This window comes from Glycine max, chromosome 6 (genome assembly GCF_000004515.6).
Source record: "Glycine max cultivar Williams 82 chromosome 6, Glycine_max_v4.0, whole genome shotgun sequence".
Taxonomy (NCBI): Eukaryota; Viridiplantae; Streptophyta; class Magnoliopsida; order Fabales; family Fabaceae; genus Glycine; species Glycine max.
In genome coordinates this window covers 17,266,442-17,338,530 of record NC_038242.2, presented here as the reverse complement: position 1 = coordinate 17,338,530, position 72,089 = coordinate 17,266,442, and the positions used below count along the sequence as shown (strand labels likewise).

Below are 72,089 nucleotides of genomic sequence, written 5' to 3'. Positions count from 1 at the left end.
CTTTTATTTTTCTGCTACTATATGTTGATGATATGTTGATTGCTAGTAACCATTTGCGTGATGTGAATGAGTTGAAATCACTGTTAAGCAAGGAGTTTGAAATGAAGGACTTGGGTCCTGCCAAGAAGATTCTTAGGATGGAGATTCACAAGGATAGGAAATCCAGACGATTGTGGCTTTCATAACAGTGTTATGTTGAGAAGGTGCTAAACAAGTTCAACATGAGCAATGTGAAACCTATGTGTACTTCATTGGCAAAACACTTTAAGCTTTCTGTAGATCAATGTCTGAAGGCATATGCTGAGGTGGAGTAAATGTCAAAGGTTCCCTATGCCAATGCGGTTGGTTATTTGATGTATGCTATAGTCTGCACTAGACTATATTTGGCACATGTTGTAAGCCAAGTCTACAATTTTATGTCTAACCCAGGAAAGTGACATTGGGAAGTAGTGAAGTGGATCTTGAGGTACCGAAATGGTACAACAAGTCATGGTATTATGTTTGGTAGTTAGCAAGGTGATCCTTTAGTTGCGAGATATGTGGATTTTGACTATGTTGGTGATCTGGATGACAGGAGGTCTACAACAGAGCATGTCTTTACTCTCGAAGGTGGGATTGTTTGATGGAAGTCCATTATTCAATCTCTTGTGCCAATGTCAACAACTGAAGCGAAGTATATGACAACAACAAAGGCTAGCAAGGAAGTTGTGTGGTTAGTAGGGCTAGTGAAGAAGCTGAGCATTGAGCAAGGTGGAGTTCAATTGCATTGTGATAGTCAAAGTGCTATTGATTTGGTAAAGAATCAGATGTATCATGCTAAAACCAAACATATTGATGTGAGGTTCCATAAAACCAAGGAACTGATGACATCGGATTAGATTTTGCTCAGAAAGGTTCATACTTCAGATAATGCCGCTAATATGATAACCATGGCGGTCACAACTGACAAGTTCAAGCATTGCTTGGACTTGTTGAATGTTGGTCAGTGCTAGATGTGACAGGACCCCTAATCTAGGAGACCAAGGTGGATTTGTTATTTATCATCGACGAGGTTGAATATTCGCCAAGGTGAAAATTATTGTGCATAACTCATATTTTATGGGTCGAAAAAAATGTTGTAGTAGAGTGTAAAAGCCATATGTTGTTGGGTTACGAAATGAGTTGATGGTGTGGGCAAAGCCTGCGGTACGTATAAATTATATATTGTGATGTAACCATGGTTATCAAACTCTCGAGTTAATTCACTAACTCTTACGAGTTTACGAGTGCACTTGTACTCTGCGAGTTGACTCTTGAGTAAACTCTTTTTTTTAGTGGACTCTAAGTAAACTCTATAAACTCTAAGTAAACTCGATAGACTCTCGAGTTTACCACCGAGTCAACGAGTTAGCAAGTTAAAAAGATTAAATCAAAATGTAAGTTATTTTTTATTGTTTTCTGTCTGTTTAGCATTCAACATACCTTCATTTAACGTGTTATTCTCAAATACAAAATTCTCACCTTTAATAATATCAAACTCTTGTTCTCTAATAATATCAAATCCTCAATGAAAATCATCTACTACTACTATAACCTCTACAAGTTATTGTCTAGTAGTGATGTATTATTACTAGACTTGATTATTTAAATATTCTGAATTTTATGATTTACTATTTTGCTTTATTATATTGTTGAAATGTTTAATTAGTATGTTATTTATAGATATTTTGTTATTATTTTTATATGAAGTAGACTCTTACGAGTCTACGAGTTGAGTCTACGAGTCGAGTCTATGAAACTCTCACAAGTCTGCGTAAATTCTCGAGTTTGATAACCTTGGATGTAACCCTATCATTTATAAAATAAAAAATAAAAACAGTTGTTCTGCTCTTGCTAATATAGACATACTTGTCGAATTTCATTAAATTCCTTGTATTTGCTTATGTGCATGTGATTTCTCCTATTCTCTTTAAAATTTTGATTGTTATTGCTAACACTAACAAAACTAACAAATTAATATATTTGTCGATAAAAAAATAATAAAAATTTGGAAGTGTCACCAACCTCTTTTATTGGTTACTAGTTTGAACATGACTCCTAGGGTGATATGAGTAATGGATATGTGGCTATTGACTGCCAAAATGTTAGGCAATAAAAAGGAAAATCAGGAAAATAAAAATGTCCTTTTCATTTCACGGTCTCACGAAAATTGGAAATGAAAAATTCCGAATATCCTAAAATTGTGAGTGTAGTAATGTGCAACGGAGGAAAAGGGGCATAGATATATGAAATTTATAGCAAACTTTTTTTTTTATTTTTATAATTGGTGGTGATGGCTAGAAATTAATTATGATTCTTACTTCCAACGAACTGGCTGCATAGTTTTTGTCCTAATGATTGAAATTTGGGCATAGATATATGGAGGAAAAGAAATTAACAATTGCTTTCTTTCGGAAAAGGGAAAGGAAAGGGCAAAAAGGAAAAGAGAGGAAAAGCCAAAAGTAACAAAGAGTGCAATGCCAAGAGGAAGAGGATATCACCAATGTGTGATTTTTTCGCATTTAAGGGCCCATCACAACTCATCTTATTCAGAAAGTGTGGCTTGTATTAGATTGAAGCTCAGAAAATATCTAGGTGTTTTCATGTGCGTGAGTGTGATTGATCAAGTGCACACAAGTTGGGCTAGTTTTGATGTATCCACCGCAAAGTACCGTACAAGGAAAACTCAATGAATAATCCAACATATTTTAACACAATTTCAACTGAGTATATATTTCAAGAAAAATGTTTGATAATTATTTTAAACACAAAAGTTATATTTAAATATTTAATGAAAATTTATCCAATACGTTAAAGAAAACTTATTATAATTTTTTCGTTAAAAAGTGGTGTAAAAAGTAATATCAAAATATATAGAAGAACTTCCGAATTTCTGAAGAGAGATCATTGAGAGAATGAAGAATGTTCTAGGTTGTTGTCATTATTCATCTTTAAAATTTCTATCAACTTAGGTTTTGTCAACAATTCTTAAATCTTGTCAACCACTGAGTTAAAAAAAAATCCGTTCAACTACTTGTTCATTCTATGAAAATTTTATGACCTTCTAACGTTATCAATTTGTGTTGTGATTCGTTTAGGTAAGAAATTAAATTTTTCTTTTTGTCAATTTTAATAAAATTAAAACACAATTAGTGTTTAAAATATAATTCTATGTTTTAACTTCTAACCAAACATGTACAATGTTAATACAAAGTTACAGCCAGCAAACAGCTTTATCTAAAGGAATATAACACTTAATCATTTATGCAACTGAAATATTTAATCCCATTAATTCTATTTTTTTTTCTCTATTCCTTTTTCTCAAATCAAATAATGACTCCCGCTTACTTTTATGGCAAAAATGTGACTTTTTTTGTCATTTTAGTCATAACAAAATTATATATATCATGTTATATCATGTTACAACTTCTTCCATCTTCAATTCAAAGCACAGTGAGTTTGAAATCACAACATTTCATTAAGAGTGTGTTTAGACGAAAAAATTTAAAATTCTGAAAAATTTTAAATTCTAAGAATTTCAAATACTTTAATTGAAATTATTTTATTTTCAAAATTTTATATTTAGATAAAAAAAATTAAAATTATGAAGATGAAAAAAATAAATGAAAAAAAAGAGAAAATAAGGTTAGTGTGCTAGTTATACGTGTTTTTTTATGTTCACACCCGATATTAATATGTTAGGAGTTTAGACGGTGTTTTTTGAAGAAGACGGTAGAAAAAGAATTTCAATTTCTCATCTTTTAGAAGGAAATTGAAATTCCAGATTTTTAATTATTTAAAATTTTGTTTTAAAATTCCAAAATTTTAAATTTCATAAAAAAACATTCAAACAATGAATTCTAAATTACAGACATTCGAATTCTCTGATAAATTACCTTTTTCAATTAAAATTCTCTATCCAAATGCACTCTAAATTAAAACTCAAATTTATGTGCATATGGTCTTGATCGATCACATCAGTATGCAATCCAATGATTATAAAAACTGAAATTAACAATAACATTTATAAAGAATGGCCAAACGGAAATTGAACTTTGAGGGCAAATGCAAAAAAGAGATTGACTGAAAAATCAACTCGTCGAGCAAAGACGAAAATTGGCCTCGTTGATCTGATGGTGTCAAATGAAAGGGTCTTCACTCAACAAATGAAAGTCATTCTAAGATAATCTGTTGATCTTTCCCAAGAGTTAAATCGATGGGAAGGTTTGGACTTTGGCACTTTAATGTCAGCTCTTCACCGTTTAGGATTGTAGTATGTTAGAGAGGTTGGGTTGTTCGCTCATTAAAATGGTATGTAAACTAAGTTCAAAATGTTAACTTTGAGGTAGCTCAGTCCATAAAGAAAAAAAGTTTAAATGTATTTTTGACATCGCAAAATTGTTTCACTTTTGGTTTAGTCCTTTAAATTTAAATTTGTTTTTTTAGTTCTCAATTAAAAAAAAAATACTTTTTTTAGTCCTCCTTATTATTTTGGCAGTTTGAATGTATCATTTTGTGGTGATTTTTTTTTTACCACATGAGAGACTTTTTAAAATTGAAGAACTAAAAAAAAACTAAATTTGGGGAGAACAAAAATTAATATAGGTAACCTAAATTTGAGGGATTAAACATATTTAAGCAAAAAATAATAATTTTACTACCCTCTCTATTCTAATGTATATGACGTTGTAGAAAAAAATAATTATTTTAAATTAATTGTCATTTTACAAAATCAAATAAAATATTATTTTTTATAGATCACCTTTAATGAGAATAGTTGTTACTGTATAATAAATGAAAAAATTAACTAATTAGAGAGATAAAAGAATGTATTAACTCCTTGTACATATAATTAGATGGAGAAACCAATTTTAAATAACAACAATATAATACATTAATATAAAAGGAATAATACAAATTAAACAAAAGTATAAAAAGTAGAAAAAATATTAGTCGTCAACTTGCATATATGGATAATTATTACGATTATGTCTTTCAGTTCTACATAATGAATATTTTTAAATCTATTTGAAATTATCTATTTGAAATTAGTTCGTTCATCTCATTATGTATACGATGATTGAATTTCTCGATCTGTTTCATCATTTCTTATAAGTTAATATTACTAATAAAACATTTTAATATTTTTGTTAAACGAACATGTAGTACATTTTAATATTTTTATTTAGATTTAAGTCTTTTGTATTATTTTTTTAAATTTAAAAAACAAATAATAATCCTTAAAATTAGTAAAAAAAATATAAAAAAATATTAAATAAAACTAAAAATATATTTATTTATTGAATAATTAAATTAAAAAATTATTTACAATTTTTTTAATAAAAATTGAAGTTGTAAATTCAATTATGATTTTAATAAAAAAATTTAAAATGTTTTTTACTACTACAACTTTAAAATCATATTTAAAAAAAATTAAAATTATAAAATATTTTACGATTTCAATAATAAAAATAAAAATTATAATAGATATTATGACTTTTAATTCAAAAGTTTTAACATTCCTTAAGACTTTTGTGTTCCTAGGTATTAATTTAAAATTTATTCGTAAATAGTACATTAAAAAAATTACACCATTATCATACTTTGGCCTCTTCTTCCGTCTTTGTTATATAGTTGACGTTAACAACCAACAAGGTATATTATCTGAACATATTTAAATAAATAAAACATTAAGAAAAATTATTGTAGCGGTCCAGCTTTTTATGCTAGTTGTTAAGATCCTTGGGAGCAGATAAGTACAGCTAGCTGGCATATTTTAGATGCAAGTTTATCCTCACCAGTCACAAAGGAAGGTCTAAGTGAAAAGATCTTCAATTCTTATTCCACTGTACTCCTACAATTGTACCCTTCTTTCACTGTGGGAATAACTTATCAGGACAAAACAAGCAATAGAAAAAGTGTAATGCTTTGTCCTGTTGTTATAAATTCTCAAGTTTAATGATTTTTTTTTTTAAATTTTAGCATTGTAACAAGACACATGCGATGTGACTCTGACAACAGTATCCACAACTTTCGCCTAGTAGTCTATGTGCTATTAATTTACTTTAATTTAACATAATTGATAGATGATTTATCTTTTAAATATATTATTAAAGATTTTAATTTTTATTAGTGGGTATGAAAAAATATTTATAAAAAAAATTAATTCTTAATATATATATATATATATATATATATATATATATATATATATATATGCACGCGTGCTTATATTCTGGTTCCTTTTGATTTACTTTTCCCTCATCTTTCAAAAAAAAAAGAACAGATACCTTTACTGACATTCAGATTCAGAGAGATGGGGAACTATCCACAAAATACACTGAATTTTCCACAAAACAAAGGAAGTCTCAATATTTTACATTTGCATAAGAAAATACAGTACCTCTGAATTTTTATACATGGTAAAGACCTTTTTTTTTTCTCATCAGTATTTTCACATATATTTATATATATACACCAACTCAAAACTCACCAAACTAAGCACATAAAAAGCAAAAGCAAAAACAAAAAATATAGTGTGACATAAAAAAAGAAAGACAAAAATTAGTTACCACTTCCCACCACCAACGTCTAAACAAAACCTCCTAGTAGATTAGTTCATTTCACTTCCGAGACTACCAACCTTCACTTCATTCCAAACTCAATGAGGCTAATTCCAAAACACCCATTGCTGAAAGATGGTCACCGTCTCTTACAAAGAGTTGTTGTTGTTGTTGCTGCTATTGCTGAATTCAAGAGTTCTCATGAAAGTTAAGGGATCTAGACAAAGCCGCAGGGTTAGCTCTCAACACAGGAGAGGCTTCAACAACATGGTCTTTCTCTTCTTTCTTTGATTGGAATCCCTTGAACATGCCTCCACCAGTGACACACTCATTCTTGATGCCCAAAGTTGCCCATATAGAACTCTTTGCAGCCTCACTTGGGTCATCAATTCTCAGTGTTTTGGGGACCAAAACAGAACCGTTTCTCTGCCTTGAGGGTGGTTGTTCTTCTTGCAAATGGTATTGTTTTGTCGCGTCGTCATCGCGGGAGTGTTTTCCTAGTGTCGGAGAATTCGGAGACCTAGGAGTTGGAGCAGAAGAATGGTGTGAGTGTTGTGAGGGAAACCATGGAATGTTCCAAAATGCTGCAGGGTAGAATGACATTGGAAACCCTGGAGGGCACATAGCAGGTGCTCCTGAGGGAAAAGGATAAGGCCAAGGAAGAGTTGAAATGCATGGAACATGGTGGATGAAACCGTTGCTGTTAGGCACCACAATTGATTCTTGAGACGTGCTTTTCCCGTTTTCTTCATTGGAAACAGTAATTGAAGATGCACTTGAGCAATCATCACCGTTGTTGTTGTTGTTGTTGTTGTTGTTTCTTGAATTGTTGTTAAGAGTACCCTTTTTCTCTGCAGTGAGGTTAAGGACTGAGGCCATGGAATCACAAATTGGAGGGTCTAATTCTAATCCGAAGCTGAGGACTCTCCCATTTGGTTTCAAAAGATGATGAGTCCCGTTGGGGGCAGCATCAATTCTTGCTGCTTGAAGTGCTTCAGAGATTGTGATGTGGCGGTAGTGCGAAGCCGAGTTCTTGTTCTTTCTTCTCCCCGCTCCCACCGGCACGTTTCGCATGGTTCCTCCCGCAGTCCAGTACCTTTGGCACGCCTTGCAGAAATAGCGTGGTTGGTTGACGTTGTAGTTGTTGTAGTAGCAGAACTTTGTGTCCATGCTGTTGCAGCGCGGACATGGCAAAATTTTGTCCGGCTTCTTCAGTGTTTTGTTGTTGTTGTTGTTCTCTGACTTGTTGGTTTTTGACTTTGCAGATTCTTCGTCTATGGAAGGTGTGTTTGGGTTCTGAATACCCTCTGGGGTCTTCTTTGAGTCTGCAGCATTTGGAGGAGGATCAGCTTCTTTCGTTTTCTCACTAACTTTTTCAGCTCGGGGATCCTAATAATTTGACACAATGTTTTTCTTAATTAATTAAATGCAAACTTAGGAATAAGAAATTTGTAAGCCCAAATGGAATTATAACTCGAACCACAAGATCATGAAGAAGGTTGGAGAAAATTAAACATGCTCAGCTCCATTTTTTGAATTGAAAATTGTGTTGAGTGTATATGTTTCAATTGGGATGGTGAAAAGTATGTAACTTGAGCAAGTTCAATGAAATCGCAAACTAAAAGTAGTTTGACCCAGTTTCACGATATAAGCATTTATATTCTAGAACACAATATACCCAGAAGATGAAAAGGAACAATCCAAAGGGTTAAGAAAAGTCTAGATTCAGGATCTGAAGAAGCTAACTTGATAGATTATAAGTGAAAAACGTATTTTTTTTCAGCCTTAATAAAAGTCTAAAAAAGGAAATTGGAGCTTTGAACTCAGGTGGTAGAATACAAGCAGAAACATTTGACCTGAAGAATCAGTGTGTGACTGGCAGTGTTCACATAAATACAGTTCTTTAAGAAGGTTTATTCAACAATAAAAATTATTTGATGTAAAAATAAATACCCAGGTTCCTCAGGCGTATTGGAGTGAAATTCTTCAGTATATGGTTTAATCAATACTAAAGTGAAAAAAAAATCAACTGAAACTTAAAAATAGAAAATTGCAAGTAAAAACACTTCACTTCCCCTCCTAAACAAGGGAAGGAGGAACAAAACCTGAAATTTTGCAACTAAATACATAAATTATATTTATTTTTTAATCGACTCTGCTTCGAATACTCACTCTGTTTCTTGAGTGCCAGATCCCAGACACAAACCGAAAATTAAGCAACGCCCGACAAAATATTATAATCCTAAATTTCATAATCGGAAAAGATAGGAATTAGAAAGTACTAATTTTCAAAAAAATGGAAGAATAAAAAAAGTACACACACAGCCGTTTCACATTAGAAAACCAACCCGAATAAGAAAAAAAAAATTGACGCAAAAAAGAAATACATGAAAAAAATTTCAAAAGCAGGGAAATTTTGGCTCAACGAGGGAAACATAGAAGTTCAATAAAATGATAAAAAAAAAGAAGGTAAAACTATGTCTCCTTTAATCAAATTACCTTGTCTTTCTCATCTTCAGTCTCTGAGTCACCAAAGTCGTCTTCTTCGTCCTTGTCGACATCCATCGCCGGCGGCGAGTCAATTTCGCCGGCGGAAATGGCCGGAGGGTCGACTTCTCCGGCGAAGGCAATCTTCTGGCCGAAGAGCTTAATTGCTGGATCCTTATTCTCCTGCATTTTCTGGAGATCCAAAAGGGACACGACACAACAACAAAAAAGAACGCGCGAGATTAACGGTTTTTTGTTTATGCTAATGTTTATGGTTGTGGCGGCTGTGTCAGGTTGGTTGGTTCGTTACTTCCTCTGTTTAAGTGTTTGTGAGTTTCGGTTTTATTGAGGTTTGGGTTTTGATCTAAGTTGGCAATGGGAAGCACGACGACTTGGATTTTGATCCGTTTAAACCAGAGCAGGGTGCCACGTCACCAGGGGTTTCGATTCTTGGCCACAAGTTTTTGTGGCTTGCAATAGATTTTCTTTTAAAAGTGTTTGATTCTCTCTTCTCTGCGTTGTTGCACGCTCTTTCTGTGCACTCGACTCGCCGCCACGTCGGCGTGCTCGCAAGGGTACCACAATTTTGGCCTCCCTGGAGAGACGTTATTGGTTAGCTGTTGATAATATTGTCCAACCATATTACGCTACATGGACTTTCTTCCCTTAACAAATCAGGAAATTAATTAATAAATGAAAAATACTACTACTCTAATGGCAACATTTAAACATGAGTATTTTTAATTGAGGAATTTGACACTCTATATTCACAATCTATTTTTAAAGTTCTGTTTATCATGGACTGAAATTTATAAAAAGTGGTGGATTTTTACTTCTAAGTCAAGAGAGAGTTATTAAATAAAAAGTATGATTTATTAAAATAAGTGATTTTGAATTGACTTTATAGAGAAAATATTAAAAAAAATGTGTTGTTAAACCGTCAAACTTATGATTAACTGAAATTAATTGTTTCAACTTAACTAAAGTTTTTAAATTTGAGTACATAAGATATGTAATTGCATTAAATATTTTAAAAAAATTATAATCAATAATAATTCTAACCAATTCTAATGAAAGATGCCTATGATCTAGAGAAAAAAAAATGTTCATTCCTCTTTTTAGTTTTAATCAAATTGAGTCTTATTCTAAAATTTGGTAAAAAAAAATAATTAATGGTAATACTGAAGTTAAAACATGATGCCTCATGCAAACTAGCGAAATATCTCATTACTAGGTTGGTACTAGTAATTTAGAATTTGGTATGAATAGATTTATCATATAAAGGGTTTCTTTTTCATATTATTAACTCATCATAGATTGTCTTATAAGAATGTTAACTTTTTTAATAATAATAAAATTTTAGATGATTTTTTTATTGAAAATGTAAAAAAATTACACTAAGAATGTATAAACGTTACATTTTTATTTTAGTAATGTGTGTTATCCTTTAATATTAATTTTTAAAATTAATTATTGAGAAAAAATTGTTTTAATTAAAAAGTGATGGTAAGAAAGTGATGATATTGCACTTAAACTTTATTCTTATAAATACAAACAGAAAAAAATTAACAAAGCAAAAAAGAAAATAGAAAAGGAAAAAAAAGTGATTGCGTGCTATTTCTTTTTCATTCCCGTTATTCTCTTTTGAGACTTTTTAGTTTCTCAGATAATATTTAAACCCAACAGAAGAAGAAAATAGTAGCATATTATGGTATTATGTATGCTGATTCAATCCAAACGATTAAATTAATAGGGTTGGCAGTTTGGAGGAAATCCAAATAACCAAAAAAGTGTTTAACACCCAATAAAAAAAAATTAAGAATTAAAGTAATAGGGTTGGCTATTTGTTGTTGTAAAGCCAATAAGCTGTCACTCTGTTAAGAAGGAATAATAATATTCTCTTATATTGGAAGAAGCGTAATCATATTTTGTGTCGTTCATTATTTTGCATGAAAATAAAATGTATTCTTGTAATAATTCACTTGGAAAAGAATATGTAGTTATGTATACAGAAAGTGCCAAATAAAAGAGTCTCAGCCTATGTCTCTTTGTCTAACTCCAACCTTTATTTGCCCATACCTAAATCCCTTTACTTTATTAACATAAGTAGGATATACCATCACTAGCTTACTTATCACTTTTTAATCTAATTTTTATGCAACGAAAAAGATAATAGCACCAACACAGAATAATTAGTATCCAAGCCTTCCTTTAATTTAAAATTTAAGAGTTGATGTCTAAAAGAACATAGTAACTATTTTATATATACCTGGTAACTAGTTGTAATTGTACATGAAAGTATTAGATCAATCCTAACTTTCTCGGTCGTGGCTCCCAACAAAATATGGCAATGATTCAATGCTCGCTAGAGGGTCACTTTTCAAATTTAGGGTCATTCTTAGAGTATGTTTACTGAAAAAAAAAACTATTTTGGATTTTTTTTTCATTTTTTTATTTCATGATATCACATAAGATATAAGAATTTTTTTCAATTTTACTTTATTAGTGAAATCCAATTTGAATTTTTTTTCAATTTTACTTTATTAGTGAAATCCAATTTAAATTCTTAGATTTTACCAGAAAAAAAAACCTCTTTTTTATTTCAAATGACATAAAAAAATAATATTTTTTGAATTTTTTTTTTTTAGAATTCTTTTCCTAGAATCCTACCTCCAACATAAAGATTTCTTGAGCAAAAATAATGATAGATCGGATGAACATGGGTTCTTGAGCTCAAGAACTGAACTCAATAATCTTATTAAAGATGCTTCTACGTTTTATATAAAAATTTGGTATTTTTTTATAATTTTTTTTAATATTTTGTAAAATAAAGTTACTTTGTATTTGATTATTATAAGTTGTTTAAATGTATCAATATAAAAGGACTTTTATCTTAAAAATTATAATAAAAGACATTGAGAAGAGAAATACTATTTATACAATAATCCATACAACATTTCACACAATAATATTTTTTTGTGTATATTTCTCTCATGTATGCACATTATTTATTGCGTGTCATAATAAGAAAAAAAATACACAAAATGATGTATAAATATTTTGGTCATGAGTCAGAACCTAATCTCAATAATATCTTGTGACTACGGTTGATCCAAGAGAATTTTGTATACGGTGAAAATTGAATATAAATTTTTTTATTAAATAAATTATTCTCAGGTGTGAACTCAACGAGGATTTACACCGCTTTGCCAACCATTTGGATTCAAAATGTAAAAATTACCGTATGTGTAACACATCTCCATCAATAATTCATACAACATTTCATACAACAATATTTTTTTTGTGTGTATTCCTCTCCGGAACATCATTTGTTACATGTACGATACTTACAAATTTCAAATTTTAATAAAGCTATTTTTGTTTAAAAAATTACTTTGTGTCCTGTATATTATTTCCTTTCTCATTTATCAAAATAGATTATTCAAAAAAGCTATTCATATTGTATAACAAAAATCTTAACTTATCTCAAAATTGATTTTATTCACTGAAGAATTGATTTTGAAAAAGAAATGAAGAGACTAAACACAATAAATTACTACCAACAAATCATCGGTCTAACTATAATCATACTCGGTCTAAGAGAAAAAAATATGGTTAAGAGAAAAAAATATGGTTAAGAGAAAAGATTAAATTATATTATTATCATTTTAGGAACCCAATTTATATTTGCATTCAGATGTAGAAGGAATTTTTAACTTCAAGATGTATATTTTAATCAAGTGGAGATTTTAAACTTTCCACCTATCTTAAAAATAAAACTTTTTCTATAAAATATAAAGTTAGTGAGATTTATAAAATTTGAATCGATGTCAAGAAAAGTAACTCTACAAAAAATTGTCACTTATTGACTAAAAATTTTGGTCTTAAGAAGAAGAACTTTGATCACAAAACATGCTAGCAACTGACATAGAGATGGAAACGTTGTCGCAATGTGCTTAAACAATAAGCAATTTAGTAACTAAATTACATGTTTGTTGCCATTTGCAACAGATGTACTCAATCAATAATTTTTAATGTATTTATCATTAATAAGGTGATTACCTCCAATAATGAGACCAAAATCACAATCAATTGTGATATATGACTATCTAAGAAGGAAGAGTTTGACTTTGGTGGATTCAATATAGATGAACCAATCACTTGAGTAAAAAGTAAGAGATCTGGAAAAAAAATTTGGAGAGAGACTAAATTCTCTCATGGAGGAAAGAGAAGAAGAAGCGAAACTCATAAATTTTAGTCAACTTTTAGAATAGGATTTATTTTCATTTTTAATTGTATGTTGGACATATTTTTGGACTTATAATGGGTTGCGACCTTTTATGGTTATTTTTAAGTATTTTAATTATTAAGTTAGTTATTGGGCCTTGGGCCTAACATAGGGTTATTAGTAGGATTTATAAATAGACTCCTTGCATACTTTGTTAAGAGTTGTTGATGAAATTTCAAATTTGACACAGTTAAAAGAATGTCTCTCTTGGTTCTTGTGTGAAATCTTAGGTTCTTATTAAAGATTTTATTCTTTGTGGCGAATCATCCTCAACTCATCAATCTTCCAAGATTGTGGCGTTTTTCTTTCCATCTCCCTTTCTAATTCTGCTTTTTCCTTTTTATTTTCCCCAATTTCAAAGAGTCCCAAACAGGTTCCTCAGTTTGCTAAGGCTAAAAATTGGATCCACAAATTTGGAGCCAAATTTAGATAATTGAAGTTATCAGGATTTGAATTTGATTTTCAAATTTAGAATCAAAATTCTGTTAGAGTCTAGATTTGGTTTCAAATTTGAATTTTGTGAAAAAAAAATGCAGAGAAAAAACATAAAAAAAAAGCAAAAAAATGTTAAAAAAAAAAAGTTTTGCATTTAGAGTTGTTTCCCTTGTAGTTTTCACCTACCTATATTTCAAAAAAAAAATTGTCTTGTTGGTTATTTACATCTAGTATAGTTCAATTCTAAGACAATTCTTTTTCTTGATTCTGGAGTCTTCTAGTTTGTTGTCTTCCTTGGCATTCCTTTTGTTTTTTTTTTTTTTGCTTGTCTTTAAATTCTTTAGTTTTGTCTTAGAGTATTTCTATTCTTGGCTTCTCGAGTTGAGTTTTGATTTGTGACATATTTCACATTGAATACTTCTTGATTTTGAACTTGAAGGTTCTGCTTAAGAATTGAAACGGAGCAAGAGTGGTAAAAGGCAAGAGTGCATATTATAAAAAATGTTTAATTGCAAAAATAGTTCCCTTGTTTATCCCAACTCATTAAATCGGTCCCCTATATTTTAATTCACTATGAGAGTCCCCCCCCCCCCCCCTTTTCCCAAATTTTCTATTTGAGTCCTCATGGCTAAAATTGGACGTTGACTATTAATAAAAAACGTTGATTGTCATGTGTCTGCCACGTGTCATTGTCTTATTGGTCGTTAATTTCTATTCACCATTTTACCGACCAATAAGATAATGACATGTGGTAGTCAACATTTCCCCTTAACCGTTAATGTCCAATCTTAGCCATGGAGACTCAAATAGTAAATTTGGAGAAAAAACAGGGGACTCTAATAGTGAATTAAAATATAGGGGGATCGATTTAGCGAGTTGGGATAAATAGGGGGACTATTTTTGTAATTAAACCTATAAAAAAAGCCCTTGAAAGAGTGATACACTAGTTAACTTGAGTGAAACACTAAGTTGAATGGTGATGTCCTATTCTGTTTATTACTTGTGCACTAACTTTACTTGTAGGTATAGCTTCTACAAGTGGAGATGCTACTCCAACATCTCCAAAAACAGCAAGGCTCATGACGGAGATGATTAAACTTGATGATCAAATGAGTAGAATGAGTTATGAAAACGAAGAAAAGATGGAGAGAATGAGAAAGGAGAATGATGAGAGTTTGGGAAAAATACACAGGAGTAGAGAAGCTTTAAGTGTGAGGATTGAAAATATAAAACGAAGAAGAAAGGACATATAATCTAATTCTTCTTATGGAGAAGATGAGGGAGGAAGTAGGAATGAAAGGTATATGGAGAAAAGAAATCATAGAAGATATGGAGGTAGACAAAGAGAGGAAGGGATTGAGGGAGTGAAGGTGAAGATCCCTACTTTTAAAGGGACTTGTGATCTATAAGTGTATCTTAAGTGGGAGATGAAGGTTGAACAAGTTTTTGCTTGGTACAACTACAATGAAGAAAAAAAAAATATCAAATTGGCATCCTTGGAGTTTGAGAGGTATGCCTTAGTGTGGTGGAATCAAGTGAGGAGTGATGTTGAGAGGATGAGAAGACCTTTGATTAATACTTGGCAAGACATGAATAGAGTTTTCAGAGAGAGATTGGTGTTGTCCTATTATGGGAGAGACCTTCACAGCAAGCTCCAAAGACTAATTCAATGAAATAAGAGTGTGGATGAGTATTACGAAGAGATGGAGACTTCCTTGATTAAGGCTCAAATTGAGGAGTCTCAAGAGGCCATCATGACAAGGTTTTTGCATGGTCTCAATAGGGAGATCCAAGACATTGTAGAGTTACACCATTATGTGTCTTTGGAGGATCTCATTCATCAAGCTATCAAGGTGGAGCGACAATTAAAGAAGAAGCAAATATACAAGAACTCCCCTTATGGTCTTCAACTTGGAAGGATAGGGAGACATTCAAGAAGAAAATAGGATCTTAATTCAAATCTCATGAAAAATGTGCCGCCCTTGGTAAAAATATGTCAAACCCTACTCTCACTTCTTCAAAAATAAGTTATATTCTATTAAATGTTTTAATTGTTTGGGAAATGGTCATATTGTCTCCCAATGTCCTAACAAAAGGACTATGATTGTGTTGGATAATGAGGATATCACTAATGCATCTTCTTCTAGCTCTTCTAGTGAAAGTGGAAGTGAATGTGATGTACAATCCCTGGAAGGTGATCTTTTGATGGTTAGGAGGTTAATGAGGAGAGTGTGTAAGGATAGAGATGAAACTCAAAGGGAGAACATTTTTCATACTAGGTGCATGATCATGGGAAAAATATGCTCTTTGATTATTGATGGGGGTAGTTGCACTAATGTAGCTAGCCAAAGGTTGATTGAAAAGTTTGCTTTGAAATTTTCCTCTCACCTTAGGCCTTACAAACTGAAATAGTTGAGTGAGAATGGGGAGCTAGTTGTAGATAGACAAGTTTTGATATGCTTCTTCATTGGAAAATATGTTGATAAGATACTGTTTAATGTAGTTCCTATGGAGGTTGATCATCTCTTACTTGGAAGCCCTTGGCAGTATGATTGAGATGTTGTCCATAATGGTGTCACAAACAAATTTTCATTTGTACAAAAAGGGAAAAAGGTTACCCTCACACCTTTGTCTCCTAGTGAGGTTTATTAGGATCAAATGAAAATGAGAGTGAAAAGAGAACAAGCGAGAAAAGAAGAGAAAAAAAAATTGATGAAAAGAGAGAGCATGAAATGAGAGAAAAGAAAGAAAAGAGCGGAGATAAAAAAAGGAGTGAAACTATAAAAAAAGATAAAAATCATGAAGAGAGAAAAATAAAGAGCTTGTTCATGAGAGAAAAAGAGGTGAAGAGAGTGATACTACCTATGTATTTACTAATGCTTCATGATTATTGTTTGTCTTCTATTTCTAGTTCTTTTCCTCTTGGTGTGGAAGAATTATTGAAGAAGTTTGGGGATGTCTTCCTCAAAGACCCCCCCCCCCCTCATGGGTTGGCTCCTTTGAAAGGGATAAAGCACTAAATTGATCTTATGTTGGGAATTTTCATACCAAGTAGGCCAACATATAGAAGTAATCCAGAAGAGACAAAAGAGAGCCACAAACAAGTGGAGAACTTGATGGAAAAAGGATGGGTGAGAGAAAGTTTGAGCCCATATGCTATGCCCATCATCCTGGTAAATCGAACTCTATCTCAACTTCTAAGGTGCTTGGTAGGTAAAGAATTTGAAAAGTTGGGAGAAATGCCTACCCCATGTTGAATTTGCTTATAATAGGGTAGCAAACTCTACTACTTCTTATTCTCCTTTAGAAGTGGTTTACGATTTTGATTCATTGTCCCCTCTTAATTTGTTACTTTTGCCTAACACTTATGCTATGATGAATAAGGATGGGCTTTCTAAAGCCAATCTTTATAAGAGTTTGCATGAGAAGGTGAAAGCACAAATTGAGAAAAAGGTTGAAAAATATGCTAGATATTCTAATAAGGGGAGAAAAAAATGGTTTTCAAATCGGGTGATTGGGTTTGGATTCACTTGAGGAAGAATGGGTTTACTTCCAAAAGGAAATCTAAACTTCAAGAAAAGGAAGATGTTCCTTTTCAAGTTTTAGAACGCATAAACTATATTGCATATAAAATTGATTTACCACTAGACTATTGTATTTTCGGCTTATTTTTGAACTTGTAATGGGCTGCGACCTTTTGTTGTTATTTTAAAGTATTTTAATTATTAGATTAGTTATTGGGCCTTGGGCCTAATTTAGGGTTATTAGTAGGAGTTATAAATAGACTCCTTAAACACTTTGTTGAAACCTTAGGTTCTTATCAAAGAATTCTATTCTTTGTGGCGAATCATTCTTAACTCATCAATATTCCAAGATTGTGACTTGTTCTTTCCATCTCCTTTTCTAATTCTGCTTTTTCCTTTTTATTTTCCCCAATTTCAGAGAGTCCCAAATAGGTTCCCCAGTTTTCTGATGCTAAAAAATGGATCCTCAAATTAGGGTTCCATCAAATTGTATGGTACGAAACTTGAGTCCCAGGAATGATTCTAATGTGGTATTTAAAAGGCCAGGTGGTGAGCTTGACACTCCAATGTTTGCAACTAGTCAAAATGGCTAGTTCATAGTGACATAAAAATTATTTCATACCGTTAGCTTGCTTTCTCTTAGACTTGGCTCCCTCGTATTTATGAACCCCCTAAAAAGACAAAACAAAATGGATTGTGGAACAAGCCACCAAGAATCTATAGGGACATAAACTACAATAGACTCAAGGCAACCAAAAGCTAAGTTATTACCTCTTGATTTTTGCTTGTTCTCTAGCCAAACTTTAAGCTTTCCACAATCAGTTTACTTATAACTATTTTACTTATACCAAAATCACCAAATATTTTTCTAACTGGTTGGACTCACCTACATTATGGTGCACACTGTCAACTAGTTTCCTTGAAGCTTGATATCTTTGAGAAGCACTAGATGCATTCTTTGTATTTTTCCAATTTTCCTTGCTAGAAGTGGGTTTGCTATAGACGTATAGAAGGACTATGTCACTCTTTTATTTTTCTTTTCAGATTCTCTTGTCTAGCGAAAAAATTGGGAGTAAGATCATTCACATTCTATTTCTCAACAATGACATTATATAAAATTTTATTTATGTCAAATTAGAAAGTAGGTCATTCAAGGCATGATCGACAATGAATTTTTCATAAAGGTTGATTGGTGAGATTTTAGCTTGGTTTGGATGTGAACCTTCTTCATAGTGAACTCTCTCACATCCCCATTGTTGTCATATCTCATATTTGTAATTGTTTCATAAGACATCTAGACTTAGTGTTGTTAGATACTCGATACCTCTCTCATAATGCAATGCAAAACACTTTTTAGTTGTCCTATCTTTGTTAGACCACTTTTAAGATGTTTATAGATGATTCTCTTGACAATAATCAAACTCAACCTATTAAATCTCTTTCAGCTAGCCATAGGTTCCTTATCTTTAGGTGTGATCTCCACATTAATCATAGGCTTATCCTTTTGTAAAGTTAAATCAATATCAACAATTCTTAAAGAGAATTCAAGATATTCTTTCCATTTGCCATAGTTCGAGCTAGTCAAGATCTCAATAGAAACAAAAAAAATTATTCACAAAAAAATTCACAATTAAGACAAAAAAAGGATACATTAGAACACATTAAAAGACAAGATATAGCTTGAAACAAAAAAAGTTATCATAGTGAGGTATAGCAACACCTTTGGGCAAAATGTACAAACCAAGGTCACAACCTAGATCAAAACCTCATATGGGTTAATCCATGATAAGTTTAGAAAATTGTATTTGTATCCTTTGGGTGGACAAATCCCTTAACCCATTGCATCCCTTGTAACTCCATCTATTCTTAACTCTTTTGGTAACACCATGAAAATAGCTAGTGTTTCAATCTCCTTGAGCAAACCATTGGACTCTAGACTTCACTTTCCAAAATTGTTCATGGAGCCTAAGATTGAAGATCTACTTGAGCTAAGTTTTCCTCCTCACATAAGGAGGAGTCAATGCTAGACAAATGCAAATCAATTTAAATCCTATTCAGGTTAACCAATCATCATTCACCCTGATATTAATGACCCAAAGACATCTTTGTTCCAAAATTTGAGAACTAATTCTAACCTTCTTAATAGTGTTGTTCCCAAAACCTGTTTTAGTAATTACACACTCAAAATATTTTTTGATTCAAAGTATTCAAACAACATTTTCATAAAGAATCACATTTCTAATATTTCTTATCAAAACAAAAATTATGTTAGTTTAAAATTAATTTAACCAATTAATTCTATAAAATTACGTTGATCTAAAGTTAATTTTATTTATGCATATCCAAATGCACATTCAATAACTTTGACATGTACTTCTCTTTAAAAGAAACTAATACAATAATAATTTTCACTATATATATATCATGATTTTTTCTCTAAATGACAACACTATTAGGGTGTGATATGATAAGAATTTATTAATCAACTGATACTAATATTGTATAGTAAAATTATATTAAAATATTTTTAAAAACAAAAAAAAAATTAATTTTAATATATTATTAATGTAAAATTTTTTACATGTTCAATTAATTAAAAATTATTAGACAATAGACAATAGCAACTTATGTACTGTTTTGGCTTTTGTTGTCCACACTTTTTGGTCCAGCCAATGCCTTCTATTTTTCTAATAAAATTCGTTTTGGCTCTTCAAAAAAATAATTAAAATTTTCCTTATATATAACTTTTAAAGAATTATTCTAAAAGTTAATAATTTTATCTTTTTAATACCTGTATATTTGAATTAACTTCAGTATAATATATGAAATAATACATGAATAATTAACACATACACGCTTCCTCTTATTTAGCTTGTACAACTAGCAAACCATGTACATGGTCTACAAAGACCAGTTTGTTCAGCTTTTTGTTTAAAAAAATTTGTGTCTCCTTTCACCGAAACTTGTTTGTTATCAAAGTGCTGACTCTCATTAACTCATAGACATGTTGTGTTTTGCAAAGCAAAATGATTTTTCTCGGTAGGAAAAGAAAAAGAGGAAAAAGAAAGTTAGATAAAATACACGTAAGAAGATTAATGAAAAGCAAGCAAATAGGACCAAATAAGATTGACGTGACTATAAAAAAGGGACTAGATTAAACTAATGCTAATCTAAATCTAAAGGAGCAAAAAGGAAAAAGACTGATGTGCCTTTCTCTTCTTGCCAAATCAGCTCCATGATTTTTCAACTCATCCTTTTTTTTTTCTTTCTTAAATTTAATCACCTTATGAAAGCTCAACTGGGTTCGTGCCACGTGTCTATGATCATGACACATGGTGGCCATCCATGCATCTCTTGCTAACCGTGGGGTCGCTTTAACAAACCACATTCCATAAACGGACACGTGTCCCTCTTAGTGGAAAATTATAATATGAAGAAGAAAAAAAGTAATGGTACACGTAAGGAGAAGAAAAGGTGCTGGTAGTAGTTTTTAATTTATGCTAAGGTGAGAGAGAATTAAATTTAATTAAACTAAGGTTAACACTAAAACGTCTAATTCAACAGTAACTTTGTGCGATTAAAGTTGCTTTTGATAATGCTTGGGGCGGCTGTGTGGACGGTTGAGCCTCACTTAACACCATATTTAATATTATGAATCTGCCAAAACTTTGACGTGGATGGTCACATACAACTTTTAATATTAGTATATGTCATAAATTTAGTTAATTATAGATAATAATAATAAAAATACTAAAACACAACGTTCAAACTGTGCAACTTCATATGTGAGAATCCAATTCAATGCCTAGTATGATTCTGATTGTAAAGTTGGCTCATTCTTCCCTTTTTCGTTTTTTCTCATGCAGGAAAACCCCAAAAAGATATAGTTTAATATTACTACATATACACCTTGGAGGTGTAAATTTACCAATAAAAAGCAAATTACATATATACCTTCACCTTTATAGATTCAAAAGAAATGTATAAAAACAAATTCCAAAAGAAAAGGCAGAAAAAGTGTCACAGAGGGGAGTTTGACCATTACCTATTTATCTAGTAAATGTCGAATCCAATTCACTTTTGTCTAACGTCGTTAGAAATCATGCTAGTCGAATTAGCACCCCAATTTCTTGCCATTAATATTAAATTCCCCCCTTAGTTTAAGTGACCTAATAAAAAGAGTAAATCTTCTTTCTAAAATATATGATTGCAAGTGTTGGTACGCACATTAGTTCTTAACTTTACAAAATTCTTATTGTAGTTTTATAGGAAAAACATGATTTATATTAGTTAGTAGTATTTTTATAACTTCAGGTTTGACTTGTTATACACTAAAAGAAGATTAAAATGGTTAAGAGTTAATATTTATAATTTTATGGCTAAAATGAAGTTTACTCCTAATAAATAGGACATGTTTTGTTAGTTACCCTTTCTTAATACAGGAGAGTCCTTTGGGAGTATCCAAGCTGTTTTATTTAACATATTTTGAAATATTTTTACAGTGCAACGAAACAAATGATATTTGATGGAAATGACTGAACATTGCTTAGTGAACATGCATAATTATAGGGCCCTTGATACTCAAAGCTTACCATTTTTGGCCCATAAGGAGCAGGACCCTAAGGGTGCCATCTATTGAGCCCGCCTTCATTACTCATTGTAGGGTGTTGCTAGGTGCACCCTATGCCATTACTTGTGCACCCTGTAATTTAAGTGAAGTGGCAAAAATATCCTTCATTTAAATTTTAAAAACCAGCCTCCCTCGTGGTGCCCATACAATGCCGCAAACCAAGCTTCCTCCTCCTCCACCTCTCTATGTTCTCTGCCGCACCGCCACCGTCCTCAACTTCCATTGCTACCATTTAGGCCGTCTCCACCATCATTGTTCCGTTTCCACAGCCGTCAAGGTAAGTGTTTGACGTTTTATTTGGTTGGTTGTGTTGCATTTCGAATTCGTATAACGCATACGGATTTGATAATCTATATGAGTTATACGAATTAATTAATTCATATAATGCATACTGATTGACTAATTCGTATGAGTTATACGGATTGATTAATCTGTATAACTCATACGGATAATAATTAAGAAAAATAAAACATACGGATTAGGTAATTCATATGAGTTACATAGATTGATTAATATGTATAACTAATACAGATTACTCATACCGTATGAGTTATATGGATTAACCAATCAATATAACTCATAGGGATTACCTAATCCGTATATTTTATTTATTTTTTAATTTAATATATTACTTTAATTTTTTTAAATAGTTAATGTTTTTTATTTATAAATATATTATTTTGATTTTTTGAAATATTTATTTTTATTAATAATAAATATATTATTTTAAATTTTGTTTTTAAATAATTATTGTTTACTTTTTAATTACAAATAGATTAATTTGAAGTATGTTTTTAAATAGCTATTGTTTTTTTAATTATAAATATATTATTATGATTCTTTTTTTTGAAATAGCTGTTGTTTATTAATTATAAATATATTATTTAGAATTTTTTTATAAATAGTTAATATATTCTAATAAAAAATAGATTATTTTCATTTTTGTTTTTAAATAGTTATTTTTTTAATTTTAAATATATTTATAATTATTGTATATTGGTTTTTTTTTGTAAAAAAATAGGCAAGGAGACATATTTTTTGTTATTTTATTTAATTAATTAATTATAGTGTTTTTTAAAGTTGGCTTTTAATAAAGAAGTTATTTTGATTACATAAAATTAATTAAAAATAGATTTTGAAAATATATATAAAAAATTATTTATGAATTATTAAATAATAATTGATTGAAGTATTATTTGAATTTTGACATAAATTTTTTTCTATGTTCAAATTTGCAGATTATGGTTAGAACTATAGATTTGGGTTTTGCTTCAGACAGAGTTATAGGAAGAGCCCTGGGTAGAGAAGATAATCGTGATTCAGGTGAAGCTCTCCAGCGACGAAGACCCACAACATTTGCACATAGGCAAAAGGAAGCTGTTGCGGAGGATGTTCATCACGTAGATGACACACAGCTGAGGAGGTCTTCCAATAGCCTCAAGAAGCAGTTGTTGATGCCCAAGGTTTTCCAGGCGGGCCTCATGACACATTAGTTCTCACTGGCTATGTTGATCATGTTGCAGTCATTGTTTGGAATAGAGAGGTATTTATATTTTTCAATAAATTATATTTCAATAAGTATTTGTTATTATTGTTAAAATGATTTATTTTTTTAGGAATGTCTTGAATTGAAGCTATCCTCTCATGGAAGGAAGGCTCAGAAATTCGACAAGCCTGCTGCAGAGATTTAAGGCTTAGTTGCTATCACAGGATTAAGTCCTCTGATCGCATGTTCCTTGGACACTGACGATCAGGGACTTATATTTGCTTTTACAGAGAGGTGGCACAAGGTTCCCATTGAAAGGATGTTATTTTGACGCACCAACCACATTGTAATAAACATAAAAAGAATTCATTAGTGTATCTTTTAGCACAAAACATATAACATATATAAATAATTACACTAAATTAGGGATTGTAGTAACCAACCTGGTTTTTCTTCCAAATAACATGCGTTGTCAACAATGTAGCCAAAATCCGGATAACAATGAGCTGCAACATGCATAGTGTGCCACGACAAAACACACTTATATCCTATTGATGCAATTACACATTGCAACAACAAAGCACTGTGCAACAACTTCGGTTCAGAAAAATATTGATAAACAAATATATATTACTGCTGAATTAAATGTCAATTGACCATAATTGTTTATACATTTAATCAATAAAAATGTCTAAGAGGGAAACAATATCATCCCATGTCATCTAAATTTGTCTAAATTCCATATTTTTAACTTGTACAAAATATGCTGCCCATTTCTTGTGAATTGTTGTCATGGTCTCACTGTCTAACACTGTTCCATCAGAAAACCACTACAAAATTTTATAAATATCAAATTAGTCACCTACATCAAACATTGAATTACAAATGATACCAAACTAACAATTAAAAGTTGTTATCATAAACATATCCCATTCCATTCATTCTTCAAACCGCAATATCAAATATATTTACCATGTTGTACTTTGAAAGTTACACATGACACTAATTGGAAATACCTATTCATGAACTAATCACATACCTTTGGTTCAATCCACTAAGGTACAGGTTGATCAGCCTTACCTTCCAAAGTAATGGTTAATGTCTTCATTGCACTAGTTACGAAAATAACGCTATCGTATATAAGATAAAAATTATTTTGTAGTTAGGCTACAATTGGTATATGGTAGTTGAGTTATAATTTGAAAAATAACCTGTTAATTGCAACCTTGATGCTTAAATCAAACTTCTTTCACAAAGAACAAAACCAAACAACAATATTATGTGCCCTGAAGTAAAAAAACTATAATTAGGTACTTATAATGCAAATTTATTTTCACTGTGCATCATGAATTTCACTTACTGATTCAAGTAAGCTCCTAAGTACACTTGTCAATGTGATTCCGTGACGCAAGCTTTTACTCCATTCATCCACAAACCTATTTTCATCATTTGAAATTAATATTGTTAACCATAAAACATAATGAATATTAATTATGAGTTAATAAAATAAGACACGTTGTAATTCAATTTACTTACATCATCCACAACTATAGTATAAATATGTTCAAATATTTGTCACATAATATTATTTTAGTTACATCTACATGTGTGATGAAAAAGCCATCTTTTGCATTAGGTATCCCAAATTTTGTCCCATCCCATGATAACTCAATTGGCTTTTGGTAAACATCATACAAGTTCTTAACCAATTCTCCCAATGGATCAACTCCATCCACTGCATTGCCCATTTCAACAGGTCCAACCAGTTTCAGCACACGCTTCTGTGAATCCTACATGGTTAATGAAAACAACAGTTAATGACCCAATTTTATAACGTAACTTTTAACAATGTGAGTGAAATTAATACATTCAGAGGGCAAAGATACAACCTGATCAAATACAGGTTTTACAAGATGTGACGGCCATCCCACGAATGTGCCAAGGGCCTGCCTCACAAACTGAATCTCTGACGTTGGAAAAGGGACTTGAGCGTCACCGTCGTAAACTATGAGAACACTCACCCTAACCACATCATCTGCATAAGGGACATTGTGTATGGTGGATGCACTATCATACACTTTTCCTAAGGCCACTAGCCGTGTAAATTGGTCACCAACTACGTACAACCCCATAGTTGCCACATGAACATTTGAAGGCTCTTTACCTAATGGGTTTGTATCAGCTTCAGCACAGCTCCCTTTGGTGCTTACACATGCAACTAATACTTGTATATTTGACGCCTCAAGGGGGGGTGAGTGCTGTGATACAATTTGGGTTAACTCTATTTTTATTGCTTCTTTCAACTCTTGTTTAATTATCTTCAAACTTTGTTTGTTTTCCTCTTCTACTTTCCTCCTCCACGCTTCCTAAGGGTTCTTGTTTTCCTCTTCTACTTCTTTCCTTTACTGTTCCTTGAGGTTATCGATGATGTCAGCCGATTTTTGTTGAGTGATTAATGCACACAAAGTGGTGCCATCCCGTGAGGCCTGTCCAAAGTACTAGCTGATTGTGACACCAGTCCTTGCGACACGTACTCCTAAAGAGCCCTGTGAGCAACACAACATGGATTTACATTTGAACATATGTTGTTAAAATATAATAAAATAAGGCTTCATGTTTATGAAGGCACATGAACTCACAATTTTGTCTGATATTACTTGTGCCGCTGTAGAGGTCATCTGGCCATATCACTTTGTGCAAGCCATCTTTCACTTGACATGTCTTGCAACAGGGGATGGAGGGTCCATGGTCGTTGATGAATTTTTAGTAAACTCAGGTTTCTGTTCTCTGTCTTCCTTTTCTCGTCTATCAATTTATTTTCAAGAAGATCATAACCCCCATGAGACAGTAAGTGGGGGCAGTCATTGTATTTTTGAACTTCCTGTGCCTTTTTTCGTATTCCCTATGAAAATTATTAACAATTAACACAAATTAGGTAATTAAAAAATCATACTTGAATCAAACCTGCCAATTAGGGGTTTGTCGGCTTTTTGCAAATTCGACCCTAGTAGCTGAATCAATACCATACTTAATAGAAGGATCATCTTTTTGTTGACCCTCATTGCAAGCATAAACATATTTTGTTGTGAGGGAAGACTTAAATTGCCTCCATCTAGTCGCGACCGTTGACATGACCTTCTTTTTGACATTGTTACCTTCAGGAATGTCAAACTTTCCCTCCAAATCGAAATTGTTATTTAACAGTTAGTGAATGATGATATTTTTAGGTTAATTAAAGAAAATCAAATACAAATGTGTACTTAAATGCACTTACCAAAATGTCATCCCATATTAGGTTCTTTAGAGATTCTGGGACAACATTCCAATTGGAGTGGATAATAGGAATTTTTTCTTACGCTACAACCCCCAAATAACTATGAAACTTTTCTTTAATGGGGGCTTGATGCTCTCCCAATGGTAGGATTGACGTTAACCGTTGGTTGTGGCTAATCTAAGCTTCTAGACGTAGCCTCCTGAGGAATATCTAAATGTGGAGGCGACCTTGGGGGTGTTGCCATGACTCTATGCGAATAAAATAATTTCAGTTAGGACAAAGTTATATAAATTGAATATAAGTATCAAATTGTAAATATCTAAATAAAAAAATGTATTACAATTATTTAAATGTTATTTACATTACTTTGGTATAACATATTTACATAGAAATATTTTCCCATAAACCTTCATCATGATTGTTACGATTAGCATGTACATCATCCTCCTCATCTTCAGCATTTATGAAAGGCATTTGTTGGGAGAAAGCCAACATCTCACTGACATCAAGTGTTGAAGCATCAATATGGTGACCAATACAAGTTGTTCTCCCTTATAGAACCACTGACCATCTTGAGTCTCATGGATCTTTGACATAAAACACCTATTTGGCTTGTGCTACCATGATGAATGGGTCATCCTTGTAACCAACCTTTTGAAGGTCTACTAAAATAAATCCCATTTTGTCTTGACGCACTCCGATATTTCCATTGAACCACTGACACTTGAACACAAGCACTCTAAATTCACCATAATCAAGCTTCCAAATATCTTTAATTACTCCAAAGTAAGGCATGGACACTTGAATTGGGTTGTTATCCCATGCACTAGAAAAGGGATCCGAATGACCATGAACACTGACCCCATTATTTTGCACGCTACTTTTATCATCATGTGACTTTGTGTAGAAGGAATAGTTATTGATATCATATTCCTTCCAAGTTGGAACATTGAGATTTGGACCAACAACTAACAATCTTAATGTCTTCGAAGTACTGTCATCTGTGAAGATTGTTTTTGTAAACCAATTGAAGAAAGTTCTATTGTGCTCTTGCAACAACCTCATCATGCTCATTTTTGGGTGAGTATCTATCACATGCTGTTTGTGAGCATCTATGTACAGAATCACCTCTGATGTGTTGTTTAATACGTATAAATGAGCTTGTGACAGCTGTTGGCGATCCATGGTTACAACATTGAATCCTCGCATACCCTTACCTTCCCTTGTGCAGTCATGACGACTTTGAGGAACCCCAACTGGTGTAGTGGTTTGTATATAGCCGGAACAAAACTCAATAGCTTCTTTAACAACGTATCTTTCAACAATGCTTGTCGCTGGTCGATATTGATTCTTTGTATATCCTTTCAACACCTTCATGTAGCGCTCAATAGGATACATCCAATGTAAAAAAACGGGCCCACACAAACGAATCTCCCGTACAAGATGAACAATTAAGTGAATCATGATGTCAAAAAAATGATGGAGTTGTTGTATTAACACATGACAATCATGAGATTTCAAGCCAACCAATTTCAAATCATTAACTAACACAAGGCTCTTGATATTTGAAGAGTATCCTTGTGGGACTTTTAGATTTTTGAGAGAATGACAAAAAAAAAAAATTCTCTTTTGTTGACATTGTGTGACATGCTGGGGACAAATATGTTTGGCGACCTTGTGATTGCGAATGCAACTGCTCTCGTATACCCACGTCAACCAAATCTTGGCAATATTTCAAACCATCATTTGTCTTGCCTTTAATGTTAAGAAGAGTGCCAATTAAACTATCACACACATTTTTCTCGACATGCATAACATCCATACAATGTCGTACATCTAGATCACACCAGTAAGGAAGATTAGAGAATATTGACATTTTCTTCCAAATGTTCTTCTTATATGCATCCTTCTTTTGTTTCTTACGAAAGATAGTTACGATGTCTTTCACCCAATAATAAACTTCGTGTCCAACTAAGGGTTTTGGTGCACTTTCTATCTCATGGGTTCCAGTAAATGCTTTCTTCAATTGCCGATACAAGTGATAAGGTTTCTGAAATCTTCTGTGCCTTGTATAAATTGTCTTCTTTCCATGTTCATTTGGATGTAAAATGTATGTTTCTCACATATAGGACATGCATGGTGTCCTTTCACACTATATCCATTCAAATTCCCATAAGCTGGAAAGTCATTAATGGTGCAAAATATCATTGCACGTAACCTGAAGGTTTGTTGAAGATTCCCATCATACACATCAACCCCGTCTACCCATAATTTTCTCAAGTCTTCAATTAAGGGAGTAACATAGACATCAATATAATTTCCTGGCTGTCTTGGACCCGCTATCATCATACACAACATAATGTATTTTCACTTCATGCACAACCAAGGAGGAAGGTTGTAAGTCATTAGCAAAATAGACCATGAACTGTGGCTGGTGCTCAAGTTACCAAAAGGATTCATTCAATCTGAAGAAAGACCAAGCCTTAGGTTTCTTGGATCCTCTCCAAATTCCGGATACAAGTGTTCAATTGTCTTCCATTGTGGAGAATTTGTGAGATGTCGGAGCAACCCATCAATTTTTCTGTCATCTGCATGCTATGTAAGGTTTTTTGTATCGTCTGCAATAGCAAACAATGTCTTAAACCTTGGTATTATTGGAAGATACCAACACACCATTGCTGGGCGACTGTTGTTTGTGCCTGCATCATCACTGCATTTGTCAATGTTCATTTTGTAGTGTGGTACCCCACATGTTGGGCACTTACGCAATTTTCAAATTGATTTCTATACAGAATACAATCATTAGGGCACGCATGAATTTTTGTGTACTCCATACCCACAGGACATAATATCTTATTTGCCTTGTAGTGACTATTCGATAACATGTTATCATTACGAAGCATATTTTTCATTAGCTCAAGCAACTCAGTGAAGCTTTTGTCACTCCACCCAAATCTAGCCTTTGAGTTTACCAAAGCTAGCACTTCCGATAACCGAGTGAAGGTTATGCATCCGAAATACAATGGCTTCTTAGAATCAGTTTATAATTTTTCATAATAAGGTGCATGAGCTTGCCGAAAATCCTTTTGTCCAAGATTAGATATCATGTCTTCTATACGATCTGTAGTTTGTACATCAACCACCTCAGTGCGAGCGGTTGTTGACATGTGTGGCAATTCACCATGCCATATCCAAGTTGTATAAGTCGGACTGATCCTGTCACATATAAGATGTGATTTAATGTCATTCAATGATTGACGTCTTCCATTGACACATTTAACACATGGATATAAATATTTTACAGCTAATGATAGCGCATTTAGTTACACAAATTGCAAGAAGTCTTCAACCCCCTTCTGATAGTCGTCACTTATGTGTGGTGCTTTAATCCAACTTCAATTCATGTTTTGTGTTCTGTGATACTGGCTACGTTATCCCGTATGCATGAAAATCTCACTTTTGCCATAAAAAGGTGTGGTCCTATCACATTCAGGAACTCCCTTTTTTACTTAATTCAAAAGTAAAGGTTAAGTACGTTATGTTTAATTTGATGAAATTTCTACAGCATTTTGCAATGGTCTCCAAGTACACGAAATGAAAGCAGTGACATGAATTCACCACGATCAAGTATGCACCCGGAGAACAAAGCAATATGCCCTCAACCAAAATTTCATCTAATATAGCACAACATACTTAACCTATAACTATGAATTTATTAAAAAAATGAGAGTTCCCAAACTGTCTGAATGGATAATACAACGATTAATCCAAACTATCCGTATTAATCAGTGTATTGAATCTCAAAAGGAAAACTAAGGTTCACTCAGAATGCAGATAATTTTAATATTAAACAATATTCATATGTTCACAAAAATGTAATATCAACATAAGTCTCAGGATGAGATACATACCTCGAAAGATGCTTGTAACAATAAATATAAGTGCGGTGATTGCAGCAAAAATTGTATGACTTTAAATTCCTATGCCAATTAAATAGTAGTACCTACAACCAATAACAGACGATATGGTTAGGTTAGAAAGTAAATCAGTCATTTATAATCTGTTGATGTTTTCAACCAAAAAATGAATATAGACAAAAGGATCGTCAATTATTTGTTGAATTGGAAAACAACATGAAGGTCTTATGTAATGTTGTAAGATTGTGAATTTTTTGCTAATGGAATTTGTCGTAATGGTACATATTGTATGTTTTGTCATGACAACCAAGCACGTAGAAGCCCTGATAGAAGATTAAGAGATGATAGGTGGGCAAGCTTTCTTGCAGAAGATTATCATTTGCTGGATAGACTGAAATTGAGTGATTTAGTTAGTCCTAATAGAAGGCAAAGGGAAGATAGGTCGGGTTCTGATGGTAACAAGGCTGATGAAGATAAAGTTTGGGACAATCTAAAGCGGAATCACAAAATGGTTGTCTCTGATACAACAAAGCTGGTTGAGGACAAAAGTTAAAATGTAGTTGCTGCAGAGCAAGGATTCACTCCTTTGGGTAAAAGAACATTGCATGGTGAACGACCATTTTCAAGTGATAAGAACGAAACTGACAGTTGGATAGCAAGAAATAATGCTGCCAACATGCACGGTTCACAATCAGTAGGTACAAACATTTGGTTGGGTGTTGATGTAAAAATGTCTCTTGACTAGGATTTTAGGGTCACATATTCCAGTTGTATTCAAATTGTATGACATTATTTCATTGACAAGGAATATCTAAATATGACAAGCAAATGTACGGATTCATGCATAGACCTGAACTTTTCTACTATTGATGTTTGTTCTTGGACAACATTTTAATCATAATGCAGAGAGTTTTAATCCTTTGCATTCTTGAAGCTACCTAGTAGTAACAGAAACTCAAGTATCAATTCCCATTCTACCTACAAAGGATGGAATTGTTGCTGGTTGCCAAAACAGAAAGTATCTACTGAGAAAAATACACTACTGAACCAAATATCATGGATGCTGGCTTATCACAACTTAGTTCAAGATTGGTACGGAGAATACTTTTGTTAGGAGTAGTACTAATTTTGGTGGTCTGTATGTCTGAAAAAGAATTAGGCTTCATTTAAATTTTAGTTTGTAAACAAAAGTTTGGATGAAATTAATTTTGCAAAGTGAATTTGTAAAAAAAAAAAAAAAAAAACTCTTCTTTTACTTTCATTTCAACTAAGTTTCAAGTCGTAACAAAACTCAGTTTAAAATCAGACTCACCTCAAAACCAAACTAGATGTCTTTTCAAGTTTACTTCTTCAACATACTTTTTAGACTTAAAAATGACAATTAAACATGCACTCAATCTTCAACTTATAGTTGGGAGATATCCTAATGCAAGCAAAAGAAAATTATTAGTACAATTCTATATGTATTTCTTAATTGCACCAATCGTTTATATTTTTACTAGGGATAAGTTAGACAACACCTTCTATGTGCCTTACAAGTTTCTCTTCCTATCTTTCAAAGAAAAGTTAAAAGCATGACTTTTGAAAAGTCAGAAGAAAATTACTTCTAGAGGCATTAGATATTTAACTATGGAAGAAGATTATAAAGTTCCATTGGTATCACAATCATACCATAGTCTAAATAAAAAATCATGAGACAAGGAAAAAAACATGCATGTCTTGAATCTTTAAAAGAATTTGAGTTATAAAAAATAGTTTTGATAAATTATAGAAGTTACAGATTGCTTAATATTGTAAACTAGGTATGGTTATTGGATAATTATTAACTAATTTTAGAATTATGGAAAAAAATTTCTTAATAACAAGAAAAATATAAAGCATCCATATTTACCTTGGATCTGTATAATTAAGATCATTTTCGCAAAACTATTGCAATCTAAAAAATAAACATGATCGTATATATAGTTGAAAGTACGTAACTATAGCAAAAGAAGTCACATATTGCAACTAGATAGGAATGGGACATGGATTTGTAATTTGTATAAACAAAATTCTAGCAAGGTGAGAAACTTGGATTGTTGATGAATTAGGTGGAGGCCTAACTATTTGTTTAAGAAACTGTGATTATATGTTGTAAGTTGGATACTAGCTTGATGGTAATAAATTAAATTACCAATTACATGACTAACGAGGAGAAGATTTTTAGATATTTAAGGTCACCTAACATTATCAAATTCAGAAATAGTTAACAATGAATTTGTTAATGTAGGTCAGTTGAAAGAAAAATATTAAAATTTCTTTCAGAAATTGACATAAGCCTGAAGGACCACTGAAACCCACAACATGTAGTGACTCACAACCCTCATTAAACGTGGGAAGTAGATTGCAAACTTGGGACAAAAATGTTGTTCTCATGCAATTCCAGAATTCATATTCACCCTTATCCTAAGACTAACACACGTATATATGCATGGTCCGCAACCTTCACACTTAACTAGTAACCTTTCCAATGAAGAGATTTAAGTTCCTAGCAAAATTTATTGTATGGTCAGATCACATACATCAATTAATCTCCATCAGTATTCACGTACATGACATGTTGCTTAATATTTTAATTTACCCAATTACATAAAATTTGATCAAAATGTTAGACACGAATTTAAATTCACATAAGTTACTTAGAAGCTCTTCCAATGGAACATAAGTGTTGTTCAAGCGAGAGAAGACCTTTAGAGAACAATTTGAAAATCGTTTATACATGTCCACTCAAGTTGTGTTATGTTTGTTTCTCTGGTGTGTACGTAAAAGATCAATACTCGCTCGCTGTAGGAGATGGTTTTCTCCATCATATGGATGACTCCAAATCAATTTCACTAGACAGGCAAATCAGACAGTAGGTTGGCCCAATAATTTAAACACCAAGTTCAAACCCAATGGCTCTTCATCTTAATGTCCCCACGTGGCTAAAACTTGTGAATTTAGGGGTAACAATCCTCCAGCAACAGAGGATCTATATTTTGTAGCTACAAGAAGCTCTTTTATATGAACCTTATAGATGCTTGTAGGGGAGAATTTCTTGCTACATGTTTAACATCAAATACTAGTTCTCCTAGTTTTATCCAGTTGTTTCTGGACCAAAAAACAAATCCAATTGTTTGGAAGTATGATCTTAACAACTACTAACAAATAACTATTGACTTCAGATTGCAGTCGTTATCTTTGATAGTTACTACTCATGCTATTATGCTTTAGGATATTGTAACAAAGAGAAAAACTAATTTGTCCCAAGTCTATGACAATTTATTTTATTTCTTAAGCATACGTCTCTGTTTAACAGCTATAGATGCTCCAACGACAAAATATTTCAATCATCAACTTTCCTTTTCTTGTTTTTTTGCAAATGAGTTAATTATATTTTCTTAAAATATTGTTTGAATTCAAATATAAAAAAAATTCCCCGCAGATAATATAGATAATGAGAATTTTATTCACCTGGACTTTCAATTTATAAATTTTATTTTAAACTACTGAGTCTACTCTAGATATTCAACAACTACGTACAATTAATATTTGAATAAGAATTTGAAAGATGAAACGAAGGGATAGAATAAGAGTTGGAGATAACTATGACGAACTGAAAATCATCTCATTGTGATGTGCCCCTACAACACATAGTTTCACCTCTCTCTCTCTTTCTCTTCTTTGTTTGCTTATATTTGACAACCTAAGAAGGTCCTGAAGGTATCTATAGCAAAATGGGTTCTCCAAAAATGGATGAGAGTGAGACACGTAAGTTAGAGATGGAAAGAAAAGAGAGAGCTTCCATAGAAACTATTTTGAGATATGCTGATTGGATTGATGTTGTGCTCGTGTTAATGGGTGCTGTGGGAGCAATAGGAGATGGCATGTCCACAAATGTTTTGTTGCTGTTTGCCAGCCGTATCATGAACAGCTAAGGTTACAATAATAACCTACAAAACTTACAAGGCTGAGGTTGAAAAGGTAAGTTAACGTTGAATCATTAAATTCTTAATTGTTCCACTTTTTAGGTTCTAATAACATCTCCAATGATTTTTATATAAACAATTCATCTCATGTTACTCCAATTTTAAGTAATTAATTCAAATTTTTTATGAGTAATTCTTTCTATTTTTAAATAACTCAAAATTATATGTGACATATTAAAATATTTTTTTTATAAGTAACCTATTAACCAATTCTCATGGTAGATGTATGCTGTAACAAACTACTACTAATAATATATTCATCTCATTTTTCATTTTATTTATTATTTACAGTGCAACTTATATTTTGTCTACTTGGGATTAGCAACAATGGTGGTGGCCTTCAAGGGTAATCCAAATTCAAACCCTCTTTTGCTTTACTTTTTTAGGACAAAGGTGTGAAACGTTTTAATAACAAACAAACCAACATTTAGCTATGGCATCTATCTAACTGTAGTAGGCATTACTCAGCAGTGCACCTAGCTAGGTTAGAGGCGCTCTCAATTTTTACATGTTTATAAATTTGGTAGACATGTGTTGGTCATTATTGTATTATGAATGAAACCCTAAAAAGTAGAGTATCATACAGAGAAATTTTGAATTACATTAACCCACAAAATATATTAATCATCTACATCATATCAATCAAATAACTTGTCAGTTTTGGCTTAGAATTTTGTCAAAGATTTGATCCTGAAAAAGAAGCCAAACCTATATAGATAAATAGGAACTTCTAAAAAATCAACACGTACTTCGGATACTAGCTAGCTTATTGATCAATAATTGATGCTTAATTGCAGAAGGGTATTGCTGGAGCAAGACAAGTGAAAGGCAGGCGCTAAGAATTCGTTACAAGTACTTAGAAGCTGTCCTAAGGCAAGAAGTAGGGTTTTTCGATTCACAAGAAGCAATTAAAGAAACAAAAATGAGTAAATGCAGGAGATCTACATGATGATCAAGTTGAAAGTGGGCCTAAGAAGACTACAATGGTTCGCTTTCATGTTGGGCTGGAGGAGTCCCCATTTGGAAAGAGAAGGAAATACATACTAATTAGGGCGCTTCTCTTGTTGATGCATATAATTTCCCGGAAGAGGTTGGTTTGTAAGCCTCATTACTACAACAAATCTCTTAAATAATGGAGGTTATTTTTTCATTTAATGGAAGTTTTTACCCTCTGCAAAATAAATTACGGAGGTTTTAAAAAACCTCCGCAGTTATATTCGTCACAAGCAATTAGCGGCGGTTTTTGAAAATCTCTGGTATCGAGAATATTTTGCAGAGATTTTTTTGTAGAGATTTTAAACCTATGTTTACGGTGGAGGTTTTTTAAAGGAGCTGGTTTTAAACCTACGCTAACTGTGGAGGTTTATTGGAAGAGGTTTTTATACCTACACTAAATATGAAGGTTTTTGTAGGAGGTTTCAAACCTATGCTAAATGTGGAGGTTTATTAAAAGAGGTTTTAAAACTATACTATGGAGGGGTTTTTCTTTTTTTAAATCATGCTAGCAATAGATGTTTTACAATTGATTTTCTAATTCTCCTTATTTTCTTGTATATAATGATTTTGTATACTCATTTTAGTTTCATAATCTACATGTATTACAATTTTTCATTTTCTTATGATATCGATAAAAAAAATGTAATAAAAAAACTCATAATGAGGACGTAGAAATTATATTTCAATAACCAAAGTAATAGCATATAGTTCAAAGATTTATAATTCAAATTTCTATTGTAAATCAAAGTATGACATAAAATCCATAACAAAGTAATATTAGTCTTGTACTAAACTTTAAATCCAAAATACATTATAAGCAAACTAAGGGTTGCTAGCACCAGAAGATCCTCTTGCATCCAAAGGTGTATTAGGAACACTTGAAGCATCATTTGGCTGAAATAAGAAAAGGAAAAACACTTAGTCACATATACTATATACAAGGGTGTATCACACATACTAAATCATAATGACCATCAATAAAAATAATCAATTCTAAACAATTGTTTTAATATTCTAAACTTATGCATGGTTATTACCTTGGTCATGTATGTTTACTTAAAGACCTAACTTGAGATAAAGAGTATTAAGAGCTAGCCAAAATGAATAAAATTCTACCTTAATATTGTTGATTAACTATAAAATCTACCTACAAAACTGTAAATTAATTAGCTTAATAAACACACGTACCAATTACAAAATATATTTCCTTACTAATATGCGTGAATAAATTAATAAACTATAGACATATGTAAAACAATTTTAAGAGTACATTGTGTATTATACTAACAAGTTTTAGGATACCTCACATATACATAATGATGTATGCATATTAATTACTTACATGTGTTTGATCAGGAGTGAAATAACTAGCCAATTCTTCAGGGATCTTTCCTTCCTTCATTATCATGTAGGCCTTAAAAGCTGATTCTAAATTGTTGTATTCTTCTTGCCATTGGTTTGAAGATGGAAAGACAACACCAGATGAAGAAGAGCTCAGACTAGAAGCTCGAAGTCTTGTGTTCCTGAATGTACTAGAAGGAACAACTCCTAATCTCATGCATCGCACTCTCCCAGAGTGCTCTAACCCTAACACTCTACCAACAACATCAAGAGGAGAAACTTCAGATTCATCAACTATGCTTTGAGTCAATCCTACTTCAATTTGTTCCTGCAAACATGTAATAAAATGAAATATAAAAGTTTTAAGATTAAGCACAATCCTTGAAAACAATGTTACTAAAGAAAAACATACCGCTATAGTCTTTGCTGCTTCATTTACAAATGATCCATCTTTCCTTTTATGAGTTTCAATATATAATTGTCCGCGACTTGGTAGCTTTCCAGTTTCTAACAACTAAGATAAATAAAGAATAAGTAAACATTGAACTTCTTTAATTAGTAAAAGTTAACATTTAGTGTCATTACCAACTCATTTCTTCTTCTAGGATTAGCTTTGGATCCACCAGTGTGTGGAATAACTTGCTTGCTTCAAATTTCTTTATTTCTCCTACAAAGTTCTTATATGCAAAGCAATTTCAAGTTTACAACTTGTAATAGTAATCATATAATTAGCTATAAAAACAATTCAATAATTAAAACAATCTAATTGTACCAATGTTGATGGTTTATGACGATAATGAACAAAACGAGCCCATTGATCTTTATCTATGTCTATCGGCACATTTTTTATGATTTCATCTCTTGTTTTGGTTGGATCGTTGAATTCATTCCATAAGTTTTGCCTATTTGCAGCCTATTTTCTTGTCACATCAAGTGTCAAACACACACACTTATTCACAATCAAATATCATGCCCACAATTTAACATCAATTTCACGACAATTTCTCATTGAGACATTAACTGATTCATCAAACATATATAATTCACTGTAATAATTATAAGGATAAAATGAAAATTGCGAAAACACCCCAAAACCCATTCCAATTGATATCTCTAAGGATCCCTACACATGCTCTTACTAATCCCCAATTGTGAATAACTCATCCCTTACCTCTAAGCGAACTCACGTGTCTTCCGACAGCGATAGCGGCATCTCTAGTGATTCCCTAAGATTCCTTCTGTTTTTTCCTCCGACTGCTCCGATAGAGTTCCCAAACGTCAGAGAAACGGAGTAGGGATCAAAGCCTCCATTTGGACTATCTTCCTGCGATTCCTTTTTATCCCTCCACGAACTTTATCTCGTAAATACCAACGGTCAAAGTGTGCGAAATTGAATTTCTAACAACATATCCAAATTTCACGATAATCCAACGGTTAACGAAACCGGGATCATAATTTTACCAAGACAGCTTTGGGTTTCTATGGGAAAGAAAAAGGTTACAATGCAAAGGATACTTCTTCTTGCAAACATGGTGTTTAAATTTCACGACTATCCAACGGTGAATGAGTCCGAGATGGTCATTTTTCTGAGACAAGTTTGGTGGCTTGCGGGAAAAAGAGAAAGTTTTGGAAGTAGAAGAGAGAAAAAACGAAATTGGTAGGCAGAGGAGGCTGAGAAGTTAGTCTGAAAACTGACCTAGCATGTTGCTATTTATAATTAGGGGTATTGACGATCTATTATTTACTTTATTTATTTATTTTTATTATTTTGTAAAAAAAAGAAACTCTATTTTATTCTCCATCAAATGAATAATAAAATACTCTTTTTATTTTCTCTCAAATCATTATTTTATTATAACTATTTTTCTTTATTTATTTAATTATAAAACATCATTATTCTCTAAAATTTTATTTACGAAAAAAAATGGAATGTTACATTACCTATTGAGAGTAGCAGGGAAGCACGTAGAGTGAAGAAAAACCATGAGTTTCTTGACTTTTTTAGGAAAAGAAGCCGTAGTTGGAGAGGGAAGCCGTGAGTTTTTTCCTGTTTTTAGGAGGGAAAGTCATAGTTGGAGAGTCTGTGGGGGGTTTGGAGAGGGAAGTCGTAGAGTTGGAGAGGAAAATTGAGATTTTGTGATTTTTTTGAGAGAGAATTTTTTTTTTGCCGGGAAAAAACATGATTTATTTTATTTTAAAGAGAAAAGAGTGGAAAAATAATATTTAATTAGCAGAGGTTATAAACCTCCACAAATTAAGCACAAAAAATTGTAGTTTTTAATAAATTAAGGAGGTTTCTAAAACCTCTGCAAAATAACCTCCATTATTTAACATTTTTTTTTGTAGATTCTAAGTAAAAGATCAATGGTTATGCCTTTTTCCTTAAGCCATACTTTGAGCATGACATTAGAATATTTAGGCCTTATTTGACAAAAAAAACTAACCATTTTTATCATACAAAGTTGGTCATGAAATTGATCTAAATTCAAGAGATCGAGCATTCAGTGCTTCGAACCTCAAATGAGACTAGAGCTCTCTTATGAACTGAAATGCTAGATATGATCCTTCATTACATACTTTTGTGACTAGACTACATACTTTTGATGGTCGTACACAACGTCGGCGTACCACGAAGACCACATGCGATGTTGGCGCACCACAGACACTTTCATAAATTGAACTTACCTGACTGAGGATGGTCAAACATGACACCAGGGCAACACACAAGAGACAATTGTTCGACGATCGATGAGTGGATGAACGAAGCAACCAGCAGAAGTGAGCACACAAACGGGACGACAAAGTGGGGGATGAGGTGAACACAAGGTGTTTGAGTGAGAAACGCCCTAATAATTAGGGGAAACAAAAATGACATTTATGTAATTTGGGGGAACCAAAAAGACGACAGTTATTTAACCAAAACTGTCGCCATTTAAGTTTCCCATAATTACAAATGCCACCGTCATACATTCAAAGACGATTATGTAAAACCGTCTTAGGATGTACGTGTGAAAACAAAATTCATTCTCCCTTATTACAAAAAGGCCACCGTGTCACATTCTAAGGTGATTCCGCATAACCGTCTTTACAATTTACGTCGTAAAAAGATAATTTTTTAGTAGTGATCCTTACACATAATCAATAAAAAAATTACAACTAATAAATAAAATAAAATCAATCCAACCAGTAAAATAAAAAATTAAGATTTAAAATAAATACTCAAGTACCATGATTTTCTCTCTTATATTTTTCATTAACCCTATCTCTTTCCTTTTATTTCTCTATATATCAAAACCTCTATCATGTGTTTCTTTATTTTTAAATATTAGCACCATAATACTTTGCCTTCAAAGGAGACTATTTTTTTTTCTCTTTTACTTTTTGGTACAATACACACATATAAAATATATAAAAAAATCACATTAATATTATAATAAAAATAAAACCAATACATATGATTATTATACCTTATAAGATCTATAAATATATTTTAGTCAAAATAAAAAATCTATAGATATATGCAAATTCTTCTATTTAGTATTTATTCATAATTTCGTAAACTAAATAATTTTTTTCATATTAAGATAATAATTTTTTTTTTGACAAAATAACTCTGTAATTAACGTATGGAATAAAATAGCTTATAGCATAGACATTTCATTCCCCATCATAACTCATAAGGTGATTTTAAAAAGATGGTTAACATTTTTAACATGACAAAGTCACGTAAATCTTAAATATCACATTTTGTTTATTTATTTGTTTTAAATGTCAAATTTTATCAGACAAATTTCAAATTTATTACGTGATACAAATTTTGATATGGAAAGAAAAGGAAGGATAGTGAAGAGAAAATCGTGAATTTTAAAATGCTAGTTTCTTTATTTTATAGGTTGATTTTTATTTATTTAAAAGCTATAAATGTTTGATTGGTTGTATATAAGATTGACGTGTTGAGTTTGTGTGTCCACTCAAAAATTTCTCTTTACTTAATATTAGATTGTTTCAACCTTCAACTTAATTAACTTTTATGGTCTATAGGTCTCACTCGATTTCAACAAATTTATCTTTTGTAGAAAACAATACTTTGGTGTCTAAAAACATTGAAAATATTTTGTTTTAAAAAATTGTTTAGAATTTGACCAATCTTAATTTAAAGTTATATCATTTAAAAAAATGTTAAGATTGCAATAATTATTTTAGGATTAGTTAAGATTATAAGAATATTAAGATTTAATTTAACAAAAAAGATATCTGCAAATTATACAATGTATCAACTTAAATTTGTAAACAAAATCAAAAATAGATTTTAATAGTGATAAAAATCTTTTATTTTAAATTTTTTATCTCTTAAACATTATCTTATTTATATATTTATATTCTTGTTTGCTAACAGGTAGAATCGTTTATTGTTCACCCTTACTCGTTAAGCAAGGAAGATGGAAAGGAATGTCATTTTCCCTTGTTCTCCAACCCTCCCTCGTGAGTTGGTGGAAAAATTATTAAAATTTCCGGTAATTATTAAAATTATTAAGATGTGGGGAACCCTTAAGTATGACGAACACTACTACAAAAAGCATATTCGACACAGTTCTTGAGATATTCCTTCACCGAGGTTAATTAATTTTCCGTGTGCACCATTGGGGCGTACATATAGACATGGGTGATGGGTCATTCTTAAATGGAGCACTTCATTGGTTAGTTTTCACCCATGATAATGATGATCCCAGAATTATTGCATTTAATGTGATGGAAAGGAATATATCAGAGATTTCACAGCCACCGCGTGAATTGAAATATCCACCACATTTGTGTCATTTTTCTAAGGGTAATGGGAGAATGTTTATGTCTCTGAAAGAATACAAAGTGCAATCATCTTGGACCAAATTATTATTATTTTTATACTAATATTGATCCATTCCATCACTTTATCCCAATATGCTTCACAGAAAAATGGTGAAATCTTGGGACATGTACAGACCTAGCGAGAATCAATGACAAAGGCGAGTTGCTTGAGCATCAAGAACTTGGGCTGCTCAGACGCAGTTATGGATTACTATGCTCTCTAGTTTGTATAGAGAGAGTTTGCTATCACTCCCCGTCGACTAAGTGAAGATTAACAATGGTAGTAGCTGAAAGAATTAATCATTTATGTAATGTTCTTTAATCCCTTAATTTCACCATTTTATATACTACTATTCAACATGCATGTACAATGAATGAATAAAATTTAATTGCAGCAGAACATACTAATATTTCTATTCTTGTTTTTTCTTTCTCTGACCAGATTTTATCTATGTGCATAACCTATGACTGAGACAAGAAAGTTTCTTAGTTAGAGACATTGATCTTCATATGGACTGCCTGAGATATGAAAATTATGAATACTCAATTATGGTCTTTCAGGAACTCGGGTTGTTGCATTTTATTCCTACTCTGCACTTACAACAGGGTTTTATGGTGGTGGATGGACAAAATTCTTGTATATAGTAATGAATAGAAAATCCAGACAAGAATCTTTTATATTATAGAACCAATTTCACTGGCAGGTCCAATTTCTTGTTTGTCATTGATTTGGCTGGCCTTGATGGAGTAGATGCATGTTTAATTTCTATTAAAAGTTCAAAATGTTCCTCATTTAGATGCTTCTTTCCTTCTCCAGAAGTTCACAAAAAGGCATTGCAAAAGCAAAAGATATATAGATATATAAAATAAATATATGATTAGATATCTAGATTTGATTTACAAAACACACCTCAATATTCATTGAGAAATATGAACATGCAGTCATAGAGATGGGGCAGAAACACTTCTTTTAAATAAGAAAGAAAGAAGAGGAATGACAGGTTGACCTCTTTCATTAATACTTAGCACGTAAACTTCAGATAAGCTAAAAGTCTACCGGAGTCTTTGTTGGTCAAACTTTTAGGTAAGTATTTTGTTGTTGTACTTTAGTTACTGTTTTTTTAGTTTATTTCCTATTGGGTTTTTTTCCTCCCGTATTTTGTTTTCAGTCTACTGTGTTAGTCTTTGTTGGTAAGTTTATTGACCACGAGTATCTCGTTATTTGGTGCAAATAACTGCACACACAAATCATCCAATGTCTACTTTGCCATGTCACGTAAATAAGTTTTTACTTTTTTATGAAGCAGAATGGGTATGCCTTCTCTTATCTTCAATAATGTCACTACTGGTAATGGTGATGACTGATGAAGTAGAATGGATATGCTTCTATTATCTTCAACCTTAAGTCCTTAACTATATTAAAGTAAACAGCAATACTTTTATTATATTGGCAAAAGTTAATCGTAAAACACGCCAGAAGACATGTCTTAAAACATGGGTAATAGCTTGTTCTTTTTAAGAGGAAAATCTGTAACATAAAATATTTACCCAAGGATGCACTTCGAGCCAGAATAAATCTGGCAAGAAATATAAGCACACAACCACGATGGAAGGCAAGAATTTTATGCAATCATATTCCAACAAACTTAGTAAGAAAGCAGTCCAAAAATTAAATATGCAAATTTGGGTGAACACCAACAAACCTCCTGAAACAGTTATTACACTAAATTAATTGCATTTCAACATACAACTTGTGAATTTGAGGAAAAGAGGGAATGATAGGAGGAGTTACTGAGATTTTTAGTGAGGACATAACAAAGAAACTGGTCAGGAAAGAGAAGTAGATATATAGCATGACAGTAATGCTCCACATGGCTGAATGACTATAGTGTATGCTTTAAGTGACATTGCTATTTGCTGTCATAATTATTTCCTTCCCCCCACCCCCTCTGCCTACTTAACAGAGCAAGTTACTTACTTTGCTAAAGTTGAATTGCTACGGCAAAGGATGGAGATGAAAGATGATTCATTTTTCCTCCTGTTTCTTAGTTTGAGTGTTCTTGTTTCATTTTTGTGCTTTCTCTTTCAGTATGATTGAGTTCTTTATTTAGTTTTTGGGATATTGAGCATTGCCCTTGATACACTAGTGATTTCAAATTGATTTTTTTTCCCTTTTGTTAGTGTCTGAATTCATTTTGATTTGATTCTGATTGAGTTTATTCGTGTGAATTTACTAATCACTTGTTTGCACTTCTAAGATAACTAGGGAAGAACTGATAGGTAAACCTAGTTACTAAAACTATAGGAATCTAAACTTAAAATTTAAATCACGAAACTAATTTTAGATTTTATAGGAAAGACATATGAATTATTATGAAGCTTAATGGGCTTAATTGAACATAGCTACACTAAGTTTGGGACAATTCAATTAGGCACAATCTTTGGATCTTGAAAGGAAACCTAAACTAGATCAGAATAATTCACCCTAAAAAAAATTAATCTTAATAATTTGGATAATTAACTTAAATTCATTGGTTATCATTGTGGTAATCTGAATCTCAGAAACCGTTCTTGATAGTTGATATCTCCCGATCTTTATTCTTGCAAATCTTAATTTGTAACCTTTAGTTTACTGAGAGCAAAAGCAAAGAAACATAAACTTTTGATTGATTTGCATTAGGTTATGAGAGGAGGAAAATCGAAAAAACAAAAGTAATTTTTGATACTTTTTAATCATCATAAACTTTTTAATTTATGTTAAACATTTTACCAAAATTTCTTGGTGGTTCAACAACGATAGAAAATAAACTGTCAAAAAATAAATTAAAATAATAATAAAATTAATTTCACGTCATTTGATGGCAAACATTAGCGGCAATATTAACTATAAGTATTAATAGAAAATTAAGAAATCTTAATCCGTTAAACTTTTGTTTGAAGACTAAAAATAGAATCATAAAAAATTTAGAAACTAAAAACATTATTTATCCTTATTGTTATTAGAACAAAAATAAAAAAATAAAAATAATGAACTTTATATTACAAAGACTAAATTTTTTTTTTAATATTTTTATCATGAACATATCATGACTTCTTTTACTTTTTTTAACTTTTTATTTCCTTATGTCCTTGCTTAGAGATTAAGAGGAGATATTCAATTAGGATTTTGAAAAATTTTAAAAGATTTTTTTTATCAAAAAAAATCTTGTGATATTTAATCATGATTTGTAAGCGAGATAAAAAAAATCTTATAATATTTAATTAAAACTTTTAAGATTATTTTTTATAACAACAAATTCTGATAATATTTAATTGAGTTTTTTTAAAAAAAAATCTTCTGATATTCAAAATCATAAAAATTTCAGATTTTTTCAACTTCATTTCTATTAGTTGTCATACTTTTCTTTTTCTCTTACATCACATTTTTTTTATGAACTCTCTCCTCACATATAATTCATTATGGTTTTGTTTTTTTGTAGCATAGTAATCATAGTAATCATGATGACAGGAATACATCAAGTTTGCTTGTCTGTAAGAGGAATACACATCATCTTGTATAAGTTCTCGATGTTAAGTCAGGCGAAAATGAATGAAAGAAGCTATAGGCTGCTTCTATGGCTTGGGCGTGACAGAGGAATTAATTGTTTATTAAAGATGGATGGAATTCTTTTAATTCTGAAATCTTTTTAAACCTTATTATATAAATTTATTAAAATTTGAATAAAAAATTAATCATAAAAATTTTCTAAAAATAACATGATAAGTCATAATATTTTTATAAAATCTTTTTAAATCAACAAAATATACGTTATACTAACATAATTTTTAAAATCACAATTAAATATAATATTAAAATCTTGATCCAGTAGTCGGGATAGAAGAGAAGTTTGGCCGATAAACAAATGTTTTATTTTTAAATCTTTCATCCATCAAAGATTATCCTTATTTATTCTATAAAAGATCAAATCTTGATTAAAATTTTCTATCAAATCTTAATTAAAATTTTCTTTTTTTTTTCATATGAGTAGATGGAAAGAAATGTATTTTTTTTCTCTTTATTGGGTGTTTGTAAGTCTTGGGTTTTCTCTAGTCTTCTATCCCCAATCACACATTCTGAGATAGACCCGCATCCACCACCCACCAACTTCTCTTAAATTTCTCTAATGATTCTGTTTCCAAAGTTTATTCCATAAACATAGATGCACCACTTGGCGACGATTCCGGGTAGAACCAATTGTACCTCCATGAACATATAACAATTGTGGGTGGCCTGGCATTAGATATGACCCATGCTGCATGGTAGTGGGTTCAACGGTTGGAAGAAGTGTACCCTTAAAGTGTGATGGAGATCCATTGTTTCTCTACACTCGACAGAGTGGACTGGATGGTTTGTGTGCACAGGGTCATCCTACCGCACATGGTTCACTGTTGAATGAGGATCTTCATTGGTTGATTTTCTCATGCGATACGATGGAGAATGACTATTTGTATGTTGGGATGACTATTTGTGTGTTGGGGTCTATGCTGAAATTTTGGGACCCTCATGATTGTAAGCATTAGTGAGACTTAACGATAAATGGGAGATGGTTGAGTATTAAAGGAACACTTGTTTAATGATAGATACGAAATATTACATTCTACATGCAAAAGTAGACAAGATTTTTATTTCACCATTTTCTATACTACTATTCAACATGCAAAATCAAGTTGAGTTAGTTTGCATGAGTAGTATTTGTGAAAACCTTCTAACCCACACACGCATGTATATAATTGAATTGAAATTACGATTCTATCAAATCTTTTTATTTACTTTCTTTTTTATTTTTTAAGAAAAAAGAAAATTTTAATTATTAATAAATTATATATATATATATTCTATATCTTTTATCTTAATTAATATTTGACTACTCCTTATAATATGTTATAGTTTTCTTTATTTTTAGAAACTTATCCATTCCTTTTTTAATGTGTCCGACAATCCGAAAGAATTCTGGGGGAGGGGTCATTTCGTTTTTGATCTAGAATAAATAGAGCTTCAAGAAATGAGAGAATTAAGAATACCCACGAGAAACACTAATCCAATCCATAATGATGTACTGGAAAATACAACATTTACTACTAATAAAAGGAATAAGAAATCAGAATTAATTAAAGTTTTTAAAACACATTTAAATAAAAACATTTTAAAATGGTAAAAGGCTCACATTCACTTCACTATTATCAAATAAAACTTGTCAGAAACATTTTTGGCTCAAAACATCATGTAATTAAACAAAACTCATGCCCCCAATGTCACATCCTATAAGAGCATTGTGTCTCGATGTCCTTCAACACAAGGTTTCTTAAAGCAATTCATCTAGTCATCTGTTTCCACGAACACAAAGTTCGAGATCATCACACGATCCAAACACAAACAACACACAAGGAATGAGTTATCACATTCTTAACTAATAGAGAGAAACAAGACAACATGTAAATATACATATCATATAAACGAAATACAACTTACTTAAATATAGTTCACGTCATTCCATCACTTTGTCGCGTAACATCACATCACAACACAACATGTCTCATTCATTTTCGCATCATTGACGTACTTAAGGATCAAAACATAATATCACTTAATCAATCAATATCGATCAATACACAATCCTATATGCAATGTGGTACCATGTCAGTGAAAAATCTCGTTGGGCGCCTAGGAGTAGATGACAAGACAAACCACACACTAGTAAGTCAAGTCATTCTCACTAGGTAAAATCATAGAGAGACCAATTAGGGTAATGTTGTTTTGTTAGAATGCTCCAATCATGTGGGATTGACACAAGCTTAAAGGAGCACTCAAACCAAGTGTATTTACCCCCAAGACCTAGACTCCGAAGTGTACGTCAGGGTCTCTCCCTCCTAATTCAAGTCCAACCCAGAAAACATTTTAGCACACAAACTCTATCTAGACAAAACATATGACTCCACAATTATTCTCAAAATAATTTTATCTCGTTGCGCTTGTGATTAAACTCGTCGGGTCCCCATAATGGACTCCATAATTATTCTCAAAATAATTTTATTTCGTCGCGCTTGTGGTTAAACTCGTCGAGTCTCCACAGTAGTTCCCATCACAATATTCATTACGCATTAACTCGTCGTCCTTAAAGGGTCTTATAATCATATAATTATATGATTCATAGCTCATAACTCAGTGCACACAACATCTTAATGCACATATATATTACAAGGATCAAAGTGGTGATAACACTTGGAGGTTCATAGACTCAATGAAAATCGCAATGAAAAATATGAGAAAAAAGTCTCACACCCAAAGTCCTTAAAAAGACTCCTTTTTATAGCCTCGCAATGAAAAATATGAGAAAAAAGTGTCACACCCAAAGTCCTTAAAAAAAACTCTTCGCATCATCTGGGTTTACTAAAGAACAAATAGTCAATTATATTCCCTTATAGTCAACTGTTTGTGAAAGCGAAAAACTTTTTCAAACCTAGATAGTCGATTAATATGTATTTAAGATAACTGATTATTTGCGAGTTATTCTCAATTCTACGAAAACAGAGGCTCGATCTAGTATACTATAGCAATCTTGATGTAGAATTGAAGTTTAGTGATTTTAAAAGCTAAGCTATGAAGGTTTCAAATTTCTTAAGGCTAATTATCATGGATCAATGCAATACTAATCATTTTGAGCATGTTGATCTACATATCCTAGTCTAGGATACATGTATACATGATTTCACATACACAATCAAGCATTTTAGGCAATAACAAACATCCTAATCAAGACTTGTGTTTTATAATACAAGTCATCATCAATAATAAAAAAAAAAACTAGAAGTTACAAGTCTTCATAACTCTTCATGTTTACAATTTTCACTCTTTTCCTCTCACACCAAACAACATATTGATTTGATCTTCTCTACCCCTTCTATTTATATCTTTAATATTAAATAAGGATTAAATTTTTTTAGATCATTATGATATTGATGTGTAATATCCATCAATTTTATTAATAATTAATCTGGTGCTAGAGAATTAAGCTGTCCACTTTTAATGGAGCCTTCTTTTCAGTGACATTTTTTTCATCTAAAAACTTAAATATGAAACTTTCATTAAGAAAATTGAACTTAATATCATTCTCAAACCAACAACTTATTAATATAAGAGTTGAGTTCTATGAACATAAAATAAGAAAAATTAAAATAAAATAAACAATCAACACCACGGAATTAAGTTTAACACGCAAGTAAATAAGCATGACTGCATATGACTTTGATGTGTTTCTATCGTGACTTTATTTTATTTCATCTATTTTATGAAAAAAAAATTAGTAAATGATCAATTTCCACTTGACCTTCTTCTCAGTTCACTAAGAATTTCCCCGAAGTTGACTATTATCCTGCTTTCCAAAAGTAGGCAGACAAAAAGCCTTGAATTTAGTTTTGTACCTTGGCTTTGATGCTGTTTTTCTCTTTCCAAAAGCAAGTGTGAATTTGGGCAAAATCCACTTATTCTCGATTAATTACTATCTGCCAAGAGACCCATGAATTTCCCCGAAGTTGACTATGTTTACTTCCAAAGGGTATCGGTTTCTTGCATCTGCTATTAACTTTCTTTTAGCCAATAGAGACCATTTGAGTATTTGTCAAACGACAACTAGTTAAATCTCAATCCACAATGACAATGTTTATATTAGTATTATTTTTATATCCGTGGTATTAGGGTTGTAGCTTTTCTGCAATGACTTTGTAGAACATGTATCCTTTTAATGTCTGTTAAATTAAAAACAATTATTCACCATCCTAATCTATTTTATTGATATGAAAGACCCACCATTCGGTGGAACTATGCAGATAAAAAAAAGTCGGTGGAACTATAGTGAATAAAGTCAAACACGTCAACTTTCTACGTACGTCTTTTTTCAGGACAGCCCAAAGACAAGCACTTGGAATATCGGAAATTAATCAAATTATGTTATGCTAAGAGTCACCTGGAAACTTGGTTGAAACTTATGATATCTTTTGAGAAAATATTTTTTATTTCATTATTCAGTCTTATTAAGAATGATAAAAAATGCCATCATTTTATTAATATTTTTACTTTATTTCGTATTCTTAAAAATTGTATAAACTTAATAAAAATTAAAATCAGATGATTTTTTATATTTATTTAGTAATAACAAATCATATAACCATGCATAAAACATTTACATAAACCAAACAAGCTGCATGAAAGGTTTTAATATGAAAACGATTACTTAAAAACATGTGTTTTTAACTTGTTTTAGTAACTGATATGATTTAACCTTCAAAACCTTTATAATATTAAATCAACAAAGTTACTTTTTATGGGATTAAGGTACAATACCTAACTCTCATATATTGTACTAATGAATTTGTTACATAAAATAATAATCGTACGAGTTAGCTTTAAATATGCAAAATTATTTAAGCCATTTTTACATGTGACGTCTGTTAGTTACATATATAAAATTAGGCTTAATTATTATTTTATATCTTTAATTTATTTTTAAGTTCAATTTGGGGTTATTCTTAGCCAAATTTACTACTTTTCTGGGTTTTATAGTCCTTCTTTATTCATGCATTAATCACTTAAAGCCTTCATTCCCGCTATATATCCTTTTAAAAAATGTACTCTTAAAGTGGGTAAAAAATCATTTCAGCCCAATACTTATAAAATAGGTTTTGTTTTAAAAATCATATTTAAAAACTAAAAACCAACAACAGACAATCACACAAACGGGCCCTAATTTAATTAGACAAAAATTATTCAAAGAATGAATTAAAAATTGGAATGAAAGTAAGTGGATCAAAGTATGTTTTTGTCGGAAAAATTTTAAGAAAACGTTTACAAAACATAATTAAGATTGAGTTTAAAATTAAAAAATATATCATTTCTAAAGTTCTATATGTAAAAAAAAAAATGCTTAGTGTGTATATATTTACACATATGTACGTACGCACGCATGTAATGTTATAAACTGTATCTGAATATTATTTCAGAAAAATAACACAAAATTAAATTGTATATAATTTCTAAAATTATAAATTTGTTTATAATAAATTATGTTAAATTATTTTTAATAAAAATACCTTATAAATATTTTGTTTAATCTTTCTCAACGTTATTATATATAAAATGCATAGATATTTATTTATCAACTAAAAATTATTATTCAAATTACCTAACTAATTTTGATACTTATTTCTTATATCTTTATTTTTTATTTAAATAAAATTTATCAAGTCAGATAGAATATAAAGATTTAATAAGACTAATATATTTTATTTAGGTAATAATATATTAATTTCTTTTTAGTTTAATGTATGGGTACTAAGAACTAAAAATTTTCTCTAAAAAAACTGAAAACTTGTACTATATAATGATATATGGATTATCAGGATTAATTAATTCAAAATTAGTCAATAACGACACAAGTACTTATAAATTTATCTTTATTTATATTTTAATATGAACTATATATAAAGTATTAATTCTCGCCTAAGAGTAAGGAAATTAAACTTGTCGAATAGCTTTCATTCTATCTCTGATTAGTGTGTTTGGAGTTTTATGATTATAGTTAGCTAAATTAATTGTCCTATATGCTAATGGAGAAAAGTATTGTTCCCACTCGCAATAACATGCATGACAACCGAACTTGAATATTCAAGTGTTGAATATGACTTCCACCACCTGTAACTAATGTGCAATTAATTAGCACCAGCTAGTCAGAGACAGAACAACCTATAAACACTATTTACCCCCTCACACTGTACATGTTCTCATACTTAGGCCACACAACAGGGAGAGAAAAAAAAATAGAAACCACACAGCATGCAATAACCTAGAAAAAAGGAAAACACATGATCATTAAAAAAATTGCACTTGATATATAAAAAAGGTTGAATCTGATTTTGGTTCCTCCAAAATATGTGAAATTTAGAATTAGTTATTCCAAAAAAATTTCATATCTAGATAAAAAAGGAAAACATATGATCATTAAAAAAATTGCACTTGATATATAAAAAAGGTTGAATCTGATTTTGGTTCCTCAAAATATGTGAAATTTAGAATTAGTTCTTCCAAAAAAAAATCATCTCATTTCAGTCCTTCTAAAATTTTAACATCATTATGTTAATTTTGTTATTAAATCTGCTTATATGATAGACAGAGTTGAACACATTATGTCTGAGGCCTCTGTACAACAATTTGAAGAAAAAAAAAATGATAGAGAATGAAGATACACGTCCTCCTCTGTACAACAATTTGAAAAAAAATGATAGAGAATGAAGATACACGTCCTCTGTACAACAATTTGAAAAAAAAAATGGCAGAGAATGAAGATACACGTTAAAATACTGAATGAACATGCTAAAATATTTACTAACAGAGTTAGCATGCATACTGCATGAACAGCAACATGTTAAAACTTTAGAATAACTAAAATAGGATGAAGTTTTTTGGAGGAATCAATTCTAAATTTCTCTTATTTTTTATGGACAAAAAGCATACTTTACCCTATAAAAAAATCTAGCCTTGCTTGTAAACACGGCGAAATCACTACCACATTTCGTGTCTTTTTTTTTTGCCTTATATTATACCTTACCTGTGGAATTATTATAGGTGCAAATGTGAAGTGCTGATTCTTTTATTTAGTTTCATGGATGTGTACCTATTTTTCCTGTTCCATCACTATTCACAATGGAATATAGGTTCATGGCTATATACACGTCCACTTAGCCTTGACTTGGAATATTAGTGTACCAGCTAGCTTGGGTTTTGTCACCGTGCCCCAACATTTTTGTGTCATATTCCACTTTCATTTTGTGTGCTCCATCTTTTTGTTGTCATTTTGACTTAAAATATATCTATAATTAATTTCATGTCCACCATGAAATATAATCCCGGCCCCCATATTACCTGATGAAAGCTTTCCAAAGAGTGGAAACGCGTTGATATTCCAAGAAATGATGGGTTGCTATCACCTTTTTTGAATTTGGCAATATCATTGCTCCCTCCATCATATATGCACTTTATTAGATACTAAAAAAAAATATTCTAGAAAAAACTATAATCTACATGTATAAATTGAGAGCTAGCGTGAGTGAAGTAATTAACACAACCAAGAGCTTGTTTTTGAGAAGTCTATTACTATTACACAAGAATGAAGAGCTCTCTCTTTCACCTTCTATTCGTGATTCTTTTAGGACTCTCCCATTTTGCATGCCTTAAAGCAGTCCCAGTTACAAGTAAACTTTTCCTCCATATTTCCAATTTTATTCATGTAGAGATGTAGTACTTCTTTGTTCCTCATCTTCTTAATTGTTCTTTATAAACAGGAACTGAAAGCCTTATGCAAGAACCCAAAGTTCTTCATCATGCACTGGATAATATCCACAACCACAAGGTATGTCCAAATTTGATGCCCTATATATAAGACATCACTAAATAAGTTGATTGATTTAAAAAAAAAATGATTAGCAATCACAACCACATTTATGACTGTAATTGCGGTTGCATCAGTCACATTAAGACACATGCATGATGTAATTCATGGTTCTAAATTGCGCGCGGTTTCATCACAATCCTTGACATTGCTAGAAATTGTAGGAAATGTGGCTGATGATGGCTCAAAAAACCTGTATATTGCAGCCATAGTTGCGGTTACAGATCTCAATTTAAAATCATACATTAATTGTATACTTCATATATAATTAAAGAAGCTTATGTTCCATATGTATATGAATACAGGTTATCACTGGGATAAAATGGCAGCAGGAGGAGCCAAGTTTTGCTGAGAGAATGGACTTGGAACTCCATGACTACCCACCATCTGCTGCTAATGGTCGTCACACTCCAAAACCACCATATCCATAATATGTGTACAAATGCTTCGTGTTTATTGTTATTACCCTATGAAGCATAATATAATATTATAATGTGGACGCAGTTATATTAGTAATTAACATATTGTCTGAGGATATATAACTTGTTTAAGTAGACATGATAAGTGGACTCCAGAAGCAATTATATATGGATGATGTGAAAGAGAAAAGACCAAGTAAACTGAATTCAAGTATTCAGTGTGATTAATGTGAAAACTTAGATCCTTGTTTTGTTAATTATTATAGTGCTTCTTACTTCAATCGACCAAAATAGTATATCAATGTTTTGTTTTTTTATCAGTAAATATTAATTATTAATTTATTAATTTTTATTAATAAAAAAATTTAAACTTACGATATTTCTTTTTTTCTTTTTTCTTTAACTAACAAGTGAACCTTATAAGTATTAATGCTCATTTGAGACTTGATGCAATTGTTGGTATCAGGGAGAAGCTTTCCTGTAATTAATAACAACGAAAACATTTTGGATCGTCGCAAACCCAAAATGGGGGAAGCCACTCAGGCACTTACTTTAGCTATAAATTATTCAGCATCCAACTGACCGAGATACAATTATCAATCCAATAATGTTTAATCTGAATTCAAAATCAAACACCCTTTTGCATTTATTATTTTAATATAAAAATTAATTTAAAGGACTAGTTGTAAGATTTAACTGTAAAAGAACTAGATCCTTGATTTAAAAAAATGAAATGTCAATGATAAATCTTATAATAATGCCTACATATTTTGTCCTTTCCCTGAGTTAATTTCTAATATATATTCATCTAATTTCTTTCACTATTCCACATTCTAACTATTTCTTAGTTATTGCTCTTGCATTTCTCTTAAAAAATTATTGCTCTTGCATCAAATTTTATATTTAAAACCTAGAAAACTAAAGATAATAATAACATACGCACATAGTCTCCCACTGTCATGATTAAGTTCTCGGTAAATTTCTAATTTTCACTCATCCAAAAAGCACAATCCCTATTACTTTTACTTAGTGTAAAAGTTAAGTTATTAGACAAAATTAAGACTTAATAGGAATTTATGTCTTCATCTTGTAACTGATGTTAGAACATTACAGACATTAATCAACAAACATACATTATAATATAAGACACAATCCCTATTACTTTTACTTAGTGTAAAAGTTAAACTATATATTTGATAAAATTAAGAGTTAATAAGAATATTATCTTCATCTTGTAAGTGATTTTAGAAAATTACAAACATAACAATCAACATACATACATTATAAAAAATAATGAGTTTTGCTCCTATTTCCTTTTAAGTGACTATGTGATCACTAACTATTAATCTTGACCATATTTATGGTTGTACAACTCAAATTTATAATTTTTATTTCTTAAAATTACTGAACTCACTTATACGTAATTGATTTTAAAATAATGTTAGCAGTTTAATAAGAATTTGTATCACATATGCAATACAAGTAAAATTAAAAGAATATATGACACCAACTCATATATAAAAGTTTAAATTTTTTTTGCAGGTCATAAACATCACCTTAATTATGTCAACAACTTTTTTATAAAAAAAACCTTAATTATGTCAACGGCAAGCATAATCACAACTAAGAGCTGCAAATAAAGTTCTCGATTCCAAAACATGTCATTCTACTGGACAAAAAAATTTCACCTTTGTTATGTTGGTTACAATCTTCTACATTTTTTAAATAGTCGTTGAGTAAATAAAAGATAATATTAATACATGAAGTTGTCTATATGAGACGTAGATTACATGTGGCAATAAACCGACAAATAGGCTTTTGTTTTTTCTTGTTGTGCATGACAAATAGGTTTTATAGCCCTTCTTTTGCCGTAAAAAGATACGGAAATATAAAAATGAAAAACCATTTGTTGATCCACAGGATGTCGTTGCTTGGTGCATTCATAACTAATTTCGTAGGAAGTGAGTTCGGAATGAATCAACATTTTTTATTTTGCGTAATCATATCACTTGGCCACTGAAAAGCCTTGAGAAATATCTCGTGTAGTATATAATATTAATATGCTTTTGTGTTAAGTGGAGAAAGTGAAATATAAAGTGGTGGGAATAGACTTATGTTCACGGCTTTCCCTTTTTTCCAATGATATTATAATAAATATTCATTCTAGCGCGTATGAACTAAGAAGCTAGTGGGGTTCTCATATTAAAGGAAATAGGATCAAAACTCGTTATTTCTGAATATATATATATATATATATATATATATATATATATATATATATATATATATATATTGCATGAAAGTGTGGAGATATAAATTTAATAAACTCGAGAAAACAATTATGCATGTATAAAATTATGGGTCACGGACACAATGGTAACACCTGTTAGCCTGTAACAACAACTCTTCCAGTAATCAGATTCTAATTTAGATACTCGTGATCTCTTTTGTACTCAATACCATATAGGATTCATAATAATAAAACAGATACACATATCACAGTTGCTTATTGACGATTTATATAATTATCAAAACTAAAGTGCTGTGGATTTTAGTGCCAGAATAGTCTAAGCGTTATCTGAATCAAAAGCTAGCAAATAAGTTAATTTCCATGAAACATGGCATGTTTTGAAGAGTTAAGAACTTGCCAATGAGTGAACTCTTTGTCCATAATATAGATAGACGTGAGAGAAGTTTTAGTTATTATAAAAAGGCTAAATTGAAAATTTACCACCAAATAATATTTCTTAAGTTTATAAAAACATTGTCAAATAATATAATAATTCATAAACTCTATATAACTTATAAATATAAAAATAACTCAAATATATATAAAAATTTAAATAAAATATTTTTTAACTATTATTTGTATGAAGTATATCACTTGATAATCGTATAATTACATTTTGTGACATAAATTCTGAAAGCGAGATAAAATTGTCACAAATTACAAACATAATTTAAATGTTTGTGACAGATTTTGCGACGGAAACCTTTGAGAGGAAAACAAATCCTTTACAAAAGCCCTCGCAGAACATTAAAATATTTTTCAGTGACATGTAACACACAACGTTAAAAGAGGGAAAATTTCCACCAAAAATCCCTCACAAAAAAAATCTCTTTATTTAGTGATGGAGTTGTGACAAAAAATCCAGGAGTGGAAATTATTCATCACTAATTTCATCACAAAGTAACATAAATAAGTTTTTATCTCAAAATTCTATTCTGTCACAACCCCGGACATCACTGAGAGAATATAGTCTGTCACAAAAGTTGCTTACTAAAATTAATTTTTCTTCTAGTGGATTGGTTGATATTCAATCACTGTAAAAAGGAATATATAAAGGAAACTAAGAAAAAATAGTTGTTAGTCTATCTCAAATATCAAAATGTCAAACCCTCCCATAATGTTGTTTATAATGTTAGTCTAAATTCTAAAATGAATGATGTCTTTTCATTAAGTGTTTCTCTTTTAACACATTGCTTTCCCTTCCAGGTCAAGTTTGACATGTCTAAATGTACTTCATACCAATAAACTGTGATAGTTAAAAGGGTGATGGAAGCTTACTTGATAAGCTTCTATGGAGGCTGAACCTTTGAGCTTCATTGAGGTCTTTTTAATGGTGATTTTCAGCCACGAAGTTGCAGTGGAAGATAAAAGAGAAGAGGTAAGAGGAGCACCATCTATTAGGGAATAAGCCATGGAAAAAGAAGCTTCACCACCAAGAGAGTGTCTTGGATGCGAAGCTTAGAGAGGAAGCTTCAACGGAGGAAGATAATGAGAGAGAGAGAGAGAAAGTGGTGTGGGAATAAAGGAAAGATAGGGAGAGAAGTTAAACTTTGAAGTGTGTCTCACAAGACTCTCATTCATCAAAGTTACAACAAGTGTTACACATGCTTCTATTTATAGCCTAGGTAGCTTCCTTGAGAAGCTAGTGTTATACCCCTCCAATAGATAAGCTCATCCTCATGCCAAAATACATGAAGGAAGAAAGCTTCCTTGGGAAGCAAGTGTTACACCCCTCCAATAGCTAAGTTCACCCCCATGGGAACACACACCCTCCCCTCCCCCCAAAAGTAATACATGAAAATACAAAAAAAAAGTTCCTACTATAAAGACTACTCAAAATGTCCTGAAATACAAGACTAAAACCTAATACTACTAGGGTACTTATAGGGTAGGGTGCCCTTAATATGTAGTGTATTCTACAAATCTAAAATGGTCAAAATACAAGGCCCAAAAGAAGGAAAATTTATTCTAATATTTACAAAGAAAAATAAACTCATGCTTATTTCATAGGCCCAAAATCTACCATAAGGCTCATGAGAACCGTAGGACCTTCTCCTGCATCTCTAGCCCAATCTTCTTGGAGTCTTCTATCCAATGCCCTTGAGGGGTAGGATTGCATCAAAGGCAGTGCTTGAAATGAATGTTTAAAATACTATTCTGTTTAATACATTGATAAAACACTTGAAACAAAATGAAAATATCTATTATGTTTAAAATACAATAAAAAATAAAGAAATTTAAAATTGTTACTCGAATATGTTCTTGAATTATGTGAAAATTTATATATATTTACACTGACATTAATTTCTACTATCAACTCTTTTATGAGTGAAACCTCATTAAAAAAAATCCATTTTAGTACTTTGGTGTATGTAGAGAAGGGAAAATGATGGATAGGAATAATGTCAGGGTTCCTTCTAAATAGAAACCATTAATACTACTTTTTAGGAATTGATTTGATCATATGTTATTTGTTTCCAATTTTTTTTCACTTTACCTTATTTTGATTTAACTTACATTTATATTATTTATATATTCTTGGTGCTAGTAAAAGATATAATAATATTTCACGAAAAAAATTATTTCATTAAAGTAAATTCTCTTTTTTAATTATAGATTAAGCAATTCGTAATACACACAAATGCATTATAGATTGAACAATCCATAAATGTATTACCGATTAAGTAATCCATAACACATTTGTATGTATTACAGATTGGACAATTCGTAATACACACCACTTTTTGTTTTGGCACCATTCTTGACCTAATTAACTATCTCTTTGAGCTCCTCAAACTCAAGTTGACGATCAACCACCTCATGCTCTTCAACCATGGCTGCCATGTTGTTGGCATCGTTCTCCACGAAGTTAAGGACATTGTACAAAACAACCTTGAGTCATGTGTCCCTGTCGTGTGTGTTGAGACCATGCTCACTTCCTTTTACACTCCTACTGAGTCCAACGTTGATGCTTTAATAGGACACACTCTGTTCGGTGATGGTGCCACCCACGCTGAAGAGGAAGGCAGAGAGAAGAAGAGACTGAGCTAAGATGGGAACTTCACAAATTTTGGAAGTGTGCCAAGCAAAAAATATAGTATATTAAGTAATTGCCTACATGCTTAACAATATGTAAAGAGCTATCTTTGCATTAGCTTGGGTTGGGCCTTGGGCCCTTTTGTTGTTGTTTGCTTTTCTTCAAACATCCAAAAAAAGTTAACTATGTGATTTATTTTATCTTAGACTTTCATTTAGTCTTTGTCTAAGTTGTGTTGGATAGAACAAATTATTTAATCAGATAAAATTATTTTATCACTTATTTTTTATATACAAAAATAGAATTCAAAATCTTACAAGAAAAATCAAATTCCATTTTACTTACTATTTAAGTCTCAAATATTAAAAAAAAAATCGTATATTTTATTCTCAGATATAAATAAATTTCAAATAATTTTACTATATTTAATAAGATCATCTCCAAATGATCCATTTTCATTCTTTATTCTAAGTTACAATAAAGAATAATTTTGAAAGAAAAATATTTTTTAAGTGAGATTAACAAAATTAAATGATGCTTATAAATATTTTTTTTTTGGGTTTACCATATGATTGTATATTCATATAGAAAATATAAAAAATAAAAATAAAATCTGTGTTACTTGCTTTACAAGAAATTATGCATGAGGGATCATGAAGACAAGCTCCAATTGCATCAATAAATTAGTGTAACCGACTTGTAATTAAAGAGAACCAACTTTGATTACAAATTTAACAAAAGCAATTTAAGAGCATTTAGTAATAAAACCTTCACATGCACGATTAATCGTCTGAAGACGGAGCAAGAGCGGGTGATGGTGAAGGAGGTTTTGTTTGATCAACACGCACAAACCCAAATTTCTTGATGAGTTCATTGGCAATTAGCTCATTAGCTCTGTCTGAAGGATGGTACTCATCCCAAAAAACGTACTTGCTTCTATCTTTGCACAGTTTTGATGCAGGTATACATGTAAGAGCTGGTCGAATATTCCCAAAGGAGCAACAGGGTGAATCAGAGTTTTGGAACCCTACATTAAAATTGTGATTGCAATGGAAATAATTCTTAGTACACAAGCTAACGACTTTTCAATTTTGGAACCCTACTACTAGTTAGTGTATAATGTTTATAATTTTAATATATCTTTTAAATTTTTTAGTTAGATCCTTAAATTAAAAAAATTGTAATTAAATCATTGATCTTCTACCATTTTTGTAATTGGATGCTTAGAAATAATAAAACCGTCACAAATTGTTGTTTTTTTTAGCAATTTCAAGCTATGATAATTCATAAACTAACTTCAAGGACTTAATTACAAAAATTGTAGATCAAAATGCATTAAACCATTTTTATATTAACAATTTAATTCTTGTAGCTAGATTGAAGTTATATCAATGAACATAACTTAATGCTATTTTCATTTGTTAGTAAATAACTTTTCTTTTTTTTTTGTATTGCTATAATTTCTAGATTTTGCATACTTTAACTCATTTCTTTTCCTTAGACTTTTAGTTTCTTTTTTTCCTAGGTTAGAGACTATGAGCATTTTTTAACCTATCGGATTAGAGACTAATCCTGCTCGGTTGAATATTTATAATTATTGCTGATGGTTTAAGTTTCAGATAATGGCCCATGTATTATCAGGTGTATATACTTAATTACTTACCATATTTGTTCGGGTTGGTAATCACATCATTAACAACGTCATATGCATCTCCAAATCTGTAGCTTGAATTGGGAAGTTGCTTTCCCAAGTCAACAACTAACTTGCTTGTAGCCTTATTAAAGCTAATAGCCAGATTATTTGTTCTACTTTGACATTCCCCAGATGTACTAAGCACCCTTTGAAGTGGAATGCAGCCCATTGGGCCCAGCCCAAACACCATCAACTGCCTTGCTCCTAGACCATGCAGTAGCTAAATAGTAAAAAGCCATAATTAAAAATATAGTTAGAAGCTAAAATGGAAAAAGAAAGAAAAAAGTGTTAATAGCATGTTCTTACATGCTCCTTTCGACACACTTTTTTTGTCAAAATTTATTGAAAACTATAAAATTATGAGTGAGATTTATTAAATAAAGAGTGAGACTAGTAATTTTATGATTTTCAATGAATTTCACTTGATAATAGAAAATGTATTAAAAGAAATATGCCAGAGAGAACGCGTTTATAGCGTTTTAAAAAGAAAATGATTGTATTAGAGTGGATTAATAAATAGACCTTTAATTGTTCTCCTAGAGTTCCTATCAAGTAATCCATGAAGGTTTGATCATTATATGTCCATGAATCACTGTAAACAGGCATCAAGTAGTTGTTGATGAAGTCATTGCTGCCTAAAGCAACAACATAATGAGCTCCCTGGAAAAACTTCTCTGCCTCCTCTTTCCCAATTCTGCTTCTAATCAGTTCTTGTGTCCCCTGAAACAGCTCCATTTGCTTGTAGAGAGAAAACCTTTGAATCTGCAAGAGGAATGGCTTTTCAATCAAAATATATGTATAAACTATAAAGGATTTAGCTCCTCTAGAGTAAAATAAAGTTTAAGTGAGTAATCTCAGCTCTTGATGAGAAAATCAATTGTTAAGATTCTAATATATGCATGTAATATCAATAGTTAATTTTCTCATGAATGATTGAAACTATGTACTTTACTCTCTAATGTAAATTGTTTACTTTAGAGCATTTGATTCATATATTAGTGCCTTGTCATGCCTATATACTAAATAGCTATATGAGAAATAGCATTGAAGTTTACACTTTGCAACTTACAAAATAACTGCCTGTTTCATTCAAGATGCCTCCACCCCCAGAAGCATAATTCACTCCATTTTCCAATATAACATCTTCAGATAAAGATGGGTCAAGGAATGCTGGAGGCCTAGGAAGGCCCATATTATCACCTGAACATGTGAATATAACTCTGATTACAGAGTGAAACAATAGAAAAATGCTTCTTTTTTTTTTCTCTAAGTAACAGAATAATCTCTTATTTCACATATATTCACAGATTGCTCAACCCAGTATCAAAAACCTTTGACAAACCACAACTAAATAGACACTATAATTAAAAGAAGAAAAAAAGGAGCCATTTTTCCTCATTTGGCTAAAATGAAAAGAAAGTAGAAACAAGCAGTCATATATGGGCTTCCAGAAAATTCAGCAACCCACACGCTGATATAAATTGAGTTAAATTCTTGTGTACTCACAAGCAGCAAATTATCTGCATGTTATATAAAAACTGTAGTAACATCCCATTTTAGTCCAAAGTTGTAAACATTCATCACAACAATTAGTCCTTGACTTTTCTTCACTCTCTAACTTCATAAAACACTATTCACTTTAGTACAATGAAAAGACAAACATGAATGACATTTTGTAAAAGTAGTGAAAAAAGTAAAATTTCTGGGACTAATTTGGGGTTTAACCATAAAAGTGAAAGATTTACAATTACCTATTATATCAGCAACCGTGCGACCATTTGAGAACCTGCCATTAGGGAGTCCATTGCCCAAATCAATACCATACCAAGGTAAACTTGCCTGAGCAAGGCTCTTAGAAAGGTAATTGTTATTTCCAACATCAGAGAGAGAGTCTCCAAAAATGAACTGCACAACCTTGCATTGGCACCCTTCAAGCCCAACTCCAAAAATGGCGGCTATTATAACAAATAGCACCAAATGGAACTTCATATTTTTCTAGCAAGTGGTAATCTCCTCAAGTAATGTTACTATAACTTAAACCTCTTGGCTCTAAGAGAAAGGGTCTAATAATAAGGATTTAAGCACATTGCTTAGTTTTATTTATAATAGCTATGAATTTGTGAAATGTGGAATGGTGAGACTATGCTACGTTTGGTACTTGGTAGCATTGTTAACTGAGGGAAGTAGATTGTTTGATAAAACTACTATTACTGATTCAAACCTACTGCAACTACCCTTACTGATAAACCTACTATTACTGGTACTTGGTACTTAGTTTTTCTTTTTGTTATTTGGGGAGTTTAAGCATATTGGAGAATGATGAATGGCCCAATAAGGTGATTTGTAATAACTTGAAATCCATTCTAGTGAATCGCTATGGTAAGTACACCTAACTCTGCCATTGCTTGCTGAAATTGTATGTCACCCATCTCGTTAATTACTCTGCATGTTTTTATCGCTAAAACTAAAAGGCTATGCATAAGTGGAATCCTATAAGTTTATATATTGTTAAAAGTCTTAAATATGAATTTAGTGTATTTAAGTTCACGTTCTTTTTTATTTTTGATACTTATAAGTTTTTTGTTTATTTTTAGTTCCTATAAATCTGTGTTTTTTAATTTTAGTTCATGTAATTTTAATCTCTTGTTTAATTTTTTTTTTTGTTTTTAGATTTGTAAGTTTGTACTTTTTGAGAAATCAAAATTAAAAAAATATAAATTTATAAAAACAAAATAAAATAAAAACTTATCGAAATCAAAATTAAAAAAGTACAAACTTATAGACTAAAAATAAATAAAAATTTTACAAAAGACTTAAAAAATGCGAAATTACATTGTTTACATTCATATTTAAGCCAAATTAAAATTACTATATATTTTTAATTAATTTAACAATCGACATATATTTATATGACATCAACCGTCAAACTTAATAATATGACACATATAATAACATTTTATTACAAGTAAATTATATCAATCTAACCATTAATTCATGTAATATTATTGTGATGATGATGTATATAACTTTTTTTCAAGATTTAGACATTTGTAGATATGAATAAACTATAATAACTATTTGTGTATATTTTAAATAACATATTATATGTTAAAATAAAATAAGATGATGAAATATCAATTATTATTTTAATTTGAAATTTTCTGGTGTACTGCTAATCTGGTACAACTTGTACCAGTTTCTTGGCTACCTTTAATAAAAATTATTTGCCTGGTTCAAAAAAATATATTTTTTAATTTGAAATTATTAAACTTGATATTTTATGAGAACTTTAAATTCAACAATTAGATTTATTGATGAAATTTGCTTTTAATAGAAGTTATTAGAAGCTTTATTTTAGGAATGATGACATATGATATTATTCAATCGTGTCCCATTTGTATTTGTATTTTTTAGAACAAACAGATTGCAAGAGTTAAGATTCAACTATTTCTAATAGTTTATTAAAAAAAAGTAATACAATGGTCTAGCTATGGCACAATATTTTCTTTTTTGTTATATAATGACGATATAATGTAACATCTATGACACCCTCTACTTTAACATACATATAAATAAATAAAACATATAAAAATACACACAAACAAATTCACGTAAGTAAAAGATTTATATTCACTTCATTATTATCAAATAAAACTTATTAAAAGTATCGACTTAGAACAAGACCGTCCAAATTTACAAAGGAAATTTTGTTAAATCGGTGAGGTAAAATAAAATAAAATAACATTATGCAATTAGAATAAAAATTCATCCCCAATGTCACATCCTATCAAAGCATTGTGTCTTAGCGTCCTCTAACACGAGGTTCTTTAAAGTTATCCACCTAGTCATCTGCTCCCACAAATACAAAGTTCGAGATCATCACAGAATCCAAACACAAATAACACACAGGAAGTGAGTTATCACATTTCTAAAAAAACAAATAAACAAAAATGTGATCAAAATAAATTATGGAAGTATTTATAACATAGCTCAACTTAATACAATCCAGGTCACTTCATCACTTTATCATTTAAAATTCATTTTACAATCACCAATTACATTACACATGAATCACACACTTGGGTTAAGACGTAATAATACTCATCAATTTCATAATAGACAATTAGCAAGCGTTATGCAACAATTATACTAAGACTTAAGCCTATATGTAATGTGGTACCGTGTCAGTGAAAAACCACTCTGAGGCGCTTAGGAGTACATAACAAGACACACCTAAGCTGGATGATGTCAAGTAATGGACGAAACTGGAGGACATAAAGCACGTTTACAGGAACATGCAACTTAAGTCCAAGATTAACAACAAAACACATATCTTCTCCTGCTGAGTTTCAAGGAAAGTTTATTCCTTTTTACTATCTTATTTGATCCATATACGCATTAATGTGCCATTCTTTCTTCTCAAAATCTATTGAGTTACTACTATTGCTAGATTGCTAGATATAGGGAAGTAGTGCCACATGTTGCAGGTTTATATATTGTATTATTAAATAATTAGAACCAATTGTGACACCAATAACTTGTTATATTTTGCGCCTAAATTGTTACCTTCAAACAATAACAAAATGTTGCAGAATACTTTGTGAAGTGAAAGATCAAATGGAAAATTTTGCACAAGCAAGGAAAAATAGAAAACACTTTTTGCAAGAAAGAAGAAAACCTTCTCACACTCAAAATCAGCAACTATCAAATGGTAAGGCTGATTACAAACCCCCAATGCAGGTGTACATATGCTGATAATTACAAATTGAAATATATCTTCTATCATTGTAGAAAAACATAAGGGTATATCAATGTCTCAACCAGACTTTATCTATGACAGTCCTACACTGCATACACAATACACACCGTTGGCAAACATCACTTCATCATGGAATCATTCTGATCAATGTTATACTGACGAATTTGAAATTCGTCTGAGACACACTGCCAATGTACGTAGCATCCAGGCTTCTACAATCCAGACGAATCAATTGTACAAGTTAGGGAAAGAAAATTTAATTTCATCAAACTTGAATTCACCATCAACTTCTACATCAAATACACCAGCAGTTGTTGCTCCAATTACTTCAGCCAGTACATTTCAACATATGCATCCTGGGAAATATACAATACAAAAATCAAAACTAATAGCTCAGATTTTAGATGATAATGATGAGGAAACCAATATAAACCAGACAGACATTGATGCAGGTAAAGTGTGGTTATTGTTATTACATACAAAATGAATACATGGTTGTCAACTATAATTACGTAATGTCAACCTGATAACTTACATTTTAACTTTCACAAATTCTTGCATTGTAGAATATTCATTTGGCAGCCCAACAACAACAGATGATGATGTTGATAGTGACCATGATTGCAATGAACATACAACATATGATTATGAAAATACCGGTATTGACCTTGAAATTCCAACTTACTTTTTCCTGTCTTTCCATTTCTGTTGAACATGTGGACCATCTAAACTTGTTAATTCATCTTTAGGTGTAACTTACAATGATATTGGAGATCCAGTTTGGAAATGCATCCACTGTAAAGCTATAATATGGTATGATGAGAGGATTAACAAAGACAAGCAGTCCAAAAACCCAAGGTTTGCATTATGTTGTGGTGATGGCAAAATAGAGCTTCCTCTACTAGAAGATCCTCCACAACCAATGAGACAACTACTTTCTGACAGCAACAGTACACAATCTAAGCACTTCCAGGCCAATATTTGTTCATATAATCTAATGTTTGCATTCACATCACCTGGTACCAAAGTTGACACAAGATATAATACTGGCAAAGGTCCTCCTACATTCCACAACATGGTCAAGGGCATCATCTTATTGGAAGCCTCCTACCTATGCCTAATAACTCACCCAAGTTTGTACAGCTATATATTTATGATACTGAGAACGAAGTTAAAAACAGGCTTGCCTAAAACCCATAAGTTTTTAAGTTTCAATAAATTACATGTTATATTACATTTTTTATAAACTCTTGATAATAATATATATTTACAGCACTTTTTAATGCACCTTGAAAAATACTCAGGAACAAAGATATTCTTGATGAAGATATTATTATTGGAATAAAAAACATGCTAGATAAGCACAATCGGTATACACAGAAGTTCAGAATGGCAAGAGACAAAGTACAATCTTCACTTGTTTGTGACCTCAAACTAAAACTCATAAGTGATAAGCAATCAGATGGAAGATTATATAACTTGCCAAATACGATTGAAGTTGTTGCTTTGATTGTTGGTGAGGAGCATACAGGTAATAAAAGAGATATTATCATTGAAAGGCAATCAGGAAGCCTCAAAAGAATTAATGAACTACATCCTACATATTTGCCTTTGCAATATCCCCTACTGTACCCAAAAGGTGAAGATGACTATAGACCAAATATTCTTCATAAGGCTCGTCCGAATAGCCATGTAGCAAAGAGGAAGAAAGTTACCATGCGTGAATATTTTTGTTTCAGAATGCAATCTAGGGACAATAAAGCTCAAACAATTATGCATTCAAGGAGATTGTTTCAACAATGGATAGTTGATGGGTACACTATGATTGAGTCTCAAGCACTCAACTATGTTAGACAACATCAACAGGAACTTAGAGTTGACAAGTACATCAATTTGAATGTCTGTAATAATGGTCCTGAAACACATGGCAATGACAAAGGAAAGAGAATTATACTACCGAGCTCCTTTGTTGGTAGTCGTAGGTATATGGAACAACTATATTTTGATGGTATGGCAATTTGTGGCCATATAGGATTTCCAGACATGTTCTTGACATTAACATGTAATCCGGCATGGCCAGAAATTCAACAAAGAGTTAGAAAATGCAATCTAAGACTTGATGATTGCCCTGATGTTGTGTCATGAATATTCAAAATCAAGCTCACTCATTTGATGAATGGTCTCAAAAGTGGGCATGTGTTTGGCACCATTCTTTGATGTAAGTAATTACCAGCTCTACCGATCAATTACTACTCTTAATTTACAATTATACTTTTAAATACATTAATATTCATGGTCCTTATTATTTCATTGGATTCCAGTTGTTTACACTATTGAGTGGCAAAAAAGAGGGTTGCCTCATGCTCATATTTTAATATTTCTACATCCTTCAAACAAGTATCCGAATCCAAAAGACATTGATAACATCATTTTTGCTGAGATCCCAAATAAGGACACACATCCAGAGTTATATGAATTAGTCAGCAAGCATATGATTCATGGTCTATGTGGATTGCCAAACAAGAGAGCACCATGTATGCTTGATGGAAAGTGTATTAGATTTTTCCCTAAGAAGATCCAACAAGCAACAATTGTTGACAATGATGGTTTTCTAGTTTATAGGCGAAGAAACAATGGACATATGGTTGAAAAGAATGGTATTGAACTTGATAATCAATTTGTTGTGTCATACAGTCCACATCTCCTACTTAAATATAGAGCACACCTAAATGTGAAATGGTGCAACCAGAGTACATCAATCAAATATATGTTTAAGTACATCAACAAAGGATCCGATCGGATTACAGCCGCAATTGTTAATTTGCAAAATGAGGATTGTACACAAATTGAAGTTCATGATGAAATTAAACACTATCTTAATTGTAGGTATGTCTCAATCATTTGATGATTTAATTCATCATATATCTATACATAAATCAGCACTTCCTATCTATAGACATTTATTATAATCTTCTAAAATGTCACATAATATCTATATATCTTTTGCTATTAATTTGACCAGGTATGTATCACCACCAGAGGCATGCTGGAAGATATTTGCATTCTCAATGCATGCACGTGCACCAGAGTAGAACGTCTGTATTTCCAACTTGAAAATCAACAAGTTGTTTACTGGAAAGATACTGAACAAATTGGTTCAGTACTATCTAAAAAAACAGTCAAAGAATCCATGTTTACAGCTTGGATGGATTCTAACCAAAGATATCCTCAGGGTCGAGATCTTACTTATGCCCAATATTTGTCCATATTCGTGTATGTTGCACGCCGAAGATGCTGGCAACCAAGAAAACAAGGATATACAATTGGCAGGCTCATATGGATACCCACTTCAACTGGAGATTTTTTCTACCTGAGAATGATGTTATCTTCTGCTAAAGGGCCCCAATCTTACAAAGACATTAGAACAGTAGAAAATATGGTGTATGGTACATTCAGAGAAGCATGCTTTGCAAAAGGTTTTCTAGGAAATGATCAAGAATTTATTGGTGCTCTACGAGAAGCTAACACATGGGGATTTGCACACTTTCTTAGAAAGTTATTTGTCAAGTTGTTATTTATGAATACCATGGATAGACCACAATATGTGTGGGAACAAACATGGCAATGAATGGCAGATGATATTGTATTTAATCATACAAGACAAGGTAATATTTAACAACCTCAATAATTGCATATCATGAAATATCAAATTTAACATCTCAGAGGTTTACAAATATAACACTATTTATATGTATATACATATCATTCATAACAAAATAATGACATGCTAAGTAAATATTCTTTCTACTGTTCATAAGCATTCATCTATCTGTAAAAGAATTGATGCATCTTTGTTTGAGTGAAATTGAAAATCTGCTACAAGGCTATAGGAAAAGTCTACGAGATTTTCCTTCAATGCCATACCCAATAGGATACGCTGCTAACACCCATGGAAATAAGCTCATCTTCAATGAAATCTCTTATGATAAGGAATTATTGCATGCTGAATTCAACAAATACTATCACTCACTAACAAGTGTGCATAACATATTATAGTTAGTCTTAAGTGGTATTCATTATCACCAATCCATATTACTAATTCACGTTGGATAAATTACTAATTACATATGAGCATGGTGCTATTTTTTATAACATTATGCGTGTTGTTGCAACTCAATCAGGTGGAGTTTATTTTCTGTATGGATATGGTGGCACTAGGAAGACATTTATCTGAAAAAATTTATCATCTGCTATACGGTCTAATGGATGAATTGTTTTAACAGTAGCTTTAAGTGGGATTGCATCATTACTATTGCCCTGAGGAAGAACAACACATTCTAAGTTTGTCATACCAATGCCTGCAACACAGAATTCAACATGCAATATTCATCAAGGGAGTGACCTGGCTGAATTGCTAAATATTACCAAACTAATAATTTGGGATAAAGCTCCAATGTGTCACAAGTTTAGTTTTGAAGCATGATAAAAGCTTAAACGACATCATGCACAATGATAAACCTTTTGGAGGAAAGGTCATTGTTTTTTGTGGTGATTTCCATCAAATACTACCAGTTGTGCCAAGAGGTAGTCACTCTGATATCGTGCATGCAAGTCTAAATGCATCATACATATGAGATCATTGTCAAATTTTTAAATTGACAAAGAACATGCATTTGTAAACCAATGTTGTCGATACCAGTAGTAATGACCTCAAACAATTTTCTAATTGGCTACTAGACATAGGTGATGGCAAACTTGGAGAACCTAACGATGGTTATGGTGAAATCACCATTCCTGATGAGTTTCTTATCAAGGACTTTAATGATCCTATCCAGTCAATTATTGAGTCAACATATCCTAACTTATTACAAAACTATACCAACGGGGATTTCTTGCAGCAAAGAGCTATTCTAACTTCTACAAAAGATGTTGTTGATAGTATAAATGATTATGTCATGTCTTTGATATCCACTGACGAGAAAGAGTATTGTAGTGTTGATAGTGTTGATAAATCTGATGAATTACTCAATCCTACTTTTGGAGTTCTAACACCTGAATTTCTGAACTCATTGAAAACATCAGGAATACCTAATCACAAGTTAAAAATCAAGGTTGACCCTCCCATAATACGCAGATGGGTTATGCAATGAAACTAGACTTATTGTCACAAGACTTAGTGCACATGTGGTTGAAGCAAAGATTATTACTAGCCCCAATATAGGACATAATACATACATACCAAGAATAGATATGTCTCCATCTAATTCCCCATGGTCATTCAAATTAATTAGAAGATAATTTTCATTCATGGTTTTATTTGCAATGACTATTAACAAGTCTCAAGGACAGTCTTTGGCACATGTTGGGTTGTACCAGTATTTTCTCATGACCAACTATATGTAACACTTTCACGAGTGCAAAGTACAAAAGGACTGGGTATACTTATTCATGATAAAGAAGACACTTTAAAAAAAAATACTAAGACAATGTATACTTCCCAAATTCTTATTGCTAGATATGCATTATCATTATTGGCATTCATTTTGTAGAGACTTTTAAAACCTCAATGCTCGGACAAATGTTATTGATAAGACCACAATTTGACATCTCAATTGTAAACACTTTTAAAACATTTGTATATATACTTTCTAAAATAAATTTTGACCCACAGTCAATCATGATAAAAATTGAAAAAATAGAAGCAGCTATTTGTTGCTTTCACTTTAACATGATTTTGGAATTGATTTCAGTAACATTAAAAGTTAATCCAAACACACTACACACACTAATTCATATTACAGCTGTGATTTCAGTAACAAACCACAATTTAAAATTAATTCCACTATCCTTCCAAAGAATTTAAGCACAAATTTATTCCTTCTCTTCAAAATAAGCCCCCAAGAGAATATTGTGAGACAGCGAAAAATTATAGATTTAAAAATTATATGTTATGTAAAACAACCAATTATCAAATTATAGATTTTTAGTGTGAAACCGCGAAAAATCATCATTCATTTTTTTTTTTTTATGAATTGCCCTACACCGGATCTTTTGAAAGGATAAAGAATTTCAATAACGTTTAACTAAAAATTCCTGTCAGTTCCCCATCATAGTTAGTAGGTATAGAAAATATGCTCCGAAAGATGACAGTAACCTATCCATTGGCTAAAATGATATTAAAAAAAGGGACAAAATTAAATGAACACTACGAATAGTCACAACATACGTATATATGCATATATAATTTGATTGAACCATAATAATAATATATAACATTGTATATTAAAAGTAGAGTGAGGATAAAGATAGTCGATGTCTAGTTTATATATATGCTTCAATTTCATGATAGATTTATTCACCCGTAGCTTGTGTCAATACTTGTTGGATAGACCACTAAGAGAAGACTCAGGTTCAATGAACCTCATGCCCACGAGTTTCCTCTTCTTGTAGTTAGCCTTAAAACAAGCTTGTCTAAGCCTTCTTGTATTATCCTCAAGTTCCAAATCCGGCATTTCCTCCACCTTCCTTTTTTCTCTCTTCAACATCTCAATGGCAGCCCTTAATTTTTCATCATTTTCATGCCCCTCGGCCTCTCCTTGCTCC

General features: G+C 31.4%; 4 protein-coding genes and 1 long non-coding RNA gene across 5 annotated transcripts in view; 2 read left to right on the top strand and 3 right to left on the bottom strand.

The window, feature by feature from the left end:
- Nucleotides 1–6,343: 6,343 nt before the first annotated feature.
- Nucleotides 6,344–9,568, bottom strand: LOC100798021 (cyclic dof factor 3). The gene is made up of 2 exons (XM_003527038.5): nt 9,081–9,568; nt 6,344–7,970 (listed from the first exon to the last, which is right to left on the bottom strand). The coding sequence occupies exons 1-2, from the start codon at nt 9,255–9,257 to the stop codon at nt 6,771–6,773; spliced, it is 1,377 nt and encodes a 458-aa protein (XP_003527086.1). The 5' UTR covers nt 9,258–9,568; the 3' UTR covers nt 6,344–6,770.
- A 32,050-nt stretch (nt 9,569–41,618) lies between these two features.
- LOC121175068 (uncharacterized) lies at nt 41,619–42,539 on the top strand. The gene is made up of 2 exons (XR_005892049.1): nt 41,619–42,119; nt 42,254–42,539. It is a non-coding gene; the product is annotated as an uncharacterized lncRNA (long non-coding RNA).
- Nucleotides 42,540–57,288: 14,749 nt separating this feature from the next.
- On the top strand, nt 57,289–59,048 carry LOC102667397 (chalcone synthase 2-like). Its single transcript, XM_006582477.1, has 2 exons — nt 57,289–57,375; nt 58,713–59,048. Exons 1-2 carry the CDS (start codon nt 57,289–57,291, stop codon nt 59,046–59,048), a joined length of 423 nt encoding a protein of 140 aa, XP_006582540.1.
- LOC100796950 (GDSL esterase/lipase At1g74460) lies at nt 58,356–62,836 on the bottom strand. The gene is made up of 6 exons (XM_006581909.4): nt 62,479–62,836; nt 61,797–61,927; nt 61,250–61,489; nt 60,698–60,947; nt 59,803–60,061; nt 58,356–59,010 (listed from the first exon to the last, which is right to left on the bottom strand). Exons 1-5 carry the CDS (start codon nt 62,714–62,716, stop codon nt 59,817–59,819), a joined length of 1,104 nt encoding a protein of 367 aa, XP_006581972.1. The 5' UTR covers nt 62,717–62,836; the 3' UTR covers nt 58,356–59,010; nt 59,803–59,816.
- Nucleotides 62,837–71,857: 9,021 nt separating this feature from the next.
- The window catches only part of LOC100815615 (protein RKD1), a 1,335-nt gene continuing 1,103 nt past the window's right edge, over nt 71,858–72,089 (bottom strand). Inside the window, exon 4 of the mRNA XM_041016135.1 lies at nt 71,858–72,088. Coding sequence (XP_040872069.1) covers nt 71,858–72,088 — 231 coding nt within the window. The remainder of the gene's footprint in view (nt 72,089) is intronic.

Excerpts from the sequence above, each read along its gene's own strand:
- LOC100798021 (XM_003527038.5), bottom strand. The coding sequence starts at position 9,257 with ATGCAGGAGAATAAGGATCCAGCAATTAAGCTCTTCGGCCAGAAGATT. Across the intron at positions 7,971-9,080 it reads CTGAAGATGAGAAAGACAAG|GATCCCCGAGCTGAAAAAGT; the intron begins GTAATTTGATTA and ends TCAAATTATTAG.
- LOC100796950 (XM_006581909.4), bottom strand. The coding sequence starts at position 62,716 with ATGAAGTTCCATTTGGTGCTATTTGTTATAATAGCCGCCATTTTTGGA. Across the intron at positions 61,928-62,478 it reads CACGGTTGCTGATATAATAG|GTGATAATATGGGCCTTCCT; the intron begins GTAATTGTAAAT and ends TCACATGTTCAG. Across the intron at positions 61,490-61,796 it reads ATGAAACAGGCAGTTATTTT|ATTCAAAGGTTTTCTCTCTA; the intron begins GTAAGTTGCAAA and ends TTCCTCTTGCAG.
- LOC102667397 (XM_006582477.1), top strand. The coding sequence starts at position 57,289 with ATGGAGGCTGAACCTTTGAGCTTCATTGAGGTCTTTTTAATGGTGATT. Across the intron at positions 57,376-58,712 it reads TGGAAGATAAAAGAGAAGAG|ATTGGACAATTCGTAATACA; the intron begins GTAAGAGGAGCA and ends TATGTATTACAG.